General features: G+C 40.4%; 1 protein-coding gene across 1 annotated transcript; it reads left to right on the forward strand.

The window, feature by feature from the left end:
* Positions 1-21,407: 21,407 nt before the first annotated feature.
* Positions 21,408-60,256, forward strand: grin3a (glutamate receptor, ionotropic, N-methyl-D-aspartate 3A). The gene is made up of 10 exons (XM_061699267.1): positions 21,408-22,100; positions 28,174-28,892; positions 42,312-42,981; positions 43,511-43,894; positions 45,327-45,472; positions 46,946-47,061; positions 48,359-48,510; positions 54,876-55,037; positions 55,413-55,483; positions 59,680-60,256. Exons 1-10 carry the CDS (start codon positions 21,408-21,410, stop codon positions 60,254-60,256), a joined length of 3,690 nt encoding a protein of 1,229 aa, XP_061555251.1.
* Positions 60,257-60,948: the final 692 nt, after the last annotated feature.

Here is a 60,948-nt window from a genome sequence, read left to right on the forward strand (position 1 = left end):
TTATGGAGGGTGGATTGTCACCCTGTAGAACAAAAAAATCAAACCTGTGAAAGGAGGGCCATAGACTCTCCCTTTCACCAAAAAAGACCACAACAGTTTATCAGCAAAAGAGGTGGCACCTCTGCAACCCAACGACTGTGAAGGTGGACGAAAGCTGCAGCAGTCCCTTAAACCCCATTCATCTGGGCTCTCCAGCCATTGTACCTGATTTAGTGGCTGTCAATATCGTGGGTTTTTCGGGGTGCAACAAGATCTCTACATTAATCAAAGTCACGCACAGGCGTCTTGAAAAAGATAACCTTGGAATTAACTATAAAGCATCGTCCTCAACTCAAGGGATAGCCAAGATGACCTAAAGATGCTAAATCTGCCCACGCAATTCATCTCAGGTTTGATAATTCAAGTCACGTGTGCTAAATTAATTTGTTTGCATTTACTTCTCCCAGAAGGTGCAAAATCAACTGCGCTGCAACTTTGCCCGTTTGGAAGACGCAAATCTGTCTGCGCCCGGTTTGTCAGATCAGGCTTTTGTTCTGTATAGCAGCTATTCTTTCCAACTATCCTTACATTCATACACAGACCACTGACTTATAGTGGAAGAGAAACCAGGATTCGAGCTATAATCTGACCTCTGTCGAGGTCTGTAATATTCTAGGCATGTGTGCAATGTGAGTTTACTGCCTTTATGGAAGCTGAGTCTCATCAACTGATTAAGACTGAAGAAAGTAAACTACAGGTGTGAAAGCACCCTGGGTGTCTACGTAAATATGGTTGTGTATAGGTTTATGTTTGCTGTTGGTCCGCTTTCCTCATGTGGGCTGCGCCAGTCGACTTTGCATTCCCTTGCGTTCTCCCATGTGTGCCTTATTGTGTCACTAGTCTAGTTCATTGATGTCTGCTGGTTCAATGTTACCATTTTACATTTTAAAGTGTAATCCAGTTAAATTGGGTACACACATACCCATTTGTAACATCTTAACTGATTTTAAAATATGAGCGACCCATCTGTGTGTTTGGACCTCGTTTTATTTACAACTCTTATCATTCTCTTTATTTTGTCAAATAAATGTAGTTACCATTCATATGGAGGCCTCCTCTCCTCTTTTAACTAAACCAGCCCCTTGCTGAATGGATATATGCGTGACTTTTCGCTCTTGGGATATTAGATAATCTTCTATCTTGTTTAAATTTTGTGCGTCCTTGTGGATCAGGCTAATTGAGAGAAGCATGTGCGCATGTGTATGCATGTGTGCTTATCTATATGGTTTTGCACATCGAGTGTGTTGTTAAGCCCCCAGAGGAAGCAGACAAAATAACTCCCAAAATGATAAGCGACAATGACCTCCCTCCTGTCCTCCCAGGCTCTTTAACCTTCATGCCTGCTATGCTGTGCACTCGACAGTGGTTTTGCACTCTCACATCTGTGCTGCAAAGGCTCCAGGTAAAAAGAAAATTGTGTGTGGTATGTCATAATATATTTTGGATGATTTTCACTCAGTCAAGAGGATTTTTAAAAAATGTAGTATGAATGTGCTGCATCCACTTCCTTTTAAATGTGTTGAAATTGACCTCAATTATTCACCAGCAAGTGCATTAGAGTACATTTATACATTTTAAGTTATGAAAATATCCATTATCCTTCATTTGTAATTGTGTTTTCTGTTAACCTCACATAGCTGACATCTGATATATTTTTGAAGAAATTTCATTTCGATCTCTACGGTGAGGTGGCTTTTAATACTAATCCTTACAATGCTCAATTGTGCTCCATCTCTTCCCAACAGTACATGACAAGGTTGTTGATGAATCATATAAGACAAAACACCATGATACAGTACATTACAAAGATTTTTTTCCCCAGCAAGTTGGCAATTCTGTGCCAAATAGTTACAGAATATGCAAAGCACTATACCAAAATACCATGACAGAATACAGCACTTGTAATATCTGTACAAACAAGAAATACCAGAGTTTCTCTGTCTTTGTGTTTTAGTTTTCCTGCACTCACAGTGATATTATTATTATGATTATTATTATTATTATTATAAATAATGCAGGCCAATAAAACTAAACAGGTCTTTCAGGTCGTTAGTCTTTACTAACTTTAGCTGTAGTCGGTACATTTAGCTAACTGAAGTTTTCCCCCGATTCCACATAACAGCCAAGTGCACTCACAACTTTGGACTTTGCAGATTCTGTGCTGTTCTCCAAAGGAAAGCAGTCGCTCCCCTGTCTCAAAGAATATTTTTTAGGCTGAAAATTCAATTCTCTTCCCTTCACCTGTCAAGATCTTTAACTTGTGGTGCCGTGATCCAGCAGGTATCACGGCAGAGGCCATCTTGAAGTGTCCTTGAACAGCAAGCTATACCACAGTATTGTTCCCGAAGCTCTGGTGACACAATGCATGTCTGTGGCTTGCCATACCGCAATGAACTATTTAGGATGTTGACAGCATATTCGCCGCATTGACCTAACTACAGGAATAGCAATGAAAGCAGCCTTGCTACTATTGTAACCTTTTGGAGGTTTAGAAGAATGGTAATTACCACGGCCTTGACTGTTTAGGTCAGCATCTTGGCAGAGAAAATTAATCAATAAAGTTATGCCATCGTGAGTGTAAATTTTTGAAGTGTCTCACACTTAGTGCTGATGCTGCGCTAATAACCAATACAAACATTGTAAATCCACAGAGGACAGAGAGAGTTTTTTTGCAAGCATGTGGTGACCACCATAAAAAGATACATTTATTGTTTAACAGCACAAAATTAAAAAAAATCATCATGATTTGCTTGTGTTTATGTTGAATTAGGGTTAGTTGTGTTTATTATGTGTGTATAGTCATTTCACATGGTCTCTACAGTCATGCCTTCCCGTTTCATTCGAAAACCTCCTTTCTAACCCTTGTGTCTTTCCCAGCTGTCCCTCATCAAATTGTATTTCTTGTGTTAAAATAATTTTGGTTTACTCAGTTCTTGTCAGATCCTTGCCTTGTAGTTTATATGTCTACTGTCAATAATGGATGCAAAAATTATTTTATAAAAAATAATTTGGGACTGGGATCAAGTGATCTTATTCACTAGAGTCATTTGAGTCATCCCACAGATGAAGTACAGGATTGACAAGCGGAGTGGTACAATGTCTGCAGAGATAGCACTGGTTGCCGAACGGCCAAAAAGCAAAGCTCCCAATATACCGATTTAGATTTTTACTGAGTGGTAACTGAAAAGATAAGGTTGTGGATGCAAGTGGTGTAAATGACGGGTCTCTGGGATAATACTTGAGCCCATTATACACTGTATGATTTTTGGCTGTCTCAAACACAATCATGCGACTAATCAGCAAATGTACATCTCATAATGAGAGAGGAGCCAAGACAGACTGTGACAGGTATCAAGATTTTATCAGAAACTTCAGAGAAATCATCTCACTGTCTCTGCCTCTGACTGATGCGGTATGGCTAGACCATGTTGTGCAGTCTGCCTTGATTTTGTCTTATCGGACTGGTAAAATCATAGAATAGCATTTTGAGATACAACAGGAAGAGGATCTTGGTCATTTGGGAGGGCTATTGCTCCTCCGTGGTGAGACTAACCAGTTGCGGTGGCTGTGGCATACCTGTATACACATAGTTCAGATTCCTCTTGGACTAGTCCCTATGGATGTGTTGCAGTCAAACTGTGAGGAGGGAGACACGGAGAAACTATGTCTCACTGCTCGCCTGGAAATGCTTTTATTATCGCTAGTGGAACTGGAAGACGAAGAAGTCTGGTGACCCTTGCTTGGATTGAAAAAGCCATATGCCTGAGATATGGTCAATGTAGTGATATTTATAGAACATGTAAATGGTTTAGCACAGTTCTGCATTTAAGATGCATGAATGTATCTTAGTGTCTGCTCTCCCTCTGCTATAATGTTATATTTGAACATCCAAATGCTAATCTGATTGATATGAACCCATTTATACTAATCCTAGCAATCCAGCAAGAGTAAAGCCATTAGTAGGGAAAAACATTGCAAGCCCATCAAATCTGCTGTTACTATGTCAGCCTCCACATAACTGAAGCCCTCTGGTGTCACATGACAGACTTATGTCACCTCCTGGGAATGTGATGCCAGTTAGTAACTATATTCTGTGATTTGGGGGTGAGTAAACACCTTCTAGGGATACATATATTTACAAAGGTGTATGGCTCATCATTTCATCACCCACATACTCCAGCAATTTTCAACACAATACCCTGAGAGAAGAAAACTTTTGTCTTTGGCACCAGATGACATTAATTTATCCTCCATATAACGGTGGCCGACTTGTTAGAGCGTCAACCTCACAGTTCTGAGTAGCGGGGTTCAATCCCTGGCCCCGCCTGTGTGGAGTTTGCATGTTCTCCCCGAGCCTGCGTGGGTTTTCTCCGGGTTTTCTTCCTTTCACATCCCAAAAACATGCATGGTAGGTTAATTGACAACTCTAAATTGCCCGTAGGTGTGAATGTGAATGCGAATGGTTGTTTGTTTGTATGTGCCCTGAGATTGGCTGGCAACCAGTTCAGGGTGTACCCCGCCTACTGCCCGATGATAGTTGGGATAGACTCCGGCACGCCCGTGACCCTAGTGAGGAGAAGCGTCTCAGAAAATGGATGGACGGATGGATGGATAATGTTGATCACAAGCAAGTTTCTTGATGGACCCTCAAGACTAGTTTTGTAACTGGCATAAAAATACGATGCAACGTGTGGTGTCACTCTGCGTGAAGGCGGGTTACACCCGGTGTTTGTTATTTCGTGGACCAGTGGATCTAAAACAAGGATGTCTGCGCTGCTTTGAGTGCGATCAGAGCCGATTTCAATCCTGTCCTATCAAAGCCGACTTTTATCCTGTCCAATTAAAGCGGCTCCTCTCATTCCCTTTAAATGCAGCCCCCTAGGAGCACACTGCCGCTCCTTCACATGACAGAAGATGAAGCTGTTTTGCTCGAGTCTGGGAGAAAAGCACATTTGTATGGAACTGCAAGCAGACCTCCACGGGCGGACATATCCAAATTGGATGAAACGCACAAATTGCCTGTTACCTGTAGTTTGGATTTTCCATTTGCACATAAAATCGGAACTGCAAAAAAACGAGTCGTTATCCTTTTTTTTTTTTTTTTCATTTTGGTTTTGGGAACCAATATTGATAAAACAACCCATTATTTAGTTGTTGTTTTTTTATTTCAGCTTTGTTTTGAAAAATATAATTAACAAATGATACACAGATCGTGGCAGAAGGAAGCTAAAATTGTGCTGATTTAAAAATAAATACTTTAACTGGCAACTTGGAATCAAACAAACATTTTCCAATGGCAGAACAACCATTCAACAACCACAGCAGGGCGGTTGTAAACACAGTATCTGTGCAAATATATATATAACTAATCTCCTTCTAATAATGGAACTGTCAATTTTTACCTTCATAAATAATGTCACTTGGCTGTGTCTCTGGTGGTAGGTTCCAGCGTTTAGTTGATGTCACGTACCAGCATCTTTCACCAGAATGGCTCTTATATTCGTTGACATTGTGCGACAAAGACACAAAGCAAACAAATGGCTTTCCCTCTCTGATTATGCATGAAGTTGAATACCTTTGAACGAAAAAAGCAGTGTAAAGTGAGGGAAAGTGGAATGTAAATGAGAGATGAAAAGAATGGGAACAGGAGTGCAAAGAGAAAACCAAACGGCGAAAGAGGTATTAAGTGAAAGAGAGAGAAAGTTCTTGGCTGAGCTCGGCCCAAGAAAACATGCTGTCACGTTGTATCACCATGACAGACAGCAGACCGGCCACTTGGGAGTTCTAAAATGACACACATGAACACACACACAAACAAGCACAAACACACAAAATATAAAGACACCTGAGCATGCCATGCAATCACATACAGACATGCAACGCCTGAAAAACACCTGCATTTTCATTATACTTATGCCTATACACATACACACACTTGCTATCTAAGCTAACATTTCCACTGCTTTTTCCCAGATCACTGTCCTAGATGTGACGGGGTTAAAGTTGACCCACTAAATTGCCACCTTTCAAGGCAGTAACAGCGACGCAATTCTGCCAGTGTGTAAACAGGGTGTGAAGTTTTTCACCCGAGACTCATGCCCACGTCGCTTTGTGTTGCTGATGAGCTAACCTCACTATGCATCTGATTATCTGAATGCACAAAGTCGCAACCGTTGTATGAGCGTACAACTTCGTACACAGCGATGTGAGCAAAGAGTTCTTTCTAAAAGTGATATGTATAAATCGTGGCTGTACCTGTATTGAGTCAGATGTGCCAATTTGCTGTAAAGACACAGGTCCTGGAATTAGTCAGCCCCAGACACGCAACATTTTGAGGATACAAACAGTAAACAGCGTGAGAATACATTTTCATATAGAAACGAAAGGCAACCTTAGTTACTGCCAGACTAATTGTTTTTTTATTTGATTGGTTTATATTTATGGCCTCAAAGTGTTTTTTTCATACAAATATTTTTGTCCTGCTCTGTTTTGTTTCATGTTTTTCTGTGTCCCACACACGTCTTGTACGTTAGGTTTTCCTTTCCACCTGTTCTCGTTAACCCAGTTCCTTGTGTCTGCCAATAAGTTCCATCCAGCCACTCGTTTTGTCCAGGTGCTACTCGTTGTCTCCATCAGTTTGCTTGTATTTTGTTCCCTGCTTTCTTTCAGTCTGTGTCAGTGCATTGTTGCCTCGCCTCCTTGCTTCCTGCATTTTGGTCTACCTTTTTGCTACCAATGCCACAAAAATCTGCAAACCCTGACATAGGCTGAAAATTTAATGTAATTATGACTTCACTACTGAGTTAAGGTATGTTAGTGCAGTGATTCCTAACCTGTTTGCCTTGGCACATTTTTGTGCCGTGAGAGATCATCAGGTGTCACACAGTAAATTATCAAATTTCATTTAATTGGTCCGAAAATGATTGCAGTGAACCATCGCAAATTCATAGATTTATGGGGGGCACCTATTCTCTGTTGTTTGCTAAATATCTTTGCTATGTCCTATTTTCAAGTATTGCTTAAATGGCAACTGGTGGAATCTTGGTGTGGTTGTTAATTTTAATTCAGTAATGATGTTTTTTCACTTGTTTGATATGTTGGTGGTCCTTGAATTAACTTTGTGCACAGTCAAAACAGAAGTTGAAAGTATGTTTCTGCTTCAGTTCCGATGCAGCTACTTATAGCCTGTGTAGTCTACATTGCTGTTACAATTTGCCTGTATTCCGTAACATTTATTATTGTATGTAAATGCACAAATGTATGTTTTGTTAACTTAAAACCATTTGCGTTTGCCTATGTGAAAGTTGAGTCAGTTTGTGCTGATGTGTTCTTTAGGATAGATCGTATGCTAGCTAGTCTCATACATCATTTATGTAACATGAGTTCATGATTGTGTAGATGCTAGAAGCATGGCGTTGATGCTTTATGATCCTCCCCATTCTACACTAAGTGCTAAGCTATATTGTGGCATCTTTACCTGATCACAAACTCCTTTTTGCACGTGGTGTTAGTTATTTGTGGACTTTTGCTATGCGCAGCTGGGCTCGTTTGCTATCCTATCTTTGTTCATTTATCTATGCCAGTGATATATAGTGACGGCCAGAACAATTAAATGCTCTTACTGTCACGGACGGCAATAAATACACCACATTCAGATGCTTTCCAAAAAAATTTGAATATCATGGAAAGGTTTATTTATTTCCATAATTCCATTCAAAAGGTTAAACTTTCATAAATTATAGATTCAGGCCCCACAATTTAAACAATTTCAAATATTTATTTGTTTATTTTTACATAGTTTGGGCTTCCAGCTCATAAAACCCACAAAATCAGGAATTCAAAAATTTTGAATACTGTGAAGAAATGACCCCAAATTTTGCAGGCCATAAATGTTTTAAACTGAGTGTAACAAAATCCTCTACTAAACTCAAAGCACCTGAACAGGTTTCCCCAGGTATCATTAACTGCTTCAGTTTGGTTCAATATGGGGAAGACTGCAGACATGACAAATGGCCAGAAGACCATCATTGATACCCGCCATAGGATGGGTAAGCCACAAAAGTTCATAGCTAAGGAGGCTGGCTGTTCACAGAATGGGCCAAGGAGAGGAAGGACTGTACTGTGGTCCAAGGTCCTCTTTTACAAGTGAAGTAAAATGTGCCTTTCATTTGGGAATCCAGGTCCAAGGGTTTGGAGGAAGATGGGTGAAGAACAGAACCCAAGCTGCTTTAGGTCCAGTGTGACATATCCACAGTCAGTCATGATTTGGGGTGTAAGGTCCAGTGCAGGTGTTGGTAAAGTATGCTTTATTAAATCCAAAGTCACCGCAACAGTCTACCAGAATGTTTTAGAAAACTTCATGATTCCTTTTGCTGAGGATCTGTATGGAGATGCAAATTTCATCTTCCTGCAGGACTTGGCCCCTGCCCATACCGCCAGAAGCACCAAAACCTGGTTTGACTGGCCAGCCAATTCACTGGATCTAAACCCCATTGAGAATCTATGTGGTATTATCAAGAGGAAAATGAGGGGAACCAGACCCAAAAACAAAGAAGAACTGACAGCACGCATCAAGGAAATCTGGGCTTCCATAACTCCCAGGCAACGCCACAGGCTGATTGCCTCAATGCCACTTTTCCATATATTTTTTTTTAGAAAGGGTCTGTACTGTAATCGACATGCATGACTTCTACGGTTAAAGGCACAAATGCCAAAGGAGTAAATAATATCCATCCATCCATTTTCTTCTGCTTATCCGAGGTCGGGTCGCGGGGGCATTAGCTTTAGCAGGGATCCCCAGACTTCCCTCTCCACAGCCACTTGCTCCAGCTCTTCCGAGGGGATCCCGAGGCGTTCCCAGGCAAGCCGAGAGACGTAGTCTCTCCAGCGTATCCTGGGTCGTCCCCGGGGTCTCCTCCCGGTGGTTAATTAAAATATGCCCATGAGATCAGATACAGTCGCCATCATTTGTCTGATCGTTCATGATGACAGATAGAGCTTGCGCTCGCTCCTCTGTGTGGTGTGATCCCATGTGAGTCATGTATGTGCACGTACACACCATCTGTTGCCCTCTCTTTAGTTCTGATGACATGTTCCAGTTTGCCCTAGAGGAAACCTGCAGCCAGACAGTGTTATCACAGATCTGTGTGTGTGTGTGTGTGTGTGTGTGTCTTGCGGAAAACTTTTAGCCTAATCAAGTAATTTAAAGGCCTCATGAGAACGTTGGTGGAATGAGATTCTGATCACTTGTTGGGAGGTGATGAGAATTGTATATCAAATTAATGGATACACATGGTCATTCCACCTACAATAAGTGAAAATGTAAGACAATATGGAGTTTGTCCATCCAGCTAAGAGAACATTTGTGAGGGCAGATGTCACAGATGATCACTTCAGAGATGTCAAAAGTGCTGGTATTAAGTACTTAAAGTACTGATTGTTGTGCAAAAAACAACTCTGGTAAAAGTAAATGCACTGTAGCCACTCCCTTAAGTAAAAGAGCAGTAAGCCAAACATAGCTAATTTCAGGTGTGTTTTTTTTTTTTTTTTTTATGATTGGGGTAAAACTAGATTATCCCAAGACATATCGCGCAAAACAAGATTACACAGTGTCATTTATGCCATACTGCAGAGCACTTCTGGCACAACTCAATTTGCTGGTATTTCAGTTTTCCATCTTATCATATTTCTCTATTTTGAGAAAGTAAGTGAGATGCAGATATATTCATTAAATCTTCACTGATGGTGTAGTGGTACACTCGTCTGACTTTGGTGCAGGCAGCGTGGGTTCAGTTCCCACTCAGTGACGGTGTAAATGTGAGTGCGAATGATTGTCCGTGTCTATGTGTTCGGGTTGTAGTCCACCTTTCGCCCAAAGTCAACAGCGCCCCGTGACCCTAACCAGGATAAGCAGTGTTGAAAATGGATGGATATTCATTAAATCGATATATTGTCACTGCAGATACCAATTCACCAACAATATTAACATCAGCAAAGTCTCTGGTTGTATTTTTCTTTCACAAAGAACACCTGTTCCATACTGTAATTGGATTTGTCCCCATTGACACCCTCTAACAGTGTCCCCTGTGTGCTTCGTAGAAATCTAGAGTGTCAGACAATCAACTTTGGTAGACTAAACAAGCAGCTGTCTGTCTTTCTCTCTTATTCTCCCCATCATCTTGCCATGTTGTGTTGGTGCTCTTACATAGACCAAAACAGAGCAAGCATCATCCATCCTTTTCTAGTGGCTCTCTGTAGCTTTCTTTAGCAGCCTAACTGTAGAATATAGCGACTGAGGAGAAGATGATTACCGCCCCATTGCTCCAATGAGCAGTTCAATGAGCCCACCACAGCACTCGTAAACTTTTATTTCATTCCTTGCGCAAATGAGAAAATGTGGCCAGTTAAAGTTGCAATGAGAATGCATTACAAAACCCAGTTGGGTATTGAAAAGACTGAAGGTGAGGGTGGTGAATGAATTAACTTTTTCTTTAATAATTAAACTGTTAACATCCAGGTACACACACAGTTTCCGATCTGTTGGGACAGAACGGTTTTGTTCATGTTTTTGATTATTAAAACTATGAAATAATTGGCACGTGTCAGTCAGGCCACTATTTGAATGGCAAACTGGGGCTGATCGCACTGTGCCCCGGAGCAAGTAAGACACAGGGATGGGATGGTCCAATACCACTTTTATTTATGACCGACTTATTTTAGTGTAACTTTAATAAACCACTCTTACTTCTCTTTACTCACCCAGCTGCACCTCGGCTTTGTGACGATAGTGTGGCTAGTTCGGCCAGAGCTGATCAGCACAGCGCCAAGAGGACGACGGGACTCTAAACTCGGTGCTTAACGAACAGCTTGCACGGCGGCCGTCGCCCGATTAAAGCATAAATTTACAGTGGGCTATAAATGTTGTCACCCGTGTTTACCTTAAAGTACCTCCACACTGCTGACATAGCTCCTATCTGGAATGTGTACTGTATCTCAGGCTGGTTAAGTGGTATTGATGTGTAGTATCGCCACATTCAAGTATGAGTACTTTACAGACGTACATCAGTGCTGATACTGGTATCATTATCCGTGCATCCCTAACTTGTACTCATTGATTTCATGGTTGAATTATCCATCCATCCATTTTCAACACCGCTTATCCTGGTTAGGGTTGCGGGACACTGGAGCCTATCCCAGCTGACTTCGGGCGAAAGGCGGACTACACCCTGAACAGGTCGCCAGTCAGTCACAGGGCACATTCGCATACACATTCACACCGTCACTGAGTGGGAACTGAACCCACGCTGCCCGCACCAAAGTCAGGGGAGTGTACCACTACACCATCAGTGACTCTATGGTTGAATCACTTCTCATTATTAAATTTATATAATATAATGGAGAGAAAGACAAACATGTCTTCTGGTAAAGCATTGTGCACAACATTGGCTTTTCAAAGCAAGACTTGTTCTGTTACATAAAAGCAGCTCTGTTATGTTGCTCTTTTGCAGTTCTTCAAGGGTAGTTTTATTCACCCTTCTCTCAATAATCGTAATGGCAAGTGACATTTTTAGAAAACCATTTTTCCAAACAATTTAGGAAATCAAGACAGTGCACATTGGAAATCTAAAGTAAAAGCCACTTGATGTTACATTGAGCACTCACCATCATTCGTTTAACTTAAAATGAGAACAAAATCAACAAATAACATGGAAGAAGAGATGTGAATAACAATGTTATTTATTGTTTCATAAGCAATAGGCAGTTTTGTTTTAGAAATTTACAATAACATACAATTGATGACAATAACAGAATGGAATGAAATGGAATGAAACCTTATACCCAATTTGAATCAAATGGTTTCTCACAAAAAGATCCTCAGGGGCTGCATTCCTGATTACTATTTTATGACCAGGGTTAGACACCAAGGCTCTAATTGCAAAATGGGTTATTGCACTTTTGGTTTCTTTGTGAGGAATGGATGACTGAGGTGACAAATTGGAATCTGGGTGTTCTCGTTTGCAATGTATAAGCTCACTGAGAGCAGAGAGAAAAAAAATGCATAGATTTATACGGGGGTAGTGGGATAGAAGCGTTATTAGGATTCCCACATTGTTTCCAGGCAGGACACGACCGGCTCCAATATTACTGGCTCCAGGACACACGTTGCTGCACTATGATCGACTGCTGTATCCCGGTAGAAGATGCCCTACTGCTTCCAGACGGGAAAAGAAGGATGTGATTTAAGTGTCACATTAGGTCGGAGGCGAGGAGGTGCGGGCGGGCGGAAGGACCCGAGGGGGTGGCTTGGGGGCCAACCCCGGAGGCTCCGGCGACCGACCCACTAATCCTAACCCACCCTAACCCTAACCTTAACCCATCCTAAACTGCCCCAACCCTAGCCCTAAACCTAACCATAACAAACTTCGTCGTTTTTATTTCGTACAAATGTGATACATGTTTGGGATGGTCATCTCATTACATCTGTGTAGCCTGCCTACCGCAACGCAGGAGCCAATCATGTTGCAGCGGGGCGTGTCCTGCCTAGAAACTGTGGGAATCCTAATAATGAGGGATAGACAGATGAGTCGTTGAATGGATGGATCAAGAGCTGGATTGATACATGGTGGATGAATGGATGGATGGATTTCTGGTAACATAATGATTGGAAGTTTAACTAATGCACTGGTAGTTCAGCACATAGATGGGTGATTTACTTGTGAGTAATTCAATAGATAGTTGATTCAAATGGTGGGTTTTTCTATGAATGGAGGGACTGAAGAGAGTGTACTTAATGGATTTTTTTGTGGCAGTTCAGGAATGGAGGCACTAATTGTTGGGTGAGTGTTTGGATTGATTGAGTAATATGTGCTTAGATATTTTATTATTGTTTGTTGTTTTTTTTGTTTTTTTTTCAGAAGGATGATAAATAGATGGAAAGATGGAGCAATGGATGAATGATGGTTGTGTGGGGAGCTTGATGAAAAGATACACCGACAGCTGAGGTGGTCAATGAGTTACTAAAATGTGTACTTGATTTAGCGACTGAATGGATGTTCGATCGGTATGCAGTTTGGCTGACTAGATGAATAGATTTAGGGGTGTCCCATGAATGACTGGGTAATAACTGATTGATGAGTAGTTTGGAGGTATTTGTGGGGATTGTTCAATGAATCAATGATTGATGTATGAATGTTTTACAAGGGTGAATTTGTGGGTAGTTCAAAGGGTGGCAGGGTGGGTGGCTCCATTAATGAATGGATAGTGGGAATGTATGAATGCATGGGCGGGTGGATGAATGATTGGTGCATTGGTAGTTTAATGGATGGTGGGTAGCTCAAAGAATGGATGGATGAATTTTTTGCTTGTTCAGTGAATAAATGAGTGGTGGGTAGAACAATGAGTTAATGAACTTTTTGGCTTTTAGGTAGTTTTGTGAATAAATGATGAGTGGATGTTCAATTGGTAATCAATTTGACACAATGGATGGCTGGATTTGTAGGTAGTCCAATGGATGACTGGACCAGAATGGACTGCTGTGTAGTTTGGATTGATTTGTCGGTAGTTCAACAAATAAATGAATGACGAGTGGGTGCTTAACACAGATGGATTTGTGGGTATTTCTTTGAATGTCTGCCTAGTTGATGAGTGCGTGGTTTCATGAAGGATGAAGACAAATGCCACAGAAAAGTTTCACATCATGCAGTATATTTTGGGGAATATTTCTGAGAAAGGCTGACACAGCCTGCTGGTGATAGAGGAATGTTGGAATGGGGATTCCAAAAAGGAAACCGTGTATGTGATCATTTCAGGTCAGCTATCTACCCGGCCAGTAATCCCCTGCCTTGACAAAACAAAAAATAGGAAAATCCTGAGAAATGAAGTATGTGCTGACTCCGTGGCTCATTGAAATACGAGACTCCACAATGTCATTGGACCAGCTGACATGGCAGTGGTGCAGCCCATTAATTTTAACTATTTATATGTACGTAGCAGTACCATACAACACTGTTGGAGAATTCCTGGTGTTTGTGTATCTAATGGTAAACTAATCCCAAGACACACAAAATGGCATTACATGATGGCCTGAGCGAAAGTGCCTCCTGGATTCAACGTGTTCAGGTCACGTATTTTCATTTGTCAAATATCTTCCACTCAGCAGGAGAAGAATGAGCTGAAGGTTTGATCCTAATCCTGAGCTTTGTGATTTGGTTGCTGTGATGATAATCAGCTGGCCATACTCTCCTGAAATTGGATAACAATTTAAGTATCACTTTCTGAGAACCCCAGCATGCTTTACATTAATATATATATTTATATACACACACACTTGACTTCCGTTCCACGTCACAGTCACCCACACAACACACAACAGGATTGAAAATATTTAATGTTTAATGTACAATTGTCGGCCGCATACAGTATGTTTTTGATTTGTTTTCATGGGACAAAAATAAAAACAAAACAAAAAAACTTAACACACCTCAAGCCACAAGATAACTGGACAATTTTTAGATTCAGGATCGCTGTGTCTTCAGATAATCATGCCTCTGCTCGCTTTGGTCAGAAGCAGTGAAGAAGCATCTTTGTGTGTTCCAGGCTTTACATGACACAACTAGGCCTGAGAAAAGAACACAGAATTGGGTATTTTAGAACTCTCACTTGTCATTCCACAGTCAATTAGTGTAACTTCAGCCATAAAACAGGGGAGAAACTGGAAGTATACCTATGAACTTAGACATTTCACATCATTTAATTTCTGTAGTTACATATTTTAATATTTGTAATCTCTCAAAATGGCACCGAACGTTTCCCTGATATAGATAAAATGTTTTGAAAAATGTTATGCAATATGTTGCACACTGCTAAAGTACGAGTGATACAGCTAAGTAGCATAACGCTAACGTCAGCAAGAGATGAGACCACGGGCCCGTGTCAATATAAGCATTTTCTGTTCCCTCCTAGATACATCAGATACACATGAGCTGGTGTAACAAGTGAGTCACTTTGTGTATCGCTGATGTTTGGAGAAGCAATTGCCTACAAGGTGCACATGATGATGGTAAGTTGTTGTCTGACTTATATGTGACATATTTCCAACTGTTTTGGGTCATTCAACTTTGGAGGCTTTGTTGTAGTCAACACTGAATACTCACATTGACAAACTACATCTTAATTCACTTAACATTTAAATGAAAAAAAAAATTAGGAATAGTGATTGAACTTGGATTTGTATGTAAATGCAATTAAAGAAACAACTATGAAAATTGTAAATACCTTGTACCTTCAAATTATTTGCAAATAAATACAAACCTGCTTAATCATCCTCCAGAAAAAACTGTACATTTTTTGGGTGTCAATTTGATCTTCGGTTGTCACCTTGCAGTAGACTGATCGCTTGGATGAATATTTCATTTTCTGTTTGTCTATCTGAGTTAACATTTTCTGCAAAGACAGCAAAACAAAATGTTGAAATGTAAATTTGTATTCACAAGGAAAACCTAATTGCTCCTGAGTGGACTGCATCAGTACAAATTGATTTTCTCAAAGTATCACTCTGAATTAAAAGAGCGGAAAATCTAAAAGTGTTTGTTTTACATAACAGTTGTCAGTCACAAAACACTGAGAAGGCAGAAAGTCATTTTAAAGTTACGGGTGCAAAGCAAACCAATTAGATGGATTAAGCAATTAAAACTGCATGTTTACTCATGACTCGACTGTTTCAGGGCTTCCATGGAAACCAGAGTTGTCCAAATAGTTGTGCAGGCTCATAATTTATAGCTAATCTGCAAAAACACATACACTTAACTCCATTTGACTTTCACAGATTCTAAAAAGCATGTGAATAAAGCATGTCAGATGAGGTGTGGCTGATGTCACTTTATTTATGGGGCATGGAACTCAAATAGATGATTATTGAACTATCCAAGAACTCAGCGACCCGTCTTCTTTCATATAAAAGAACCCTTCGTGGAAAGATCTCTGTGTGCGATACTGCTCTGCTGACCCATGCTGTGATCAAATGTGCAGATGTGCATCCCGTAAGCGCTTTGACCTTGAGGTTTATCCTTATGTGCGCCTTCAAGTTTCCTCTGGTCATGAGCCCTGACAATGGGGAGCGAAATGAGCCATGGAAGAATTAGGATGGCAGGTGTAAAGGTCAACAGAGTCATGATAAAGCAAGAGGACTCACAGAGAGATGGAAGACCTGGGACTCAGCGGTCTGAGCCAAGACAAGCAAACCATTATAGGAAACAGTGGAACCTATAAACTGGAATTTTGGCTGCTCAATGTCACTTGTTCCGAAGGTTAGTGTCAAGTGTTTCCTTTTTACGTTTTACTGTGTTCTTATTCAGAACACTTATATAAGTGTTAGAAAAGGGGACACACAAATGAGGTGGTTATCCAAGCATTACAGCCTTGTCATACGCATTCCAGCTAGAGTTGAATATTGTTTTATTAGTTTATTTTAATTATAACAGTGGTTATTTTATTTTGTGATTTTTTTTTCTGTTTGTTTATTGTTTTCTTGCTGACATTTTCCTATGGGAATATTGTTTCAAAATACAAATAAATAGGCTGTCAAGCAGAGTCCCAAAATCAGTTTGTGTTCTGCCACAGAGGTGCCACTGTAGACCATGTATAGGATGCAGGGAGAGGGTGGACAAGTGGGAGAAACCGTATAAGATCTGACAGGTGAGAAAAAGGCCAGAAGATTAGACAAACGCATGTCAGAAACGTATTCAGACAAGGATAAAAAGATAAAGAGGGCTACATACAATGGGGTGAGATTAAAATGAGTGATGACAGGATTAAAATGGGTGACCGCTACACCAAAGACAGACAGGGGGGGGGGGGGGGGGGGAAACAGGAAGTTTTAAAGGATTAACAGGGAAAACAAAGAGAAAGGCAGTGAATAGATAACAGTGACACACATTTTGACACTTTTTGTTCCCTGTTTTAAATTCTGTCGTCGCTCATCCACTAAGTCTCTTTCTTTTACACCATTTTTACATCCATCCTTCACTATTCCTCTTCCTCCTAGAATTATCTCTCGACCTCTTCGGCTGCTTGTTTGTCTCCTTCCCAATTTAAGTAATACCTGTGACACTCAGTGTTCTGTAGATGCTCATAAAATGTGCATTCTCATCGCCTTCAATATTTGCAGAAATCGTCGATCCCGTTCTTTCTGCTTGGTCTTCCTCTCTTCGTAAACCTGCTCCAGATGGTCTTAAACCACTAACGCCAGTGCCAGCAACGTTTGGTTGCATCCCTCAGCGGCCAGGAGAACGGCTGCCCGTAGGCCGGTTTTGACAGTCAGACATAAAACTCTTCCACCAGCAACAACTGTCAAATCTGGCTGGTAGCCAGCAACTCTGTCTTATTCCAGGTATTGGTGGCATTACTAAGGCTAGATATCCAGTACATTAGGAGTAGGGATGCACCGATACTGCTTTTTTCAGACCGAGTAAGAGTGCAAGTATTTACATTTGAGTAGTCGCCGATGTCGAGTACTGATACTTGATAGCGTCTTGCAACTGTGATGAGAATGTTTCATTTTAATCCAATATTGTTCAAAACCACAACATTTTGACATATGTTTCACTCAAATATAACACTTTTTAAAGACTTGTCATGACAACATCGCAGCACTGACAGAATAAATCCCATATTACAAAACAAAATGCATCATTACAACTCTGATCATATGGTAAATGTTAACTAAAGCATTCCATTACAAAAGTAAATTCCCCTAATAATCTGTTTTAATAATACTGTACAGAAAGAAATAAACACAGTTACTTTCTTTTACAAAGTGTACCTCAATGCAGCTCATGCAGCCATCATCTGTCTGCGAGTGTGAACAAGAATGGCGGCTGCACTAAAAAGCAAATTAGCATTACTGGTAATTACAAGACAAAAGGTTGAAAAATAACACAGAGATGCATGGAGTTACCTACAACACAGTTTTATCTGCATAACACACGAACAACTGTAGTTTGATGGGGAAAAATTAAAAATGCTAGTTTTATCTGAGTCCGTGTTGTCTGATGGCAGCTGGTATAATTCTAGGATTTGACAGACGTCCTGATGCTGTTTTTTTTACCCGACACCCTCTTTCCTGACAACTGATGACTTTTGAGTCTGATACCTGAAGCTGTTATTCCACAAATTTGACAGACGTGTTCCTGAGACTTGTTGCTTTTTTTTTTTTCTAATGTCTGACACCTGACTCTTGACACCTGTGGCTGTCCTAGAATGTACGCTGTAATTGTACTACCAATTGATGCTTGCATGACTGATGATTGGATACATTTCATGCGTATCGAGAATTTCAGAAGTTGAATGTCATAAAAGTTCATCACACCGTTGAAGCAAAGTTATGATGCTGAAACTGTTACAGTATGAGCCTTTTTTTCCTCAATTGAAGAAGAACATGCTGAAATCGTGTCTAAGTTGTGACGTTTTCTATGTGTGTCTTTATCTTTTCGGCACAAAAAAATTTATATGGTAAATGATATGGGAAGCAATTTGCCTAAATCTTCACAAACAACTGCAACGTATGAACAGTTGAGTCGTGGCTCTCAGTCAGTCCATTGTGGATGTATGTGCTTTGAAATATTTAGCTTTGGATTATTTCTCGTGGAGTGTACTGGGATATAAAACAACACTTTTCGACTTTGTAAAGGTCTATGTGTCTGTGCATCCAGTTTACGGACGATCTTCTTTAATGGATTTCAGGATCTGGTTCTCACTGCGCCTAAGAGCTCCCCCTGTTTGGCTTCAGAGATTGCATTAGGTGTAGCGGTTTGATGGTCTGATCAGTGCCTGCAGCAGGACTTATTGCGTGACATAACTTCTCACTCTCCCTGCCAGACATGACAACCTATTTGACTTTGATGTCCTTGGTGTGCACCTATTCTACCTCACCTGATGCCCAAAAAGTCACCAACTGGCTGCTCTGTAAATTTGATACATACTGTTGACTCTTATTTGATTGACAATTAAAAAACAAACAAAAAAACAGTTTACCTCTTGCAAATCTGTCACAGTTTAACTTTTGAGGCTGCTCATTAGGTTAATTGTGACTTTTTGACATATAAATTAGCCTTCCCAAAATATACTGTAGAGCAGGGGTGTGCAAACTTTTTCTTCCAAGCACAACATACCGAAAAATCCATCCATTTCCAACACCGCTTATCCTGGTTAGGGTCGGAGGGCACTGGAGCCTATCCCAGCTGACTTCGGGCGAAAGGCGGACTACACCCTGAACTGGTCGCCAGTCAGTCGCAGGGCACATATAGACACGGAGAACCATTCGCACTCACTTTCACACCATCATTGAGTGGGAACTGAACCCACGCTGCCTGCACCAAAGTCAGGCGAGTGTACCACTACACCATCAGTGACTCTACCGAAAAATCGAAAGATGCAAAAAGCCATTTTGACCTTCTTTACCTTTAATTTATTTGCCATTCTTAAACCAATCCATCATTGTAAGTAAAGAAATGCAAAGCAATTCTATAGTTTGTTTTAAAATAAATATATATTTATGAAAAAAAACAGCTCGGTGATGATAAAGCAAAAAAATTAAGAATTTCTCTGAGCTTTTAGGTGGCCAGCGGCCCTGTATCCCACTAGCGGTGGAGGTTTATGGTATGTGCGCTATGTTCAGCCGCACAGGGTGGCATATCCAGTTAGGGCGCCTCAGGGGGGTCTCGCACAGGGCGCCATTCAAGCTAGGAACGTTCAGAACCCAAACATGAGCAATCTGGACTAAAATGACTTTGACACGTAGTAGAATGTGAAGCAAACAATTTCAATTTCGGAGCGCATTTTACCGAATGATGTGCGAATTGGAGAAAACAAGGATATGAGGAATAAGAACAAATTTCTCATTCTCTTCTTGCCTTGTCACCCAGAGTAGAAAGTAAGTTGTACAATGTAGGTAAACGAGACAGGCCGTGTCAATTGTTATAGACTGTGTTGTTCTAATGACTATTGTCACAGTAGTCATCTTAACACTGTAAAAAAGAAAATAGCAAGGCAGTTTGAAAATACAAAAACAATTTGCATAAAACGTTTGTGGTGGATAACCCTAGGAAAAAGCAAAAATTACATTCATTATGGAATAATTTCGGTGGCCACCTGTCAGAATCAAATTCGCTGAACCATTATGTAGCTTGGTAACTAATTAACACAGAACAAAACAGAATCATTTTTTGCTAAATTAACTGTTAACAGTTTCGCTTTGGCAGAGGTCTGCACTCCCAGGCAAGCATGTTCATAACAGCTCAAAGTTTATACTTTTAACGTAAGTATTCTTCTTCTCTTTGGCTGTTGAACTTTCAAACTAAGGCCGGCCGACATCGCCCCCTGGATATCCGGCTGGGTACGTCCTGGTCTCAGATTTTTTTTGGGGTCCCACTCTGTGTCACAACTTTACTCTGAGAAAAACACACACACACACACACACACACGCACACACACTGGAAGAGCATGAAGAAGAACAGAGCTAAAGTTGGAACCCCAACCAAAAGTCCAAACTGCTTTTATTTTCTAATTTACGGAGAAGCAAAAGTCTGTTAAAAAGCCAATATTAAACTTATTTATAGCTGTAGGGATTTAGGTTATAAATACAGTAAACAAATGTAATAATGTAGGCAATAAACCAAACGTTCTTTCCAGAAGAGTAAGCTTTTGTCCGCACGGTATATCGAATTCTCGTCTATTCTCTGACACCAATGGGGGTGGAAAGTTAGTAGAGGGTTAAAACCTCCTCGCAATGAGAGCCAACCCACCGCGCTCTGGTGCCGGCACCGGTGTCAGTATTTGACGTGGACTCGAACCTGTCAGCACGCGCGCTGCAAAGTGGAAAATGTGTTTTTTGGGTTGTTTTTTGATGTACACATTTGAATACCTGTTGAAGCTCCTGCGCTTTGGATGATCATGGGGATTTTTTTCTTTCTGTGCCACCAAGTCAAAAGAGGGCTTCCACTCTTTTGGGAATGTGTTTATGAATGCGCAGTGCACATATTTTGTCTTCCTATCCTCCTCTTTCTCCTGCGTGTTCATCCTCGCGTCTAATATGTGAAGATGTTATTTGATGGCACAACCCGTTCACTCGCCTTAAGGCTCGAATGATGTAAAATCTTTTGAGATGAAAAACGACACTTTGGGTCATATTTGCTTGCCTGCGCGGGGCTCCTGCTTGTTGTTCGAGTCTGTGGAGGAACGTGCAACTTTGCCGGGAGCCGGATCCGGGGCTGCCGTCGGTCTGAGCTGCTCAGGAGGGCCACACTCCGGGGCCCAGGAGGGGAACCGCAGGAGCGACCGGACCGGGCATCCGGTTAAACTACTGCGGATTGGAGATGCTGAAGATGGGGCTGATGATGATGATGCTGAATGGTACCGCATCCTTACTGTGTTTACTCCAGTGCGTGGTCGTCTTTTTCCCGGCGTGCTCTCACTCGCACCCACAGCCGTGCCAGGTTTTAAAGCGCATCGGGCACACGGTTCGGGTGGGAGTTCTGCACGTGCATCCTCGCTTCCTCCCCGACGCCGGCAGCCCCGCGGGGGGTCCACCGGAGACCAGAGATGGGCGAGCGCAGGTGGACAAAAGTGCCGGAAGCCTCCGGAGTAGAAGTTCTGCTCCCAGCCAGCGGGGTGGAAGTAGGGGGAAAATTCACGCACGGCAGCGGGAAGAGAAGGCGTCGTGGGATGGTCGAACATTCGCCCCCAGAGAGTCGGCGCTCCTCGCGGTAGAGGCTGTGAACCGAGCCGGGATTCTTCCCTTCAATTTGTCCCTGGAGCTCGTCGTGGCGGTCGGCTCGGGACTCGGCGAGCTGCCCGCCTTCTCCTTCTCCTCCCCGGGCAGCCCCGAGGACGAGGACCCGCTGTCCTTTGTGGAGAGCGTGTGTCACACGGTGGTCGTGCAGGGGGTCTCCGCCATGGTGGCATTCCCACGAAACCGTGACGAGTTTGTCAAGTTGGAATTTGTATCTCAAGCTCTTCGGGTGCCGGTGGTCAGCATTCTTCCGAGAGAGTTTAAGCGCCAAAGTGAGGTAACAACAACAAAAGAATAAATGATTAAAATCAATAAATAAATACTGTACTTGTTAACGTTGCTGCCATTATTTAACATGTTTGCCAAACTGAATCATCCAAGAGGAAAAATAATCCAGATCAGATCACATTTATCGACATCACCAAATGACTCCCCTGGGTGCTTGGCCCTTAATCTACACAGCAAAACATTATAAATCTGCCTTTATATTCACAATACATTAGTTCAGGTAAATACTGCACGGAATGTTACAGGATCTATGTTATTTCAGATTGCAGTGATCAGAATTAAACTGGACGGCACGGTCATGGATAGCACATCGGCCGCACAGAGGTTGAGGGTTTGAATCTGGGCTCTGGCCTTCCTGTGTGGTGTTTGCATGTTATCTTCGTGCTTGCATTTCTGCATGGTGTCCACCTTCCTTCTACATTCCAAAAACACGCACGTTAGGTTCACTGACGATTAAATGGTGCATCGGTGTGAATGTGAGCGTGGGTGATTGTTTGTATACACTGAACAGTATGAAGAAGGCACACAATTGCTCATGGTTCATGTACACATGTAGCAACTACAAGTAGAGGAGGGAGGGTTCTCTCTGTTTCCAAAAATGATTGAAGGTGATCACCCAACAGCCAATGATTCCACTGTTGTACTATTATAAGGCTGCCAAGTCTGTGGAAGATGAATACATGCCCACAGACACACATTGTGCACCCTGTAATGTAGCCTCACAATTGTCTTTCATCTCAGTATTGATCTGGTACCTTTCTTCTCAGGCATGTGTTTAGGGCTGAAGCAATTTGTTGATTTTTGTACATTAGAAACATATTGCATTTATTATGGGCAATGATTAACCATGTTATTCGTTTTTTTTTTTTTAATGTGTGTATTTTTTTAGTATAGGGAAACAAATTGCACAGTCCACCAACTGGAAGTTTCTGTATGCAATTATTCACCTGTACTTGTGATATTTCATCTGAGACTATTAATCACATTGCTAGATGATTATTTGTTAGTGTTATGTATGTATAAATATGAACCCAGGATAAGATTACAGTAGTGCCTTGAGATACAAGTGACCCGATTTATGAGATTTTCGAGCTGTCGATCGGCCGATTTTTTTGTTTTTATTTTTTTACTTGCGAGCATTAACTTGAGATACGAACGCTGAATGGCAGGTGACTCAGCTCACTTCATAAAAAGTGTTGGTTCTACTTTTGTGCAAAACTGCCACTTTTCTTGGAATTGTTCCTGCATGCTGTTTGTGGGAATTTCTGTCCATTCATCAAGAAGAAAATTTGTGAGGTCATCGGTCATTGATGTTGTTATTTGGAGGACTATCCATCCATCCATTTTCTGAGCCGCTTCTCCTCACTAGGGTCGCGGGCGTGCTGGAGCCTATCCTAGCTGTCATCGGGCAGGAGGCGGGGTACACCCTGAACTGGTTGCCAGCCAATCGCAAGGCACATACAAACAAACAACCATTCGCAATTTAGAGTCTCCAATTAATGCACGTTTTTGGGATGTGGGAGGAAACCGGAGTGCCGGGAGAAAACCCACGCAGGCACGGGGAGAACATGCAAACGCCAAACAGGCAGGGCTGGGGATTGAACCCGGGTCCTCAGAACTGTGAGGCTGACGCTCTAAGATGGATATCAGGATATTTGACTGAATAATTGCTCCAAATGACTGTTCTCTATTTTACCTAAATGACTGCAGAGTTTGAAGACTTGAGTTGTTTGAAAATAGTGGCATGCCATTAAAATAGCCACTTTCTCACATATTGTTTAACATCTTCAGTTTGGCAAACCTCTCGTGGATAAATGGGAATATTATCTCCTTATCTAGAGACTAATAAAACTATTACAATTATGATTAGGTTATCTTTGTCTAATGGGAGAATGGGGAAAAGACTGAATTTGAAGCATCGTCACTGTTGTTTTAGAAGAAAATGCTGTCACTTTAATTACCTCCAAGTTGAACTTCATGTTGAATGCACTTGTCAGATTCTCACCCAAGAGGTGAAAGTCGTTAAATGTGTAGACACATTAACTAAATCTATACACAGTATAACTTAATCACTTAATTGATACCTTAGCGCAGAGTATCTGCCATCCTCACTTCGACACACATGCACACACATACGTACAAGCACACACCTACATACGCATGCAGTGGATGAAGGCCTATGGGACTATTATTCAGGAAATATTTTATTTTATTTTCCACTTCTACACTTTAGACAAGAAAGCATAAAGTGGATGGCTATAGTAACAGGCAGATGATGGGTGCATGGATACATAGGTGGATGGACACAGGCACAATGGGTGAATTGATGAATGAACGCTGGATGGATGGACCGAAACTGGATGGATGGATATATGGACAGACACTGGTTTAAACAGAAGTATTGATGGTGGGATCAATGGGTGGCAGCAGAGGGTTTATGATAGGTGAATCTTGCCAGTGTCTGAATGATCAATGGACAGTATATGTTGAGACTGATCAGTGTATTGGAAAAACTGTTCACGGAAATATATGGCTGGATGGACACTAGATGGTTGGATGGATGATGGCTTGATAACTGATGGATCATGGCGAGATAGTTGATGGATGTTCGACTCAACGGACAGCAGATACATAAATGGATAGGTGGACTATGGCCAGGGAATGGATGATGATGGACAGATGATGATGGATAAGACGGGTAGGATGTTACCTGCATTGATTGTTGGACAGTATATCGGTGGCTGGATGATGAATAGAAGGATAGATGGATGGACACTATATTGGTGGATGCTTAATAAATGGATTGGTGGGTGGATAAACAGTAGCTTGGTAGATGGCTAATAGCTGGATAGTGGATGGACGAATGGCTTCCTAGATGTTAGCTCTATGGACAGTAGCTATGTGGATGGATGGTAGATGGGTGATGGATAGACACTGGATGGCTGGATGGATCAACAGAACCTGGTTTAAGAGATAGATGGATGATGCATGGGTGAATGGATGAGGACTGGACATTGGATGGATGAACTGATGGGTGTAGGGGAGTTGGCCAGCGTAAGGTTGATGGATAGACAGTTGAAGTGAAAATGATCAAAGGATAATACTGTTAAAAGATGGGTGGATGGGTGATGGCTGGACAGTGGCTGGATGGTAGGGTCAATGGGCAGCTGTTTAATGGATAGAGGTTGTACTGCCAGTGAATGGATGATGATGAACAGTGGATTCATGAATTGGGTAGGAGGGTACATGCATGAATTGTTGGAATGCTGATGGGTGGCATGATGATGGATGCGCGGTAGATGGCTGAATGGATGATGATGCAAGCCTGGTAGATGGCGGATGGATGAATTTGTCCCTGGGTAATATATTGATGGACAGTCGGGAAATGCATAGAGGATAGGCGGATGACGGACAGATTGATGGATGTAAATTAAATGGTTGGATGGGAGATGGCTGGATGACAGTAGAAGGGTGGACAGATTTTGAATGGATGAATTGGTGGATAGATGATGAGTCGACCTACAGTAGATGGGTAGATGAATGATGCTTAGATGGACTATCAATGAATAACGGATGAATGACAGTAGATGGTATGAGGAATAATGGGTAGAAAATTGTTGATAGATGGACCTGGTAGGATTGATGGACAGAAAGAGGAATGGGTAAATATCAGATAGATGATAAATGGATAATGGATGAACAGTGGAAAGATGTCTTAATAGATGAATGGGAGATGAAAAATTGGTTAAATGGATGATGCCTGGATTGTGGAAGGATACAATGCATGGACGAGTAATGCAGATGTACAAAGTTACAGTTTCTTACGCTACTGATTCAGTATAAGTTGCAAGGACATTTTTGAAATCTTTTGGTTTTGGGAGAAAGTAATAAAGTAAACTCAGGAGGAAGAATTGACCTACCTCTTCAGTATTTGGGGTTTTGTGTTGTGTAGGAACAGCATAAATGAAACAGAGAAAGAGAATAAAACCAGGAAATAGTAGCTGGCACAAGAAAGACATCTAGCTCATACTGAAATACATCAATTCCTTTCAGTTGTCAATCTTTTATAAAATGACAGAAAGCCAGCTGACTCATAACTTAAGCATGGTCTTAGGCCAGCATAAAAATGCAGTTTAACATTAAGCCAAACGCAGGAGACAGAATGTGTGATGCAAAACGTTAAAATGGAAGTCCCCCTAGAGAAGTTCATCTGTCTCATCACTTCACCGTTTTAAACGTAGGAACTTTTTAGAAGGAAAAAAACATTTGCTTTTACACTTTTCATGCAGCAAACGTTAAGAAACCAATCAAGCATGAAGACACCAAGTTTAATCATTTCTGACACTTTCAGCAGCTAATCATCTAATGTGGGGACAATCACTCCAAATAATTAGGTTTTTTTTTTGTCAGCTGGCTTCTGGTAATAACAGTTCCTGCAGTCAGGCAATGTATGCAATGTTGCTCTCACATCACTTCACATCTTATGGATGCACTACGTGTGTGGATTGATGGAAGATAGCTCAGTGACAACATAGTTGGAATTTTTAGTTGGAACGGGTATATGGACTGCAGAGCTTTTCTTCCTCTCCCCATCTTATTTTCTTGACGTCAACACATTTTATAACTCACAGTACAATGAGGGCTGAATTGGGACCCTGAATATTTAGGGAAGAGGATATGAATTGTACTGTTATTTGTTTATCTTAAAACATTGTTTTCCCAATTAGGAAACAGCTTATTTAATCGCTGTAGCTCGTTCTTATATTGGCACAGTCATCCATCTCCATATGTTCAGAAAGCAGATGAAGAATCATTACATGCATATAAAGTGAGTAATGTGATTAAAAGCTTTGGGTGGCTCTGATAGATTTTTGATTCACAGGTTGTGTAAAGACGATTAACACTACGGTACATCGAGCACGAGTGAAATCTTGGAAATAAACAATTTTCTACCCAAAATTACTGGGTATGTTCCAAGACATTTTTTATCAGGTAAAAAAAATATTAATAAAAGACAGAATAAAATAAATGTACAAAATATTTATTATATTATGACTTGACAGTGGTACACAATGAATATGATCTGTGGAAAAAATCCACCATCTCTGGCCCCATCTTGTGTCTCTGATTTGATATACAAGAAACAGCCACGCCCGATGATAAACAAACAAGTTAGATTTTTTTCGAGGCTGCAACGGTGTGTACACGATAAGACAAATAATTGATACCTCATAAGTCTCACCTTCTGTCTGTTGGTTGTCATAATGACTGTTCTAAAAAAATGACAAAAGTGATTTTTTTTTGTGTAAATTGCATACTTTCCCTTCAATAAACAATTAGCAGATATACAGGATGTGAACAATATTTCCAAATATCCTCCCTTTTTTTATTTTTATTTTTTTGCTTTGCCTTAAATACATTTAGTGTAACTTGTGATGTGAGTAATGATATTCATGGGAGCACGTAAGTGGAGGTTGAAATCCATTCTCTTCCCCTCTGTGTCTGGTCTCAAGGAACACATTGAATTCAAAGAGAGAAAGTAATTCCAATGCTGGATTCATAACCCATTTTTTATTTCCTCTTCCACTTCGGTCCATCTGTTTTTGATGCCTCATCCTCCACCCATCGCTAGCTATCCCATCTTCCATACTGTAACGTTCCCCCTTTACTCTCCATATTTTCCCTTTATCTAATTCAGTTTCATTTCCTCCTATGTTTCTCACAAGCCTCCCCAATGTCTCTCCCATCTTCTTGCCCTCTATGAAATCCAAATGACCCCTTGCAACATTTTATCTGCCTCATTACCATTTGTTTATCACTGTTGTCATCTTAAAGTTGTCATTTGCATTCCTTGCATTCATTCCTCATCTTTCCATCAATTTTCCTAATCTCTTAAAAAACTCCTCTCTCCCTGCAATTATCCACTTCCCCCCTTTTTTTTCCATAAAAACTCACCTTTACCTCACATGCCCCTCCGATAACACATTGCTATACCGTATATGACTGTTATATTTTCCTCCGCCTGTTAGTTCATCTCGATTTACATCCCTCTCTTTGAACAGAATCCTGTTCATTTCCAAATGGCCATGCGGACAGTGGAAGCCCCAGCACCCCATCTCCTCTACTCCCTTTTGATGATGAATGGCTGGTGGGACATAAGTGTGTTGCTCTGCCAGAAATGGGACATAAGTGAATTTATTTTCCTCATCAAAAATAACACCCGTTTCCACCTGGGCACTCTTGTCAACCTGACAGCTTCAACCTCCGCACTGCCTTCATCTTCTTTACCAAACTCAGGAGGCACATTAAGTGTTTCGACAGGAGCAGGGCTGCCATCATCAACATTTTCCCACCATTTGTCTTCATCTCCTTCGGCCTCCTCCGCCAAAACGGACCATCAGCAAGCTCTCATGCAGCAGTTGGAGGCCCTGAGAGAGCCTTCATCCACAGTTGGAGTGGTGACATTCGGGTGCGAGATTCGCGAGGTGCGTCGCCTGTGGGCGATGGTTACGAGGATGACGCTTCCAGAATTCCACTGGATCTTGGGGGATGGCCAGAATGTGGCTGAGTTGAGAACAGAGGGATTACCCCTTGGACTATTGGCTCACGGGGTCATGGCATCCCCCTCTCTGGATCAATATGTCCAAGACGCATTGGAGCTGGTGACACGGGCGATTGGAAGTGCAGCCCAAGAGAATCCTGCCCTGGCGCTCATTCCTGGAACTACAAATTGTATGGATGTACAGCAGAGCAACGCAAGCTCAGGGGAATACTTGACAAGGTAAGGGATTATTCCTGTCCTGATTTTTTTTATCTTCGTCCTCACTTCCATGAAATCTAATTTAAAGATCATGGATAGTAAAGAATGAAAAGGTGTGAAAAATATGGTAAGTGAGTTCCAGCCATGCTGTTTGAATGGCAAATTTTCTTCCACGTAAAATCCCAGGTATTTGTAGACAGAAATGTTCTCGTTTAGTATAAAAATCATAGTACAAAGTGCAAGTGAATTATTTTCTGAATAACCATAAAGACAGCTGGCAAATGTTCTATGGCACTTGCTAAGTTGCTAATGATGACGCTGAACAATACGAAACCATGTCATCCGCATACAAATTGTACATTTAGATAAATAGTAAATAAAATGTGACCCATTATGGACCCCTGGGGGTGACCATTTTAAATAGACAAGGGGTTTGAACACTATCTACCAGAACCCTTTGTGTTTTTCCACTCAAGTAGTTACCAAACTATTTGACCACTTTTGAACCCATTCCAATATCCTGCAGCATGTTGTTCTTCAGGCCAGTTGAAACTGAATTAATGACACCTCTGCTGCTTGCGGCCAAGTAGTGCACTCCATTTTGCCTCAATAGCTTCAAGAAATGGTTTGTCACAATCAATTAATAGTTTATCAAATATTATGCCGTTCATTTGTAGTTATAATTGCTCATATCTATTCACCTTTCCGGGGATGTTGGTTGAGCCACTTGTTTCTTGGCAGAATTTGTGAAGTACACTTACGGTATGTGCCCCGGAGCTCAAACGCAACATTTGACTGCCATACACACTAGGCTGTTTGAATGCTAAACTCGAGCTGACAATGTGTGCATCTGGACGGAGAGCTGGCAGGAACAGGAATTTATGAAAATGGCTCCCTAAACCAGCCCTTTAAGGATTATGCAACAACTTTATTTATGTAGAGTAAGTTAGCAATTGAATCACTGCTCATGGTTAAATATAAAATATGTATAAGGAAGAGTGAGAAACAGAGCCATGAAGTCTTCCACATTTAATGTAGAATCACCACTGGTTTGAAGTTTAACTCTATTTTTTTCAGTATACATTATATTCTAGCAGCATGGTTGCCGATTGGTTAGAGTGTCAGCCTCACAGTTCTGAGGACTGGGGTTCAATCCCCGGCCCCGCCTGTGTGGAGTTTGCATGTTCTCCCTGTGCCTGTGTGGGTTTTCTCCGGGCACTCCGGTTTCCTCCCACATCCCAAAAACATGCATGCATTGGAGACTCTAAATTGCCCGTAGGTGTGAATGTGAGTGCCAATGGTTGTTTGTTTGTATGTGCCCTGCGATTGGCTGCCAACCAGTTCAGCGTGTACCCCGCCTCCTGGCCGATGATAGCTGGGATAGGCTCCAGCGACCAAGAAACAAGTGGCTCAACCAACATGCCCGGAAAGGTGAATAGTGAGGAGAAGCGGCTCAGAAAATGGATGGATGGATGATATTCTACTTAATATGAAATAGGAAAAAGATGTTTAAACCTGCAAAAACCTATTGATATGTTGTTTAACAAGAAATTCAAAGAAGAGGTGTCGAGAAAAGCAGAACATACCATTGATTAATGTTCCTCTATTAAGTACTGTAGCTATGTCGTTTCCACTCACTAGACTCGATCACATTCTATGTTGCTATTCAGCGCTTGGTATGTATACTGTAGCCGCACTGGGTTGTTTAGACCTTTTTTAACTGCTTGCTTTTGTTGGAAGAAGACCCTGATGATGGCTGAGGGGAACCATTATACTCTGGGGCAAGAGCTGTTCAATGGAGCCCCCCCAAAAAAAGCCTAATACATTAGCCTTGGCTGTCACAGTGTTTAGTTTTAGTGGCAGGTGGACACAAATACGATGAAACTTCAATTCGAGCACAGTCCAAGATGCAGCTGCTGATGTTGCTCATATTTTACTGTGCAGTCAAAACTTTTCCCATGTAAGTGCCATTTCTGGCTGTAGGGTCATCATCATGCATTTCTTCCTTGCCATCATCTCTAGTAGCCTTTTGTGGTGGTATCACAAATAAAACTAAAAGCCGAACGAAAATCAAATTACAGCACTAGTGGATAGCATGACTGCCCCACAGTTCTGAGGTTTCGGGTCCGAATCTCAACTCCAGCCTTTGTGTGTGGAATGTGCATGTTCTACCTGCGCTTTGTGAATGTGATTTTTTTTTTTTTTGTCTCTTGACCAAAGTCCGTTGGGATAGACTCCAGTTCACCCGCAACCCTAATAAGGACAATGGCTGTAAAAAAAAAAAAAAAAAAAAAAAAAAAAAAATGGATGGATCAAATACACTCTCAAACTAGACCCCACCATGGTTGAACTAAAGTGATTTGTGTTTTTTTGTCCTTCTGTGTGTTGGCACTTTTTGGTTCAAGTAAGATGATGTCAGACAAAGGGTATTAGACAAAATTTCCTAGATCAACTTTGGACAAAATCAGCAATCAAATAAGCAAGTAATTGATTTTTAAATACTGTGCTCATTTCTGTTATAATGTCTTGAACTCCTATTTCCATTTCAGTGTTGCATTGAGCAAAAAAATGGTGCTTGGAGTAGGAGTGCACTCAATTTTACCTCATTTGCTTTCAAATGTAAATGGGACTGTACAACACTTTTGATCCTGGGCCATTGGGAGTTACTCAATTGTGCCACAAAAGGCACAAACCAACCAAAGAAGAAAGAACCAAAGAACATTTTTTTGTGACACTCAATGAAGGACATACATCATTTCCATTACAATTAAAAAGAAAGTAGTAGAGATATAACATTGTGACACAGAGCTTTTCTAAATGTGTCACATTTATATTATCATCTATCTTTTAACTCATACAAATCTGCAAAGCCTCGCTCCTGCCCTTGGATGTTCCACATTAGAACATACTTTAAAAATACAGCAACTGCATAAATTTGTCAAAGCATCGGGTGGTAATCCGCACCACTCAACTTCATATCACTTTGATGAGAAGGTGAAGTGAACAAGTTGCTGCATTACAATTACAGTTTGCCTTTCCTGCTGAGATTCACCTCAAAACAACTGAATCAGCAGAGTGATCATCTCAGGGGGGGGGGGGGGGAAAGGCCGGGGAATTAGGCTTGTATTAACATTACTTTGGTTGTAGCAGCCTGTGAATTATTGATTAGTCTCTCTTTGATTTACATAGCACGAGACAAAGAACAGGAAAGTTAAGTTGAGCCCTGTCCGGAATGCCACCTGAGGAGTTAATATTGCCCCCAAGCCATTTTACAGTGGTGCGCAAGAGGATTTAATACTACAACAATAACAACAACAACTACTACTACTACTACTACTACTACTATTACTAAACTAGGCTACTACTACTATTTTATTGACGGAATGGCTCCTTGCAATGAAATAATGATTTATGAGTTAGAAAGCCACCGATGGTGTAGTGGTACATTTGCCTGACTTCTGTCCAGGCACTGTGAGTTCAGTTCCCACTCAGTGAATGTGACATTAATTACTTGTCCGTCTCGATATGTGCAGTGTGACTGACTGGTGACCAGACCAGGGCGTAGTCAGCTGGGCTCCAACTCACCTTTGACCCTGAACACCATAAATAGTATAGAAATTGGATGGATTTAGAAATTAAGATTATGTAAAATGGCTCAGAGATCCCCTCCATTTTAATAGTTTATTTTAAAACATATAAGCCCTTGCCAATTTCCTCCAGAAGTGTCAATATTAGACAACATAGTGTAGTAGTCATATGTCTACACAGTGTTTAATATGTAGACCACACACATGCAGGCATGCAAGGAGGAATGTCAAAGTGATGGGGTCCAAGAATGGTGACTGCCTAGGGTGTCGGACCATGACCCCGCTGTTTCAAAGCCCAAGTCCTCACAGATGAGCTCCTGCCACCCCATGATGGGGAACATATCTCTGCCCTGACTAAAATTAGCAGGGGTTCCCTCTGCAAGTTGTGTTTTGACATTTGGAGTGTCTAAATACCTTGAATACATTAAGTATGCTTGTTTTCTCAGAAAAAAGAGTCAAGATTATGTTGTCATTTCTCTCACTCTTGCAGTGGGGGGACTTTTCTTTCTACAAGATGGCGTCAAGGTATCAGATGTTCCAGAGGGTGGGTGAGGTGACCCGAAGGGAACTGTTGAGACTGCACTCATGTTGAAAAGAGATAGTGTGTGACAGATGAGCAGCAAAGGGCTTTGGCTGCTCTCAAGCTAGATACATAAAAAAAGCAGAAAAATGGAGGATAAATAATATATTGAAACTGAAAGCAACAATGAACGGGCCCTAGCGCCCCCTTCTTAATGGTGAATCTTTGAAATGATCAACAAACTTTGACGCCACCATGCTTTGCCCACATTAGCACCGCCTGGCGCTCGGGCCCTAATAAGCACCAATATGCAAATGCGCAGTTTTCTCCGGGCACTCCGGTTTCCACCCACATCCCAAAAACATGTATGGTAGGTTAATTGAAGACTCTAAATTGCCCGTAGGTGTGAATGTGAGTGCGAATGGCTGTTAGTTTACATGTGCCCTGCGATTGGCTGGCAACCGGTTCAGGGTGTACCCCGCCTCCTGCCCGATGATAGCTGGGATAGGCTCCAGCACTCCCGCAAACCTTGTGAGGATAAGCGGCTCAGAAAATGGATGGATGGATGGATGCTAATGTGTAGTCACAAGATGAACAGAATGAATGAAAACACAATTGAGATTAATGGACCACCACTTTAGGTGTGACTGATGATATCTGATCACTTCCTTTATTAGTGCCACGTCCTGGAAATAATACAGCTAAATTGTGCCTGCAATATTTTCCCTTATGATGAGATACAAAAAGACTAATGTAGTAGAAGGAAGGTGGAAAGTCACAGTTCAAATCACAGCCACCATAAATAATGCAAGATGATGTGTGTGGATTAAAAGTAGGAAGTGTAGATACTAACTAGATGATAGAACTAAAACACTTGATAAGAGCTCTGATAAGCACGAGTCAATCAATTAATAAGCCTGGTTGTATAAGAGGGAGATGAGATAAGAGAAAGATACAGTTCGTGATTATGTTGATTCTCTGGTAATTAGATATACAATTTGTCTTGCATTTGCCTGGACAACAGGGGAGTAAGAGTGGTTTTGAGGACACGTTTATACTCTTGTTGTATCGAGCCTTGCTGCTGCTGCAGAGTTTATTACATACTCTCAGTAGTATATCACATAGTATGTCATCAATGATGCAATCACAACAACTAGTGGCTGTTTTTTTAAATTTTATTTTGTTCTTATTTATTACTTGTACTACAGTCTTTCCTTCATGGGCTTTGAGCAGCAAGTGTTATAAAGTCTTCAAAGAGAAGCCACTTTATATTTCCTTCTATTACCTCTCTGATCTGATGGCTGAGCACCAAGTGCTGCATCATTGGACGTTAATTCATTTGGTCCTGTGGGAAGATTCTTTCAAGGCACATCACTTAGCATTATGATGAGGAAAAATAGCTCGAAAGGGACACTGTATACTACCAGCAGCAAAGGCAAAGACTCATTTTAGCGCCGCCAGTCCTAAAATGTACATTTATTATCCCAAGATTAATTCAGTGTGTGTGTGTACGTGTGTGTGTGTGCGTGCGTGTGTGTGTATATATCTATCTATCTTCCGTTGTTGATAGTTTCACTACCATGAATGTGTATGTGGATGTTTACAAACTCGAGTTGGTGTTTTGTGTTGACGTCTATTTGTTATGTTTTGAAAAAATTCCCCTTTGTTTCCCTGTGGGACAAGTTATGTTGTCGTTTGTCATTTTCAATGTTTGAAATAAACACATAAAGTCAAAATTACAAAACATTCACACTTCTGAAGAAATGTGATTAAATGTAGCTTTCCTTTTTGAAAGTTAACCATTCATAACAGTATCATTAGTCGATTTTAACATTTTAAAACATTCAATTCAATTAGTAAATGTATAGCAAACGTTTGTCTCGTTTAATATGAAAGTGGCCATTTATAGATAATGTGTATGTTCTTTGCTAAATAATGTAGACATCTTTCACAAGCAAGGGACTGTCCAACCATTTTCTTATCAGGATTAATGACATTTATCATATACTTTTGTTTTCCAGGCCTTGATGATAAACTAGATGTATTATTTAATAACAAAAAAATATATGCCCCAAGAATTTCTATTGAGTAGCAGAGTCGTTCCAGATATGTTTGGATCCTCCCAGTAGCTCGGCGTACATACTTTATGTTTACTCTATTGTTGACACATATTCAATACCTACATGGTTTGTAATTTTTTTCCAAAAATGTGCTTTGGTTTCTTTTTGAACGAGTAGCATTTTAAACGCGGAGCCAACTTTCTCAATTGTAGATTACTGGAATACCAAGCTACATGGTAAATAGTAAAATATTGACCAAAAAAGTCATGTAATGTTCAAATTTAAAAAAACAAACAAAAAAAAAAAAAAACAGTTTTTCCACCATTTGTTTCACTCAAATTTCTAAATGTGTTTTTAACAGCTGACAATGTTTCTTCTTCACTGAAGAACACAAGATGAATTGTATTTGCATGGTAAGGAACTTTACAAATGACAGTAAACAAAATGCTTCAGTATTACATATAGCTTCTAAATATAGCTTAACACCTTACCAATGATTTTAATTAATTTATTTTGGTTAAAGGGGATGTTAACAGTGATGAATTAAACATTTATGAATGTGATTGATTTGTGCTTTAGGTTGTAGGAAGAAGCTGTGTCAAATGCATTATTCATAAATTTGATTTACATTTACACAGCATGTTTAAGACATGTGAGGCAGGGTTAATTTAGAATCAATGTTACAGTCAAAATGCCAAACAACTCTTTGGACATTAAAGCTTTTCCTTAAAGTTTCATTTGTTGGTTCTTTTAACAATTTTAAATGATCATTTTTTATCCACATGCTTATTGCCAATGTAATTCCCTCCCACCTAAATACAAAATAAGTAACTCTATACTGTATATGTTTTGCAAATTACAAACTGGAACAACCTAAAAACATTTTCATGCTTTTAAGACCCAACAAAATGTTGAAAAAGAATGCGATATTGATCATAGCAATATTAGTTGCTCATCCCGTCTTTTTGACAAGCGACGTCAGACGACACGTGAAATTATGTCCTTTTCAAAAGAGGTGCAGTGCCGCCTGAGGGATCGAAGGTCACGGGCATCCAATGTTGGTTTTCGGCCTTGCCACTTACATGCAGTGATTTCTCCAGATTCTCTGAACCTTTTGATGATATGATGGACCGTAGATGATGAAATCCCTAAATTCCTTGCAATTGTACGTTGATGAACATTGTCCTTAAACTGTTGGACTATTTTCTCACGCACTTGTTCACAAAGAGGTGAACCTCGCCCCATCTTTGCTTGTCAATGACTGAGCAATTCAGGGAAGCTCCTTTTATACCCAATCATGGCACCCACCTGTTCCCAATTAGCCTGTTCACCTGTGGGATGTTCCAATCAAGTGTTTGATGAGCATTCCTCAACTTTCTCAGTCTTTTTTGCCACCTGTCCCAGCTTTTTTGGAACGTGTTGCAGCCATAAAATTCTAAGTTAATGATTATTTGCTAAAAACAATAAAATTGATCAGTTTGCACATTAAATATCTTTGTAGTATATTCAATTAAATATAGGTTGAACATGATTTGCAAATCATTGCATTCATCATTGCAAGGTTATCAGTTTTTGTTGTTTCCACCTAACGAAGATATAGTGATCATTTCCCAGGTGTTTAGCACCCTCAATGTGCCAGCTAGCTGAGTTACAAAGATAGAAAATCCTACATAAACCTGTGAGTTGGATTGAACAAGCCTGTGTAAGTAAAACACTTTCCTGTTTGCTCTTGGGGTGTGAGATTGTTTTAAAGCCACCATAAAAGCAGCTGCTCTTCCTTCCTTGTATATCTTCTGGCATCAAGAACACAGAGCTGACATGGTAACCAATGAGGTCGTGATGGTGAGAAACAGATTTCATTCACCCCGCTGTCACTCGCCAGTTTACAATACCAGCTTCGCTGCTCCGCTGCCATCAGTCTTCCATTTATGAATCACACAGGAAATAATAAAAAATGTCATTTTTATGTGGCGTGTAGGAGCCGTTGACGGCGACGACCCTGAAAGGAAAGTTACACTTTATTGTTACTTGCGAACTTCGGAGTTGAGTTGTGTTTAAAGGGCAAAGCATCCCTTAGTGATAAAACCAGCTTCCATGCTAATGAGTGAAGTGAAGCAAAATAATATATTCACACTAAAATTCCATGAGTGCACCATTTACACACAAAATATATCTGGTTTATGACATGGAACACCACCAAATGTTTGGATTTGATTATAAGCTGCTTTAATGTGAATAACCAGAAACAGGAACGTTAATCCAATCATACTACATAATTTTAGTCAGATGAAGTCATTTTAATTCGTGTCTGTTCTAAAAATCTATAATACATTTCCACAGTAAAAGAGGAAATTTACATTTCCATACAACAACTTAATATATCTAATAACCGGGTTTAATTGAATTCTTGATTACTTCCTTTATTAGTTTACACATTAGTTGTTGCTTTTTAACACACATGTCCACTTTTTAGGACCAACAAAAAGCAAGACTTTAAAATTGTCCAAAATGTACTTATTTTAGTCGTCACGTATCCTTTCCCTATACTGTGACTGGAATTTTAAATGTACCTGTGTCCTGCATGGTCTAACTGTGGCCTTATTATCCAGCTTTTCAGTCATAGTTCATGCCTTCATTGGATATGCAAAATGTCTTATAAAAGCACCACAAAATGGTTGTGATCTCATACAGTATACTGTACTGACTCTATTTGACAAAGTCCACTCTCTCTAAAGAAGAAGATTTAGAGAGATTGTGGCATCTGTAATGATAAATATGGGACCCTTTGATTATTGTGAGTGAAGTCAAAGCCTCGCCCACCTCGTCCCACCCCAACCAACACCCACTCCTCAGTCGTCGCCGCTCACTGTTCTTGCATGAGAACCAGTGGCCCATCAGGTTCCACAAAACAAAAGTTTGGGGGAAATCGGCATGGACGCTCATCACATTTGTCAGCCAGACTCTTGATCGTTGGAGCCATTTTTTGTATGTCACATTGCGTGTTGGAGTCGTGCAAGACAGCGACATCAGGACGGGCGTCGGAGATGAAAGAGACAACCGTGAGAGGCCATCTTCCAAAGTCATGACAGTGCATTGCAGACAAAGTCTACCAACTCAGCTCCTTTCCATTCTCATAGTCTGCAAGTCGACACTGTCTAGATACACTGTATCAACAATTAAACCACACTAAAACTTGAGCGGTATCAAGGATAACACAGATTTTTAATTTGCAATATCAAAGTGATGCATGTTCACATTGTGAGCATTTACAACACGACTTGAAACGTGAGTCATTTAGGGGCAAAATTGAGGCCGCAATTCATATTGATGAATGTATAAAAAAAATTGTCATAGGGATTGAGGGTTGATAAAACTGTTTATTTATTAACATCCCTCCTAAAAATGTTACTTGTGCTTTCATCCATTTATCTGAGAAAACAGTGTGGAGATATTTTAGTTACCTACATCAGATATGGTTAGAGTAGCCCAAAATTGTTCTCCAGAGTAGTAGAGTACTGTTATATCAGACAAATATGACTCAAATAAAAATAAAAAGTAGTCCTCCAACACGGTGGATGACTGGTTAGAGCGTCAGCCTCACAGTTCTGAGAACCGGGGTTCAATCCCCGGCCCGTCTGTGTGGAGTTTGCATGTTCTCCCCGTGCCTGCGTGGGTTTTCTCCGGGCATTCCGGTTTCCTCCCACATCCCAAAAACATGCATTAATTGGAGACTCTAAATTGCCCGTAGGCATGACTGTGAGTGCGAATGGTTGTTTGTTTCTATGTGCCCTGCGATTGGCTGGCCACCAGTTCGGGGTGTACCCCGCCTCCTGCCCGATGACAGCTGGGATAGGCTCCAGCACGACCGCGACCCTAGTGAGGAGAAGCGGCTCAGAAAATGGATGGATGGATAGTCCTCCAAATAATCCAGTGAAAAAAATTAAGTACTGGTAACTAGTGAGTGACTTCTAAACATTTTTTTAAAGTCAGAGTATGGGTGTCATGTAGACAAAAATATGAAGGAGGCATGTGCAAATTAGTTTGTTTCACAAGAATATCAATTTAACTAAACCGATAATAAATTTAATATTCATAATATAAAATAAATCTAGGAAAAGTCAGCCACAACAAATGGTCTTAAGTTAACTTTCTTTGTTTACACACATGGAACAGCACAATAAACTCTCAAGAATGGGATATAGAATAGAGATTTAAAAACAGCAAGGAGGCAACTCAGTGCATGACATAGATGTTCTTTTTTGTAGTCTGTAAAGTAAACAAATTGAATATGAGGCCAGGGGTGTTGTGCCTCTTCTGACTGAGTCGCACGCCGTTGTTTCCTCCTTTGTTTCTGTCATGCTTCATGTAACTGAGTCACTTTAAAAACTTTGCTTCTGTGTGGGGCTGCGGAGACGTTGTTTTTGGTCATGTAACTGCCTGTTAAATTACCAAATGTGTTGGTTGGTAAAATGGAGTCAAACATCACTAGTGATTAAATTGGATTGGTGAACAAAAGTCGAGGCATGAGCCCCTATGAGAAGCCAAAACAAATACATATTACAAAAGCAATAACAGATTGAATTGAATGTAGCTCAGTGTAATGGAATAAAGGTCAAGTTTCTTCTAAACAGAAATACTCAAGTTAGTAAAGGTTTGAAAAAAATAGCCCGCCTACACCTGTTTGGCTTATCCACACGAAATTGGGTGGACCCCTGCCCCAAATTTAAATAAAAACCTTTGACAAACTCCTATTAGGGTATTCTGTTGCCCACATAAGCCTCAATCGGAAACTGCCTGTTCCCCTTTTCAAAGAAGCTCTCCAAACAAGTTACTGTTTTTACTCGTAGGCTTACTTTTTTCTTTCAACACATGAGCAAGATGAGCGCTTTGGCAGAGGCACAGGCGGATGCACCTGATTTTCTTTAATGAAACTTCTTTTAGAATCTGATGATCAGTAAAATATTTTTTGTTCAATCATTCTGTGCGGCCCGGTACCAAATGGCCAGCGGTCCAGTACTGCTCCGCTGCCCAGTGGTTGGAGACCCCTGCTTTACATCATTAACTCCTGATGGGTGCATTGTAGAGGTGTGAACCGGCATTTATATATCAGATGACTGCATTTCTTCTCACCTCCATCACGACAAGTGCCGAGAGGTGTTTGTGCTTATAAGTGCTCATGTGCACGCTTTGTATGTTTAGGTGAAATCCTCATATTTAACTGAGGGAGTTTCTGTGTGGGTTTGGGCAAGCAGGGAATTGACTTCATTGTTATGTCCACTGATGTGATGGAAAACATGACTCTGCGCGTGTGTGTTAGTGTGCGTGTCTGCTCTAGTTCCTGACACTACCGGACAGCCAGTGGCATGGCTCACTGAGAGGAATGGCGTGATCATGGGGCCATGCTCTGTCCTCTGCTGTAACACTCACTTTCACACAAATACACACACACACACACACACACACAAACACGCTGAGACCATCAAGACCGCACACCTCTTCTCTGTAGTAGAACACTGGCATTTCAATAAAAAAAATAGCAGAGCAACAATCACTTAGGTCGGAAGCATACCAGGAAAACTACAGTACAGTACTGTCTCAGTCAGGTGTGCTTTTTAATTCCATTTTTTCTCCTGAAAGCAAGAATATGAATCACACAAACATGATCATTTATAATAACATAATAAAATTTAAAATACCAAGCAGATGCAGCAGTGTAGATTAAAACAATTGTTGATGTCACATCACGTTTTCCTCCCAGCCACTTGTTGCTAGGTAAAGTTCATATAGCGCTCAATCATATGCCTCATTGGCTGTTTGAATGGGTTGATGGAGGCTTGCCCCTAAACATAGACCCTATGGAAATTAGCTCAGAAACAACATTGTAAGGCTTGTGGAAAGGTTTATTTAAACCCGTTTACTTGACCATCACTGCTCTGTATTACATAGCAAAATAGAAAGAAAGGAGTGCATCATTAAACATTTTAACTTATTAATTGCCATAATATTTTCCCCATAACAATGAATCGATTGTCTAAAAGTAATCTACGAAGTGAGGCAGTTTTTGAACCAGATCCTATCAACAGTTTGTTTTTAGCTAATTTTAATTGAAAGAATATAATGCACTTTTAACTTCAACTGACAAACCTTCTACGACCTGAAACATAGTTAATCTCAAGTCATCGTTCAATTATTGCCTTGTGATCTTTTCACATTGTCCTCATGAGTGGGTTGATTTTCACGCTGTTGCAACGAAGTGACACATGTCTACAAGGCTGAAAGTAACACGCTTAAGGTAAACACAGATAAGAAGCTGCTTTCACACTGGTCAATGGCCATCCAAGCTTGCTTTAAACCGCCGTCTTATTATTATCTATCTATTGATGCTAGATAGGGTGTTAAATTTTACCACCAGAGGCGTAATAGAGGTGGAATGCCGCCAGTTCGTAGGTAGAGAGTGGAGATTCTCATCCATGACTGCCTTATGTCCCCATGTGTTGAAAGCAAATGACACTGCTGTGTTTTTGTTGCCACAAATCTAGTTGTATCAATGTGAGCTGAGTTTATGTGTATTTCACCCATGGCAATGTCCTGCTTTAGGGACTTCTGTCTGAAATAGACAGGCAAATAATTCCTGGCTCTACTCTTACTCCTCTGAAACACCAATTTATTGGGATGTCAGTGTTAAATTGTCTTGTGTCTGTTGCTGATGCTGTTGAGAACGCTCCATCTATTTTTATACTGCTTATCCTGTTCACTGTCACATGGAAGGTGAAGCTGAAGAATTGGTGAGGCACAACCAGGCCAGATTACCAGTCGAGGGGCTCACAACTTGTGTTTCAGGGTTGAGATTCCATTGTACAAGCACAGGAGTCAAATGGTTAGCACCTGTTGCTTCTAGGTGGAGAATGCATGTTCTTTACAATCTTGCTGATTTTTTCTGAGCACTCTGGTTTCCTCCTATAGTCCCAAACAAAAATTAACATTTATGTTTATTGAAGACTATAATATGCCCACGTGTGAATGTAATTATGAATGGTGTGTATTGTTGTCTGGCAAATGGTCCAAGCTCTACCCAGATTTTTGCCGAAAATCAACTTGATCCTGAACAGACTAAGCCATAGACATAGAATGAATTCAACTTCTAAAAAAAAATTATATTGTACAGTTTAGTTTAGTATAGACTTGGGTTGTTTGGTTTAATATTGTACATTGTAACCCTCGTCAAAGTTTATCTTCCTGCGATTTATTCATGTTTCTGTTTCATCCCCTTCAGATTTATTTCCAACACATCCTTTGAGGGCCAGAGCGGCTTTATATCCAGAGAACGTCAGAGCCAAAATGTCATCTCGGAGGCCCATCAATACATCTGGTCCCTCCAGCTAGACCCTCTGGGCCAGCCAACCTGGACCAGACTAGGACGATGGCGGAGGGGGAAAGTTCTTATGGATCACGGGGCCTGGACGAGCCGCCAGGCCTCTGGAGGGGGAGGCGACTGGCGCAGACCCACGAGGCTGCATTTACGGGTGGTGACGCTGGTGGAGCACCCGTTTGTATTCACCCGGGATGTGGATGGAGATGGGCTGTGTCCTGCTGGCCAGTTGTGCCTCAACCCACTCACCAATGACTCATCGGTTTTACAGAGTTTTTTCCAAAATCTTGCAGGACCAAATGGATCTGTCCCCACAGACTCTAAGAAATGCTGCTATGGTTACTGTATTGACTTGCTGGAGAAGCTGGCAGAGGATATGGGATTCACCTTTGACCTCTACATTGTTGGAGATGGGAAGTATGGAGGCTTTAAGAATGGTCGCTGGACGGGATTGGTGGGTGACCTCCTTAGTGGTGCTGCTCACCTAGCTGTGACGTCTTTTAGCATTAATTCAGCAAGAAGCCAAGTCATTGATTTCACCTCACCCTTCTTCTCCACCAGCCTGGGAATTCTGGTGAGTTCTCTCCTTTTAATTGCTCACATTTTTCCATTCCTGTTATTTCTCATTGCTATTAGACGTTGTTCAATCCTCTGTCATTGACCTCACCTCAGCCCACTCTGATCACGATGCTGCTGGTCAGTGTCTAAGGCACAGTCTTGTTACTGCAAGCCTTACATTATTCAATTTTAATACAATCGTCCATATGAGGTTTGACTGGTCACCTTATTACTACAATTATTTTACTTGACCTCAGTCGCTAACAAAAGGGGCTGTGATTACTCTATATTCTCTTCCTTTTTTTTTTACAAGCTCTTCACAGAAAGGTTCTCTCTTGTCTTACCCTCTTCTGGCATACTTGGAAGAAATTGTTTATGCACAAGCATGTCATAATTAATGTGATAGCTCCAGTTATTAATGATAATCACCACCTTTCATAACAGAAGAGAAGTACGTGGGAATCCAGTTTGAATGGCTTGGTGTGAATATGCCATAAAATGTATTTTTGACCTTGTTTATTTTACAGTTCAATATGTGTGTTTAGGTTCGCACCCGTGACACCGCAGCACCTATTGGGGCCTTCATGTGGCCTCTCCACTGGTCAATGTGGCTTGGCATCTTTGTCTCTCTCCACGTTACCGCAATCTTCCTCACCCTGTATGAATGGCACAGCCCGTTTGGTATGACGCCACGCGGACGCAACCGAGACCGGGTCTTCTCCTTCTCCTCAGCTCTGAACGTGTGCTACGCTATTCTTTTTGGGAGAACCGTAGCCATCAAGCCTCCAAAGTGCTGGACGGGCCGTCTGCTGATGAACCTTTGGGCCATTTTTTGTCTCTTCTGCCTGTCCACCTACACGGCTAATCTGGCGGCAGTCATGGTTGGTGAGAAGACCTATGAGCAGCTGTCAGGGATCCATGACCCGAAGGTATCAGTCACATTAAACTGTCAGACAGGTTGAGTGACGTGTCATTATTGGTGTATTGGCACACTGGCCTGAGTTCCATGCAGGCAGCATGGCTTCAGTTCCCACTCAGTGAGCATGTGAATGTGAGTGTGAATGCATGTCTGTCTCCATATGTGCCCTGCGATTGGCTGGTGACCAGTCCAGGGTGTAGTCTGCTTTTTTGGCTTAAGTGATGGGTTGAAGTTTCTCGCAACCAACAACAAGATTAATGGTATAGAAAATGGAATGATGTTTAATTGCATCAACAACAAAACAGTTTTTAGTGTCTCTTGCTGCAATTTAGCACTGAAATACTTTGCCCTCTACGTTTTCTAAGGTATGGTTTGCTTAAATAATGTTTTGTTTTGCACTGCCATTCTGGTCAACCCAGTACACATCCACTGCTGTCCCACAGATTAAGATTTTTGTCAAATGTAAAATTGACTGGGGCAATGTTCATATGATTCTGAATCTGTCTTAGACTTGTGTTTTTTTATTGTAATTCTAATAATTTCCATCAAAATACATATCTATAATGTGTTTTTTTTAATAGGACAAGGTGACTATATAAGGTGTTCATAAAAGATTTTTTTTTTTAATGATTTAAAATATTTAGTTGAGGTTGTTTTACCTGCATGGAATAAATCCGCGATAATAACTTTCTGCCCAACGCCTCGCTAAGTTTGTTTTTCTTCCTTGCAGCTGCTCTCAACCTGTCAGCCAAAATCCAATCATCTTTTTTTTCACCCCTAATTCTTTTTGGGGCGGTGTTGAAATGTTTACCAACTTTGTAATGCTCCATGCTGCACACCGCAGCACTTTCTTCTCTTTATGCGGCAGTGTGTAGTTTTGCTTTACAGATGTCATGTCTGCCCTGCAATTTGACTTGTGGTAAAGACACATTGTGGTATGGGTAATAGAACATTTAATTCCAGCACCTGAATCTTGATTTAAAAAAAAAAAAAAAAGAAAAAAGAGGTGTCTATTTCAGGTGTGCTGCTTGTTTTTTATTTTCCAATATTGATAGTTATCCTGTTACATTACGCACCGACATGTGGCGGTCAATGCATTGTTTTTTTTTTTCCGGTACTAATTGAGTGTTTGAAAAGAGAATCCTCACGATCTCAACCACCAAACATGGCGGACCAACAAATATTGATCACGTGGTCCAAAAACTATCTATAGTGGTATCTCTTAGAATGGAGCCCACTATTTGAGTAAATATGGTAAAACAAATTCAACAGTGACTCACCGTGTTCTAAAAAAATCGCAAAACTAGACTTTTTGACGTTGGATAAACCATTTATTTACTAATAATTTAGAAAGTGTTGCGTAACTGTAGAAAATTAATAGACTGAATTGGGTGGGGTGGGTTCATATTAAAGCTTAAACATCTCCTCAATGTTTCTTGCAGTTGCACCATCCCTCTCAGGGATTCCGATTCGCCACAGTGAGAGAAAGCAGCGCTGAGGATTACGTCAAAAAGAGTTTTCCCGAGATGCACGAGTACATGCGGCGATACAACGTCCCAGCAACACCGGATGGCATACACAATCTCAAGTAATTCAATTTTTTACATACTAGCACTAATACCACTCGGGCATGTTATTCATGTATGCAAAGGTAATATTCACCCAGTCATGATCCGGCATCTTTCTAAGGAGATGGTTTATTGTCTTTGGAAATATCACATAAATGTCAAGTGATTTGGAATGAAAAGAAGACAAAAAAAAAAAACAATGCTGCTGTCATTTTCGACTGCGAGTCTGCCTTCACTTCACATACAGCTCCCATCTCTGTCTTCTTCGGCACACCAAGCACTGTCATCCTAAACTGCTTCGACATTCCACCGGCGTCCTCACTGAGCAAAGCAAAAATAAAGTGAGAAATGGCAGCTTGGATACAAACAGAGGTTGGAGAGAACACAATTTAAATGGATGAAACAAGTTGTTGTTTTTTTCAGCTGAGCCTCTAAAATGCTGATTAGAAGGTTCAAGGAAAATGTCAACATTAGGAAATTACAGCTCGGGAGCCAGAAATGTGTAACTCAGAGATTCACACCCCAAAGGACTAGACATTCTTATCAGTCACATTAATACGACAACAATAATAATATTGCCATGTTGCTGAGTGTTTGCCAAATGAATGGCATTGTAGACATAATTCTGTACTGATAGGGGTAGCAGAAATGCAAAAACAATTGACCTTGTTTCGTCTTAATAACAGAAGCTACATATACTAACTGTGTCTAATTTGCGGTGGTATAGCCGGAGCATCATCAACTGTCATACAGTAGGCACACCAGTTTGGAGGACATATTAGAATGGCAGCCCTGATGTTATCACCTCCACCAGGATTGAAATTTTCATGCCTCAACTCGCTGATGATGAATACCAAACAAAAGCAATTTCAACCACAGGTTTTTCTTATTAACCTGCCTGTCAGCATCAAGATGCAAAGACGTTACAGCAATCAACTTCAGAGATGTAGTATGAATAGAACTGCTCCCTCCCGCATTGTATTAAATGAATCAAGGCCACAGAAATGTCTATACAATTCAAATCTGTAGGAAGGGACTGACTTTTTATGTGTGGGGTGAGTTTAAAAGATTGTTAACACAATAAAAATGTTTATATTTGAAAACCTGTAAAGCATTTAGGCAGTTTATAATTATATAGTATAGTTACTTATGTCTGATTAGCATGAATAATCCATTTTACATGACAAAATTCTTATTTTCAATAAAATAATACATTTTCAATAAAATAATGTATTTCGACTATAAATAAAGGCTCCTACAGATCGATGAATTTACAATTCAAACTGAAAATGACAAGTTAACCAATTCAACTCTTATGTTTAGTGTTGTTGTTGTTTTTTAAATGTAAAATAGATCTTTTGGAACTTATTTTAATGCATACTTTTTCCTCCACTTCCCCAACAAAATATAAAACAACACAGTGAAAGAGTTTACTTTAAAATGACGGTGGGAGAACCTGGTATTTACTGTATTTTGTGACCTTGTGTTTGAAGGGCCGATCCCCAGAAACTTGATGCGTTCATCATGGATAAAGCTCTGCTGGACTATGAGGTCTCAATTGATGCAGACTGCAAGACACTGACTGTTGGCAAACCATTTGCTATAGAAGGTAAGAGAATATGAAAATAGCTAGGATTTTATTAAATAAATGTTTAGCTTTGATGTGACAACAAATCAATTGTGGTAATTCCAGAACAGAACTTTTGAAGTTTTTCCCCCCCATCCATCCATTTTCTGAGCCGCTTCTCCCCACTCCGCGGTCGTGCTGGAGCATATCCCAGCAATCATCGGGCAGGAGGCGGGGTACACCCTGAACTGGTTGGGTTTCCCCCCCCAATTATCAATTTCAATCCATCAATTTTTCAAAGGTGCTGTCACATGAAAGTATAGAAGGTAGCCCTAATATCAATGAGCCAGCATTTAACAGTGTTAATTTTCTGGCTTTCAAAGGCTTAAAGTCCACACAGTGTTTTGTTAATCTCAGGCCCATTTAGAAAGCATCATTCATCCGCAGTGAAAACGTCCCCATGGTGACTAACGTCCATTACAGGCCTCGATAGTCCCACATACCATCGCTGCTTTTAATTACTTAATACTGCCTCCATGTCAAATCTGTTCAAATCACCTTGCGTTTAGTTTAGTACTTTGATAATTTGCTGTTATTGATATTTGCAGCTAATTAGGTTGTTGACTTTGGAGTCGGACGACACAAGTTGGAGACCTTGTACGGATAAAAAAACGTTTTGTTTAAAAAAAAAAAAAAAAGAGCAACTAGTTATTGGGGAGATGCTAGTGTGCTTTCTGGCTACCGATGAGATGGCTTTGAGCAAGGCATCATTGCTAACACCCCAGCTACACTGTGGGGCAGCACTCTTTGCGCACTACCTTTCTCCTCACATGCCCCCATATCTGTGATCTACTTCTGTGTGTGGTGTGCAACCCAAAGTATACATAAGAGTGTTAGTTCAATTTACCCTTGAGGGACACCAGTGAGTATATTAAATAGTCACAATCACCAAGGAAAACTGACTCGATTGTACTTGCCAAGAGATGGCAAAACAAACATAAAGCTAGGAATGTAAAAGTGTGGAGACCTCTGTCTATTTCACTATAAATAGTAAATGATGATGAAAATGATCACTGTTATTCATATCATTGATAATGCTTGATTGGCAAAACATCATTATATAATCACAATGTGTGCCTTGCGATTGGCTGACAACCACTCCAGGGAGTACCACGCCTCTCATCCAAAGTCAGCCAAGGTAGTTTCCAGCTCACTCACGACTCTAATGAGGACAAGAAGTATAGAAATGGATGGATGGCTTATATAAAGCCAAATCAATAAAAATGAAAGGAAATGTTCCCCCAAAAACATTTGTGTGTATGTGTGTGCCCATCGACAGGATACGGGATTGGGCTCCCTCAGAACTCTCCCCTCACCTCCAACCTCTCCGAGCTTGTTAGTCAGTACAAGTCGGATGGCTTCATGGACATGCTGCATGACAAATGGTACAAGGTGGTGCCATGTGGGAAGCGCAGCTTTGCTGTGACTGAGGTAAGAACACAGCCACCTTAACCTTGGGTGTTGTTGTTGGCAGCTTCACTATTAAAGCGTGTTGATGTCGTGTTGATCTTTGTGTCATGTTTTTCGTTTTTTTTTTGTGCGCGTGTGGTTTGTGTTCTTTTATTTACTGGCCGTACTGTCGACTCACCCCACAGAGTACGAGACTGTGAGTCATTTTTTGTCTTTGTGTACTATATCTCCATTGGTTAACACTGTGACCTGCCGAAATGATAAGCAGAACACCAAATTGCTTTTCTTAATTTGGAATTTCTGCTGAGCTCTTTTTGATAAGAGCTACAGTATGTTCCTGTGTGAAGAAGTCATTTCCCTTTTCAGAAAACTAGCAACTCAATCTGAAACAATCAACCAATGCTTAGCTTCCTAATGCACATTTAATGTTTAATTAGGAGGTGTTTGGGGGATGGCTATCAAGATCATTAACTGTTGGCTTTTACTCCTAATTCCTTCCTAATTGCTGAATTCTTTAATTTGCCTCAAGGCTATAATAAGGTATATCTATTAATTTATCTATTGAACTTACTCCAGGGGGTGAAAGAAGAGGGCACTCAACAGTCTCTCTAGAAATGTATCCAGGAAATGAGACTATGTCAGCCTTTTGTTTTTGTCTAGTGGGTAATAAATGTGTGTCACTTTCATTCAGTCTTTTATATATGGCAACAGTTAAAAAAAAAAAAAAAAACATCTGCCATGTCAAGCTTGTTCAAGAGGCACCAAGGAAATATGTGAACTCCATCGACCACTTCACCTTACGTGTGGACATAACATTCGGGACTTAACGTACGTATAAAGATAGTATAAAGATGTCGCTACTAGTGTAAAAGTTAATGCTAAATGAAGATTCCTGATTACAGCCATATACCATCCTCAAATAATGGCTTCCTCTTAAACGAATGAACACCTCACACTCTCCTCAGGAAAAAGGTGGTGCCACTACGTATGTGAAATCATCTTTAATATGGCAATGTTTTCAGCTGAACAGTGTGTTAGTGGTTAGCACATCTGCCTCACAGATACGAGGTTCCTTGTTCGAATCTCAGCTCATGCCCTCCTAATTGTGGAGTTTGCATGTTCATTATCAAAATAGCAAAACAACATGCAACTGAACAAAGATGATATAGCTAGAAAAACGGCTTGGTTAAAAATCATGCTTTTCGTTTTCAACAAAACAACCTATAAGAACTGTGGTTAAAAAACAAAACAAATAATGCATTCAATAAAACATACAACAACAAAAATATACATGGTCTCACAGGTGTGCTGCAAGCGTAAACCTGAATCGACATAACTTCGCCGTAGCGTTTTTCTGCTACATTTGGGCTGTTCAGACAGGTTTCCCTATTGTGATCTTAAGCTTAGCTTAGTTTTGCTTCCAAATGCACTGCATTATTGATACAAATCAAGAATACAAGGTCATACAAAGAGAAACTGCTAATGTGACGCAGTTTTGCATCCCATTTCCATTGTGACCCATAAATCGCAATTCAACATTGAACAATCAAAGGGTAACAACACGACTAGCGCCACTCATACACAATTTGTACAAATTATGTATTATGTAATTTTTATAAATGAAGGCTTCTTCTCAAAATATATAGTTTCTGCAAAATGCCTGCACTTGAGTGAATAAACTTGCCCGGCCATTATTTGAGGAACTGCAGTTTACTGCTAATGTGTTTCAGAGAGCAAGAAGAAATAAATAATACAGCCTAATCAAGAGCCAAGGTTTTTATAGCATACTTATTGTGTTATCATTTAGGCATAACTAATTTAAAATGATCAAAGATAAGCCTTATCACCTTCTGCTATGATAAATTAAACCGGAAGTTGAGTTCCATTCTTGTTCGATTGTTAGTTTCTTAGACTGTTATTCTCTCATCACAATAAGAGCTTCAGTTTATATTGATGGCCATTCAAGGTCATTTTGTTGTAAAAAATGTCCACGACCAACCACCATGTGTACAATAACTTGTAATTCAAAGTCTGCCCCCTGACCCTCCAGCTGCTAACCAAACTGTATGTCCATTACTTTGGTCTGTCCTTAGCAGTCAAACAGCACTCTGAGATCCATCAAGTACTATTGTCACTGAGAGGTTGGTCCTTTTCACTGCCAGCTGTGATTTGGGATCTCGTAAAGTGTCTCCTTGCTCAGATTGGGCTATACAACCTTACTATGCCTTCAAAATGTCGATTCAGGACTTGTAACATATTTCTGTTCACAAAGGGTCCATATTAGCTTTCAACGTCGTGTGCCAATGTTTCGCCACGGTAGTATCATAATACAGTAAAGTGTGACAATAAATACTGCACTTAGGAGGAAAATTATCAACTTGCACCACCAAAACGTTACTTGGCTTTTTTTTATTATTATTTTATTATTATTATTTTTTTTTTATTATTATTATTTTTTTTTATTCAAAATAAAACCATGTGTAATTGGACTAAAATTTATACTGTATAATCCAATTTAAAAAACGAAATACGAAATAAATTCTAAATATTTTGTAAACATACACTATATATTTTATGTATATTTTACCTCTGCTATGCTAAAAGTGCATAGGCGTGAACTGTATTGTTTCCCACTCTTGGTGAGTTTCTTTGTTAATTTAATTATCCATCTATCCATCCATTTTTATAGCGCTTGTCATCATTAGGTTCATGGTGAGCTGTAGCCTATCCGAGCTAAATTGGGCCAAGAGGTGGGATACACTGTGGACTAGTTACCAGCCAATCGCAAACGTTAATATTATTCTTTCATTGGAATTAAAAAAAAATCTTACTTTATAAATTTGTAATTACCTATAGAATCAGTTGCTGAAAACATGTCACATACTATGTATCATTATAGTTTTATATAATTGCATAAGATACACAGTTAGCTAGAATAACCTCTGAAAATTATTGTTGTTGTGTGCATATCAAGTTAACGAATATGAGATATTACCATACAGGTTAAAAATACACACCTGAGCTGTAAACTGTTGTAAACCTTTGCAAAATTATAACCAACAATCACACACCACACTTATTGATCTTTGAAATTCTTTTGGCTTGGAAAATCATAAGTCAGTTGCAGTTTTTAGAGTATCATAACACTTTGCTTGTCAGTGTTCCTCTCAGGTTTTAAAATTGTATTCTATTGTTGATATAGTCCAATAATATATTCTTATTTCCACAAAACTCAACATTGTATTGATAATATATTGAAATGATCCTAATTTGTTCTTTATTGTATGATTTACGCTGTCAATCCAGGCTAGATTTAGTGTCAGTCATCAGCTCATAATGTTTATATCCAAAGTTGGGAAAATATTAAAATAAAGTAACAGCGAGTGACTCTTGTATTAAGTGTTGCGAGTCTTGACAATAGAAGTAAGCTATTTCCCATGGCAGTTTTTTTTACAGATGGTGTCAGTTGTTGCAGACATTCAAGTTGCTGTATGGTTCATTTTGTTTTGTCGCATCATGGCCCGTACTATGATGACTGCAGGCATTTAGCTCGATGCCATTCAATTTTACGCTCTTAACCTGTCAGAAGCAGAGCACGCAGATCACGGATGATGGCACGCCATGCAGTGGGCTGTGAAATATGTAGTATACAGTACATTGTAAAATTAAAATCTTGCAAAAAAATTATGATTTAACCAACATTACTCATGTTTCAGTGCAAATGAACCCTTATTGCCTTGACATTCCCATCATTTTCAGCAGCTTTACAAGCTGCTGTCAAAGTGAACATAAAAAAGCATAAGCAGAGATTCATCTGACACAGGCAGTAATATGATGACCCTGCTGCCACATTTTAGACATGCTCAGCATTTTCAAAGCAATTATTCTAACAAATGGCTGCCAAATTATCAAAAGCAACCTATTCTGCTAAAAAAGATGACAAAATTGGTAGATCACCTTTCATGATGAGGCCAAGCTCTATGCAACATGAGAGATTGGTCACATTTGAAGAACGATTCATTCACAACTAATAGATTAGTCAATACCACATCTTCAGCGAGCTGAAGAAGCATCATCACCACCTAGCTTTACAGATGCCAAAATCGAATTTCACTCAGTGCACGTAAAATGGGACTTCACAGAGAAATCTGAACAGGTGCAAAGAACTGTATCAGTAAGCCAAGTAATATGTGCATGTGAATATACTGAGTAAAACGTAAAAACGCTAAAATGTTTACTCAGACTTAATTTGAATAACGAGTGACGAGCCCCACAAAAACAGCGAAAAACAAAGACATACTCATTGGAAGCTCGCCTTAGATACACTTAATGTATAAAATCTCCACCAGGCAGAGGAGTGACATTGATAAGGAGGTTGGGGATGCACATCCTACCTAAGTTGGTGCATCTCCCGATGTCTGACCTGGTTTCACTATGGCCAGATGTTAGGGGGGACAATGACCTGACATGGCCTGAAGCATATGGCTGGCAATAGATAAAGTATATTCAATTGGTTTTAATTGGTGAGTTATGATGAATGTAAATACATAAAGATTTGTTTTCCTTGTTTCAGCTTTTCATGAGTATAGAGCAGTGGAAGCTCTAAAGTCATTCTGCTGGATTCTGTTGGATTTTCCCTTAGAAGGTTATAGAAATACAAATAATCAATCCTGTCATATAAATGTATAGAAATACAAATAATCATGCCAGAGTCAGTTGTTGTGTTGTTACTTTTATCATCATAAATCATGACTGTAAAGTGTTTGAAGAAACATTTTAGTGAAGATAAGCGGTACGGAAAATGAATGAATGAATTTTGACATTGTTCCCATCCCCGAGCCGTTGCCTTAACATGGTGGAAGTGTCCGTGTCCCACTGATCCGAGGAGCGAAATTATCTGGGTTAATATGCTTTATGCCCCGGGCAGTGTCACAAGCAAACAGGTCCGAGGTGAAGGACCAGACTAAGGACCAGTTTTTGGGCTTGGACTCTCTTCCACTCCGGAGTTGCTCCCCCTGAAATGTCCCAAGTAGGTGTGAGCCTATATGTTGATGTGGACGAGAGGGTCACCTCCCACCACTTTGGGTACGGGCATGGGTCCTGAATGTTGTTTGTGCCTATACACCAAAAAGCAGCTCAGAGCACCAGCCCTTTTTGGAGTTCTTGAAGGGTTTGCTGGAGAGTACTCGCATTAGGGAATCCCTCCTTCTGCTGGGGGGCAATGCTCACGTAGGCAATGATAGTGAGACCTGTAAGGGTGTGTTTCGGAGGAACAATCCCCCCCATCCAGAACCCGAGCGGTGTTCTGTTATTGGTTTTCTGTGCTCATCATGGATTGTCCATATCAAACACAATGTTTAAATAAAAGGGTGTCCGTATATGCACTTGGAATCGGGACACAATAGGCCGCAGCTTAATGATCAACACTGTTATCCTGTGAACGCTTGTCTTGGACACTCAGGTGAAGAGAGGGGCGGAGCGGTCAACCGATCACCACCTGGTGGTGTGTTGGCTCCGATGGTGGGGATGGATGCCGGTCTGACCTGGCAGACCCAAACATATTTTGAGGGTCTGCTGGCAACATCTGGCAGAGTCAGCCGTATGTAATTACGACCTACAACAGAACTTTGACTACATACTAAGGGAGTCAATCCTAGAACCAACTCTTGCAATAGGTTGAGAAGTCAGGTCAGGTCAGTGACTTGACTTGACTTGACTAACATTGTTATCGTAAACAAACGAATGACAAACATGCTTGTTTCCCTTTGTTTAAGCGGGCCCTTTTGGAATAATGCATAAAAGCCACAAAAAGCCAAAGGTTTCACACAATATGCTGAGATCTTGTTTTGTCTCCAGAAAATGTTGTTTAAATTTGGAATTGTACAACCAGATGGGCATTTGACTTTTCACAGCTCAGCAGTTAAAAAAATAATTTTTTGGGGGGTTGCCATCTCTTTAACACAAACATTTCTTTCAATTTGCTTGGACAATGAAACCATGTTCTGCTTCAGTGTTCAGTCCATAGACTTCACATTGAAATGATTGAATTAAGGTTTTTTTTTTGTTTATTTTGTCATAAAGTCAATTTTGGTCAGTTAAATGGTAGAGACTGCCACCTGAATGTGACTTGCACGCAGGGTTGCACAGTTGATTTTGGAACAATGACCTTGTCTCCATTCATTGGTAATAAGAGATGCAGATTTTTTTTTTATTTTATTTTGGCTAGTTAGTAATTATAGACACCATTTAAAAGCTATTCGTTGCATATGTTAAAAGAGATTTCTTTTTTCCTAAATGGTTTAAAAAAAAAAGTGGTTTACAAAGAATGGATCGTCGTCTTTCTTCTTTAAACATAAATTTTGGTGTTTCTCTGTTTCTCTAACCAGACCTTACAGATGGGTATTAAGCATTTCTCCGGGCTCTTTGTGATGCTGTGTGTGGGTGTGGCCTTATCTCTGCTGACCACCATTGCAGAACACATCGTGTACAAGCTGGTGATCCCGAGGGTCAAAGAGCCTCGCTTCAAATATTGGCTGCACACCAGCCAGGTACTCAACACACACGCTGTACAGTCCAAATGATGCTTTCTTATTACACACTGAAAATTTAGTAGGATATTCTATAAAAGGTAAGCACCATATATTTTGTTTAGAAATTGACTTATTTTGAAACATGATGTCCTTTCAAAAGAATATGTCTTGCCCCAATATATTTTATAAAGATCGCATACATACTGAATTAAAATCAATAGTAATTGGGCGTATTTTCTAGCTCACTGGTAAAAAAACAAACAAAAAACACTTTTTCAAGTAACTTTAAATGCTGCATATTTTCTATTAATTACAGTAAATATCACTTGAACAATGCCCCCTAAATGTCTTTGAGGTCGAAATGTGTTACAGTTTATGTCGCTTGTTCTCCAGAGATTACACCGAGCCCTGAACTCTGTCTTTACCGATGACAAGCTGCAGACTGTCACCAAGCCCGAGAAGAGGTACCGTACAGAAACATTTTATGTGGAAATGTTGAGAAGGAAGAGAATTCTATCATTGCCGAAAACAAAGATGTTTTAAAAAGGAATTCACTTTCCTAAATCCTTCAGGATTGGATCAGTCAGATATTAGGCTGAGAATAAGTGACACCAATTAACATCCAAGTTGGAGTTAAGGGACCCATTTTAATGGGGAAGTAAATAGACTGATCAGTCGGTTGGAAGGTAATTATCTGCAATTAAATTGAGGTAATAATCAAGTTGTCATGTTGACATCACAAAATATTGTTTAGATGTGTCTTTTGTTCTGGTGAACTATTCCTTCGACCAAGTGCAAAGGCAAAAGGTTTTGTTTTCAGCCCCATTGGTTGATTTGCGGGTTTGTTTAGCTACATTACTTGAGTTGAACGCACCAATCATCTGTTGCGTGTATTTTCTCCTAATGTTAATTTAGCTTTTGGTGTGAATAGAGTTTGCTTATTTCATAATCCCCCTTGAGACTTGGCAGATATAATTTTTTCATATAATTTTATCGAATGACTTTTTGGGGTGTCACTGATGGTGTAGTGGTGCACACGCCTGACTTTGGTGCGGGCAGCGTGGGATCAGTTCCCACTCAGTGACGGTGTGAATGTGAGTGCGAATGGTTGTCCGTGTCTATATGTGCCCTGCGACTGACTGGCGACCAGTTCAGGGTGTAGTCCGCCTTTCGCCCAAAGTCAGCTGGGATAGGCTCCAGCGCCCCGCGACCCTAACCAGGATAAGCGGTGTTGACAATGGATGGATGGATGGACTTTTTGGGGTAGCAAACTGTGCAAAATTAATTTGTTTATGCAGCAGCGAAGGAAAACTGTACATTGTCACACGGTATAGAAAGGCACGCTCAGTTGCTGACGTACTTACTGTTTCACTTGATTGTTTTATATTTATGGCCTAGAAGTGTTTTTCATACAAATATTTACTGTCCTGTAAGTCTTCGTGACTTTAGGGTTGTGTTAGACTATAGACTGCGTTCTGATTAGCACACAAAACGAACCCCGTCACAAACCGAAGACCACCTTTACGTAGATCTATAAATGCTTCTTTTAACCTGTTCTTTGCCTGAATCCTTTGTGTTACAATTTAGACCTCATTCTTTTCACCTTGGCGGAGGTGCACGCTCTACAAACTTATTTAGAGTAGTTTAAGAAAAAGTCATGATTCCATCACGGCAGCCGCTGTTGCTGTCTGACTCAGAATGGGTCAATTTCCTCATGAGTCAGTATGACTGGAGATTATCAAATAAGCATGATTCATGTCCTACACTAGTCGCTATATGCTTAGAAGAGAAGGTGAAAGTATCCATTGAGCTTTTGCTGAGCAAGAGTTCTGTTTTGTTCTTTTCCTAAAAAAAAAAAAGAAAAATGCTTTTGTGCTGCTGTTTCAAATTTGTCCTGGCTTAGCCCTACAAGAAGAGAGGACACTCCAAATCACGAAGAATGTCTGAGTAATGAGGATAGATTACTCTGCCTGTGGAGTTCAGTTCATTCATTCATGCCTTTCTGCACTGTGCCCTTTCAGTTGAAATTATAACTGTCAACCTGTCAGTGTGTTGCAGGAATAATGTGCCTCTGTATTTTGCTAAAACTAGAGCGAATAAAAATGAAAGATTTTTCAATTAGATCACTAAGCTTTTAGGATATAAATACTATCAGCTTACAACCTTTGTTGAGAAAATATTATTAAGAACTTTGTGCCATAAAAGCTTTAAGCAATAACAGTCAGAGGACTGATGCTGATCAGCATTATCAAATAAGAAGGTATTATGAAACAAAAGAAGATTTTGGGTGAAAAAAATGTATTGACTTTTTCAAACAAAATATCTTTCCCTCTTTTTTTTAACTGCACTAACAAGGATGAATCAGAGCCCACAAGTTCGACAAGCTGTCTATCACTATTATAAAGTCACTGATGCACAATTTCAACTCTGGGCTGGAATATTTTTACAATGACGTCGTGTAGCTTGAGAAAAGGCATTTTTTTAAATGCACGTGAAAATAATATTGCCAAATGTATAATGTTACAGTTTTGAACTAGTAAATGGATGAATAATATGAGAAGGGACTGTTATTTTCAAATTGTTTTTCTTTTTTTATGTATTGTTCAAATATTTCACTCTTCACTGGGCTTGCCTTACATTTAGAAATTGACATGAGATTTTTGGATTTTACATTTGAAGATGTCATTTTGTACAAAACCTGTCCAAGAATGACTGATGTGCTGGTGCATCTCAATGAATTTGAATCTTGTGGAAGATGTATCTCAGTAGTTCAATTCAAAAAGTGAAACTCATATATTGTATATGAGATTAAATACACAGAGTGAAAAGAGTGTTTTTATTTTTTATTATTGGGTGTTTATACCTTACTGCTAACAAAAACCTAAAATCACCACTTCGTGAGATTCCAATATGACATAACAATCAAAATAATGTTCAATGTAAAAATCAGCCTTCTGAAAAATATTTGAACTGAACTATACTATATATAAATATACTATATACATAAATATAAATATTACAAATATTGACCATCCATCCATTTTCCGTACCGTTTATCTTCACTCGGGTCGTGGGCATGCTGGAGACTATCCCAGCTGACTCTGGGCAAGAGGCGGTGTACACTCTGAACTGGTCGCCAGCCAATCGCAGCGCACACAGCCATTCACACTCATATTCACATCTATGGGCAATACAGTCTTCAATTAACCTACCTCGCATGTTTTTTAGCTGTGGGAGGAAACCGGAGGATCCGGAGAAAACCCACACAGGCATGGGGAGAACATGCAAACTCCACACAGGGGAGGACAGATTTGTACCCGGTCTCCAGAAATGTGAGGCGGATGTGCTAACCAGTCGGCCACCGTGCCGCCATTGGAAATGTTATTTGTTTAATGAATCTGTATTTAAAAAAAATTAGGTTCACCTTTTCAATTGAATAACTGAAATACAATGTTTTAATTGATTGTGAAGCACTCGTCGTCACTCATATGAGCTTTTTTATATTCGAGGTAGGCAGTCACCGGTGATCATGCTAACAAAACCTTTATTAGGGTTTGGTTTCAATATAAATGGGGCGGGGTGAGCAGTGGCTCATTTGCATGACACAGGAACGCCCACTAAAAACAGGCTCATCAGGTAAAAAATAGGGGATGTAAACTGTGCTGTAATTCTTGACCCTAGTATAGTTTAACACAATCATGTCACAAACATGTTATAAAAACACCTGGTAACAGGCTCCGGGCATCCTGTTGCATAGCATATTAAAACACAGAGCACCACCATATATTTGTTTTACTTTGTTAAACCAATTGTAAGTCCATTGTAAAGAGACAAGTGTGTAAAAGTAAATTAATATAAATCCACATATAGCAGCATTGTTGCAAGTGCAGTCTGAAAATGCTGAACAAGCCCAATTCATCTTGATTTTGGATCAAGATCGCAAGATGGTGAGGATGGAAGTGACTTAGATGAAGATGAGTCACTGTTGTGTCAGAGGCTACAGCAGTTTCAGTCACAAAGGATGTTCAACCAGCTGAGGTTTGTGTCTCAGTCACACTTAAAGCTGTCAGGCCTGGTAAGACCTTCTGTGCTGGCCTAAAATTTGCCCTCTCTTCAAAATTATTTTATTTTTTTCAGTTGTAGTTTTCAATGTATGTTATCTTCACAGATTTTTCTCTGTATATCCTTTTCTCTGCCCTGAGGCCTTGGCAAGAGTATGCCATAATGACGCAACAATAAGATTTTATTTTTAATGGGTCACCATAAACTGTTTATGTGTGTTAGATAATAATTTCTTGATATTGATCCCCAAAGGAAAATTATCTAGTGTGCTTTTTGGAGAGATCTCAGTGTAAGAGTGGGTGTTATATATTATAATGTATAATAATAACAGTATTGACATCAGGCCTAAGTAAAAAAACAATGGTTTTGACAGCTGTATAAATTATGTCGGTTTATTGATTCATAAAATTTGAAATCACTGCATCCCTGGCTGCAGGCCTCCAATAATCAATACATGGACCATAGACTAAAGATGTTTAAACTCATTCACTGCCAGCCTTCCCAGTTAACATGGATATTTGACTTCTAAAGTCGTCAATGGCAGTGAATGAATGCAATGAAAGTGGTACCTTACATTTCCTTCTGTTTGTATCTCCAGGTGCAATGAAGGAAACAACCAGTCGACATCCTGGAATCCCGCAGAGTCCTCTCTGTGTACCAGACGTAGGGTTCTTCCAAACGAGGCGCACAATGACTTGGAGCGCCCGTCCCGGGATCTTCCTCTACCACCACAAGCTTCTGCTCATTCTCTTCACCATTCTCTCCCTCTACTGGATAAACACCTTCCAATCATGACCACCCCTAACGGTCGCTCCAACCTATTAGGCCGCTTGTATCCTCAAGGACTGGGGCAAGGGCAGGGGAGCGCCACACCGGGCATGACCCCAGGACAGTGTCTGGGTTTGGGTGTGGGGGACTGTGACCCCGGGCTCGGTGTGGGTCGGAGTCCACTGGTGCAAGAGCTGTCAGAACTGGAAAGTCAAATCTCTGTGATCAAACAGCAGCTGCAGTCAGCCATGATGAGGAAGAGAGAGCTTGAAAAGTACCAGTCAGAAAACCCACTAGCAAACCAGACTGCACCTAGTCAAGCTACTGTGCACCAGTCTAACCAGTTTTCACAGGATGCACAATCCCACCAACAGACTAACCAACACCAAAACTCCAAAATGTTTTAGAACTCCAAAAGTTCTAAAATATTTCCCCAATTTGTCCAGGGAAAACCTCCTACATGTGGTGGTCCTGGAAGAGGATAAACTCCTGATGGATGAAAATCATTCATTGATGAACGATGTTTTAAGGCTCAGGAGAAGCCTTGAACGCTGGACTGAAACGTTCTATTAGGGTCATATCCTGTGACCAATCCCAAAAGAATCAGTCAATCATTTCCTGATATGTGAAATGCATTTGGCAGGAAATACTGGACATTGTATCAAGCACCAAGTCAGTCCTTCCTTGCTTGTTGCAGTTTGTGGTGAGCTGGGAAAACCATTCCCTCACTACCTCTTCGCCACCTCCCACCGCTCATTGCCTTCATTTTCTTTCATCCCTTCCCCACTGCTTCTCTCTCTCACGCCTTCCCCTTTAAGCCTTGCCTCTTCAAGGGAACAGATTTGCTTTGCAGTGATGATAAGCCTGATCCCAGATATGAAGACCCATAGGTATTTAAGCCTGCTGGGCCAAAATTACCTGAGTCTTATGTTACGGCTCAAGAGTTGACGACCTGGGCTTGAACCCAGCCATTAAGTCTTGGCATCCCTTATATCTTGATGAAACCTTGTCTTTTGGGATCCAGAGAAATTCATCATGTTTACCAATGATTTCTGAGCTTTATAAATCTGTTAGTTTGACGTAGGTCTTTTATTTTGTG

This window comes from Phycodurus eques, chromosome 15 (assembly GCF_024500275.1).
Source record: "Phycodurus eques isolate BA_2022a chromosome 15, UOR_Pequ_1.1, whole genome shotgun sequence".
Classification (NCBI taxonomy): Eukaryota; Metazoa; Chordata; class Actinopteri; order Syngnathiformes; family Syngnathidae; genus Phycodurus; species Phycodurus eques.

Bases quoted from the DNA above. Each gene is read 5' to 3' on its own strand.
- grin3a (XM_061699267.1), top strand. From the start codon at position 21,408: ATGCTGAAGATGGGGCTGATGATGATGATGCTGAATGGTACCGCATCC. The intron at 22,101-28,173 runs GTAACAACAACA...CTCTTTGAACAG, and splicing joins AGTTTAAGCGCCAAAGTGAG to AATCCTGTTCATTTCCAAAT. The intron at 42,982-43,510 runs GTGAGTTCTCTC...ATGTGTGTTTAG, and splicing joins CCACCAGCCTGGGAATTCTG to GTTCGCACCCGTGACACCGC.